The sequence below is a fragment of the Phoenix dactylifera genome, chromosome 3, assembly GCF_051530095.1.
Source record: "Phoenix dactylifera cultivar Ajwa chromosome 3, Ajwa_hap1_PhDact_Kaust_v1.1, whole genome shotgun sequence".
In the NCBI taxonomy this organism is placed as follows: domain Eukaryota; kingdom Viridiplantae; phylum Streptophyta; class Magnoliopsida; order Arecales; family Arecaceae; genus Phoenix; species Phoenix dactylifera.
The window spans coordinates 20,541,526-20,613,614 of NC_143192.1; the positions used below are offsets into that span (position 1 = coordinate 20,541,526).

Below are 72,089 nucleotides of genomic sequence, written 5' to 3' on the forward strand. Positions count from 1 at the left end.
TCATCAGAGTTAAAGGTAGAAGGGTACACAGATTCAGACTTCATAACTGATGTCGATGATAGGAAGTCAATATCTGGATATGTGTTCTTGTGCAATGGTGGTACGGTGAATTGGAAAAGTTCTAAACAACCGATCATTGCTGATTCTACTATGGAAGCTGAATACATCGCCGCCTCTGAAGCTGCTAAAGAAGGCTTCTGGTTCAAGAAATTCATTGCAGAGTTGGACGTAATGACATCAGATGCCATAACACTCTACTGCGATAATAATGGTGCCATAGCTCTTGCTAAGAAGCCAAGGTCTCATCAGAAGTCCAAGCACATAGAGCGGCGCTTCCACCTCATACGCGACTATGTTGAGAAGAAGTATGTCGAGGTGCAGAGAGTAGACTCCGCGGATAACGTGGCAGACCCATTCACCAAGCAGTTGAGTCAGCAAAAGACTGAAGCCCACCTTGAGAAGATGGGACTAAGATATATGACTGATTGGCTTTAGTGCAAGTGGGAGATTGTTAGATGTATGCCCTAGAAGCCAATCTGACTGATACATTGTTAATTCTAGGGACATAATTTTGTACTTGACTATTTATTATTGAATAAATAAAAGGCATCTTTTTCATTCATATTGTTTATATGTCTATGAATCGTCCAAGAATTAATAAGATGATGATGCATATTCTTAAGAGTTAAGAATTTGAGCCATGCATCATTGGTGATTAATTTTTGAATGCTTCTGATCAATGGATCATCACGAGGATGGTGATCGATCCGATTAGTGCACACATTGCTTTTCTTATGGATGGACGAGACTCGAGTCCACAGTGTGGCGACACTAAAGTAATAGTGCAGGTGCTTGTTAAGAACAAGGGTACTGAGCGTGACCAATACAAGAAGTCACTTGGATGTCTATCCACTCGTCAGTGACTTGCTTGATGTTGCAGTAGTGTGACTGGTCCTTTGACCTGCGGTGCTTCGGCTACTCACAGTGAGGTTATTGTAGTTTGACTGCACATACACATGGCCTCTAGACATATGGGACCATGCAGTGTAGATTGGCTACAGTAGGTTCACTGTAGGAGTAGGATATGCACCTATATGGAATCTATCGATCTTGGTAGATAAGGAGAGATCCTATGTGATTTATAAGACTGAGTTTGTAAGACCTCGGCTGGGGCAGTATGCACAATGGAGAAAGAGTTTTCCACTCTCGAACTTAAGTCTAATAAATCTTGACATAGAACAGACGATGAGGTTTGACAAGTTGTCCATGACCTCCGTCCTGTAGGGATCCACGATAGTAGGACTGTATCACATGACAACTGCACCTAGAGGTTCATCATTCCATTCTACTGGGTAGCCACTACATGCTGCTAGGTGTCACTGGTGGATGGTGAGACTCATAGAAAATATTCCGATGATCGATAAATCCTGATGAGTTGAGTTGGAACTATTCCAACCTATTGAAAGGAGTTTTCAATGATATTATGATAGAGATTGCAATGTATCTCACTACCAGTCAGAATAGAACCTATGGGGTCACACACACTAGAAGTATTGACCGATCCGATGGTTGAATTGTGATTATGAATCACGAGTAATCAATTCGATTAATAAACAGTTGAAGAAGAAACAAGGGGAGTTGATTAATTGGACTTAAATACGAATCCTACTTGGAGTAGGATTCCTGGTGTCCTAATTGGATTAGGACTGGGAATCCTACTTGGAGTAGGACTGGGATTCCTACTTGGAGTAGGATTCCTACAATCCTAATTAGATTAGGATTTTGAATTCAATTTGGATTCCTACTTAGAATAGGATTCCTAGAAGTCCTAATTGGATTAGGACTAAAATTAAATAAGTCCTAATTGGATTAGGACTTCTTAAGTCCAAATTAATTATTAATCCAATGAATTATGATGACTCCTAATTTGATTAGGATTGAACGGTTCAATAGAGTCATGGTTCAATCAATTCCTAATTGGATTAGGATTTGAAGTGCACCCAATCCTCTTTGGAAGAGGATTAAGCCACCTAGGGTTAGGCCCCACGCCCCACTTGATTAGATCAAGTAGGGGCATGCGCGATGAAGGGTTAGGAGGGAGGGCTTGGCCGAAATCAAAGAAAAAGGAAGAGGGGGCGTGCGCCCCTCCTCTTGGCTCCAAAAAGGAAAATTATGAAGCTCCTAATAAGTAGGAGCTCCATATGCCTTTATAAGGAGTCAAAGGCCAAACCTAGACCAACTTCTTCCTCTCCTCTTCCTTGTGCCGTGAGCCCTCTTCCTCCCATTCTTTTCAGCCGCAAGCAAGGTGAAAAAGAAAGGAAGCTTGGCGGCCTCCTCCCTCCTCCTTTGCATCATCCAACGCAAGGGAAAGCAAAAGGGTGCAAGGTGCTTTGAATCTTCTTCAAACTTCATCCTTCTTCTTCCTCCTCCCAAGCACAATCAAGTGTTGATCAAAAAGAAGGAGATCAGCCATCAAAACCAATCTCTGCAAGGGAGCTAGCACCCTGGGGAGATTGAAGCGTTTGGATTGGTCCTCTGCTTCGTGTGGATACCCGTAGAGGCCGAACGCTTGTGCGGCTTCAAGCGAGCCTTCTTCCAAAACCACGATCATCGGTTTGCGTTGATCATCTACCCGCACAAGGTGAAGATCTGATTTTCCTAACGTAGTTAAAAGTTTTTAATTCTAATCTATCTATGAACGGTTTTTGAACAATGTTTATAGGATGAACGTGTGATCCCGCGCATGCCTCTTCCGCTGCCATCTAAATTTTTTTAATTTTCTGCAGCATGGGCGGGTTTCCAACAGGTGCTTGTTAAAGAACAAGGGTACTGAGCGTGACCAAGACAAGAAGTCACTTGGATGTCTATCTACTCATCAGTGACTTGCTTGATGTTGCAGTAGTGTGACTGGTCTTTTGACCTACGGTGCTTGATGAGAGCACAAAAGTGCAATCTACACATCACTCAAATTAGTATTATTGCTAACAAATGATGATAGAAGTGCTGTATTAATATTATATTTTTGTGGGGTGCAGGTGATCGTAAATTAAAGTTAAAATATGCATTGGGTCCAAAAAGATGCATCACCATATGTGACCAGCCAACCGTATGGATCAACCCCAGTTGCATACTAGAAGGAGGTTAAGTTCAGCCTTTCAGGTTCACTGCAGCCAATTCAAAGTAGCCTGTGCACCCGTTTGTGATTCTCCCACTTCATCCCAAGCGTCCGCGTGCAGCCCATCATCCCGCGTTCGTGCAACCCCCCGGATCTCAGCTTCCGCATCCAAGCTTCCGAGTACACATGTTCAGCCGAGTTCCCAGCATCCCGTATCTCAGCATCTGTTTGCGTCCGCGGCTTCCATCTTCCTCGCAGTCCACGCATCCCAGCTTCCTTCAAGCATCCAACCATGATCCCAGGACCCGTGAAGCATTGCAGCCGTCTGCAAGTATCTCCAGATTTCATCCATCCGAGTCCCAGCCTCTTCAGATCCTACCCACGATGCTTGCGGAGCCCACGATGCATGCCAAGCGTCCACAATCTCCCGAGCATCTCCGCGTCCCAGCTCCATCTCAAGCTCCATCCGTTTGCTACCCAACCTCCCAACATCCTGCAGCCGTCCACCTCTTCCGCATTCACAGCTTCTCCCAGCGTGTGTGATCATCCCGCAGCCGTCCACGGTTCATCTCCCTTGCATTCCAACAAATCCCAGCTCCAATCCTCCTTCCGTTCGCGATCAGATCTCCATTCCAGCATCACAGCAGGATCCTGCGTCCGGGTATCTCGCGGCCAGTCAGCATCCGCATCCCGAATGACCGCCTCATCCCGCGATCAACGCCTCAAAAGTCCATCCGGTCCACTCATCTTCATCTCGTGCGAGAAGGGAAGGGAGGGAGCTGGATATATCTTGCTCGGCTGGGAAAGAGCTTTTATCCCTCATTTGAAAAACAGAGCATCAGCCATTGTGAAAGAAAAAAAAAAAAGAGAGGAAGAAACATGGCATGCCCTGTTCTTCCGAAAAGAAATAAAAAAAAAGAAGGAGAGGCTAATATTTTAATGGAGGGCTGATATCTTGTGAAGGGTGATGGAGGATGAAGGGTTCTAGCATGTTATAATGCGCAGCGGAAGCTAGGAATTTTAAAATTTTCTTAATAAAGTCCCTATGCATGAAACCCTTTTAAGCCTAGATCACCTTAATGATTACAATCAAATGATATAAAATAAATGCAAAATTAGTAGAATACCTCAAACGCTAATCCAAAGTGTACAATCTCTACGAGGCGTCCAAATGTCCGCCCTCCAATGGTGATCCACACGAAAACTTGATCAAGACTTTAGCTCCAAAGACTTTTGATCCTTAATGCAGAATTCTTCTAAATAATTCTAATGGCTTGCTTTCCTTCCTTTCTAATTTTTTTTCCCTTCTAAAAAAAACACTTCTAACCTTTTTGTCCTAAAGAAGACCTTCTTGTCTAGGATTAGGACAACTTAAGAGTGATGTTAGAAAGAAAGAAGGCTTGTAAGAAAGAAGGGATATGTGAGAGAGAGAGTTGGATTGATTTTCGATGATTAGAAAACACCGGGAGCATTCCTATTTATAGATGGCGTGGGGATGCATCACCAAAGGATGCATCCGATCCACACATCCTTCAGATGGGGCGTGATAAGAGGATGGAGGCGTGATCAAATGAAGAGCCATCTCTAGGATGAGGCGCCAACAATATAGGGAGGCGTATCATGTGAAGAGGTGGTTATGGCATCCTTATCCAAAACACCTCATGCGGCATTCTCTTTCTTCACGCCATCATAAGTCCATCTTCACGCCATCTGATGTTGACCAAGTCAACATCAAATGCTGATCCATCACGCCATGAATCTTGATCATCCATCATCTCATGATGAAGATCCAATGGCTAGAATGCAAGGCGCCATGAGTAAGGGGAGTTATGTCATCATCCAACGGTTCTAGGATGATCCAATGGTCCCAATGCAAGATGCCTCATCATGATCATATTATGTCTTCATCCAATGGCTGATGAAGATCAAATGGTCATGATTAAAGGCCTTTCTTAACCCAATCTAATTGGGTTCAAACCAACTCACCATTATGTCTTCATCCAACGGTAGATGAAGATCTAACGGTCAAAAATAAATGTTTTATCAAATCTAATCCAATTAGACTCAAATCAAGCCAATTAGGTGCCAACTCTTGGCTAACCCATATTAGAATATGATCTAATCAAATTAGATCAATTAAAAATCAGATTCGAATCCAGTTCGAATCAGATTCGAATCCAGTTCGAATCAGGAGCTAAGGTTTGCAACACCTGTTAGGATGTTTATCTTGCAAACATGATCTAATCCAATTAGACCCTTGATAAGTTTTCTTGTGTGTGACCCATTGGGTTCCATACTTAGCCAGCAATAGGTGTGAGTGCGAGTTGACCCAACTTGATTAGAACTCTTCTAATCGATTTAAGTCCAAACTGCGCGAACCCGAACTTAACAATTAGAATCCTTTCTAATTGGTGATCGAATTAAACTCTTTAATTCGATCAAACCTATAAGACAAGATTGACGTCTAGCAACGTGTCATGTCTATCCGAAAAATATGAAATTTGGTGGAAATACGAAAAATACCCTTCGGTGGCAAGTTACCATGCAATTCAATCCTTTAATCAAACTGCATCCCAAATATGTATATGAGTATGAATATATGTCAAACTCAATTTCATATTCATATTTTTCTCAATCTTTTAATGATAATTCAAATAATGAAACATTAGAAACTCTTTCTAATTTTCATTCTGCTTTGATCAAAGGCTTCCTGAATTATCATATGATTAGAATAAATAGGATGCTATCTTCTCTTACTAGAAGTAATTAATTCCTTGTTGACCTACTCATAATCTTCGTACACAATCCACCATATCTAGAAGACCTCGTACATAACTTATTGTCATGAATGAGTGTAAACCAAAACATAGGTTCATGTGCACAAGATACCATGGTGATCTCAGGTCAAAGGATCAGTTGCACAACTCCCACTAAGAGAATCATCTTTTGACATGTAAGTAAGACTTCATAAGATTTCTCTTTGTAGGTCAATTCAGTGAACTCATTCTTCTAATGAGCACCCATATCTTTGTATTAGTGTCTCCACACAAATGATTATGAGATCAATCATCCTCTGCATCGAGCATACATAAGACATGCCAGTCTTTCAGGTAATCATTGATCTCCAACTCAATGTACCAATGATTGGAAATATTTAAGATTAGGATTTTAGGATTTTAAGTCTCACTAGTATGATCTCATCATAGTCTTAAAACCATTGCCCTAATCTAAGGAGTTTATCATAAATATAATCAACAGCATATGATAAAACATAACACCTTTATTCATATTTAAATGTCATGTACATGATTTGGACAAATCAAAAGAAAAATCCTTCGCAATACATATTGCGATTGGCTTGTAGGGCATCTGCTCTTTCAATCTCCCACTTGCACTAAAGCCAATCGCTCTTATATTTTATCCCCATACATTCGAGGTGGCGATCGAACTGTTGTTGTGGTAGAGCTTTAGTGAACGGGTCTGCTAGGTTGTTCTTGGTGTCTACTCGTTCAATGACTATGTCTTGTCTCTCGACAATCTCTCGAATAAGATGGAAGCGTCTTAGAATGTGCTTGGATTTGTGATGAGACCTTGGTTCCTTTGCTTGAGCAACAGCTCCAGTGTTATCACAATAAACTGGGACTGGTCCAGCAATCTCGGGAACTACTCCTAACTCAGAGATGAACTTCTTCATCCAGACAGCTTTCTTAGCGGCATCACTTACAGCAATGTATTTTGCCTCAGTAGTTGAGTCAGCTACAGTTTGCTGTTTGGAACTCTTCCAGCTCACTGCACCACCATTTAGGGTAAAGACATACCCTGAAGTGGACTTGCTATCATCTGGGTCTGATTGAAAACTAGAATCAGAAAATCCTTCTAGTTTCAACTCAGATCCTCCATAAACTAGAAAAATATCTTTAGTCCTTCTCAAGTACTTAAGAATATTTTTCACAGCTTTCCAATGATCCTCTCCTGGATCAGCCTGGAATCTACTTGTTATGCCTAAGGCATAAGCAACATCAGGCCTAGTACATAGCATAGCATACATAATCGATCCTACTGCCGAAGCATAGGGAATAGAATTCATTCTATTCCTCTCTTCAGATGTCTTAGGAGACATCTTCTTAGAGAGACGTATGCCATGACTCATAGGCAAATAACCTCTTTTATTTTCTTCCATGCTGAATCTTTTCAGCACATTATCTATGTACCTAGACTGGGACAAGCCTAGCATCCTTTTAGATCTATCCCTATAGATCTTTATACCAAGTATATAGGATGCTTCTCCCAAGTCTTTCATGGAAAAGCTTTTTAACAGCCAAGTCTTGACCAATTGTAATATTGGAATATCATTTCCAATGATCAGTATGTCATCTACATACAATATTAAGAAGACAATGGCACTCCCACTAGTCTTCTTGTACACACATGGTTCATCCACATTTTTGATAAAACCAAACTCTTTGACTGTTGTATCAAAATGGATGTTCCAACTCCTCGATGCTTGCTTTAATCCATAAATGGATCTCTTAAGCTTGCATACTTGATTTGCTCTCTTACTTGAGACAAATCCTTCTGGCTGTGTCATGTAAACCTCTTCCTCAAGATAACCATTAAGGAAGGCGGTTTTGACATCCATCTGCCAGATTTCATAATCATAGTATGCAGCTATTGCAAGCAAAATCCGAATAGATTTGAGCATAGCTACTGGCGAAAAAGTTTCATCATAGTCAATTCCTTGCTTTTGCATGAAACCTTTTGCCACCAATCTAGCCTTGTAGGTTTCTACTTGGCCATCTGCTCCAATCTTTTTCTTATAGACCCATTTGCAACCTATAGGGTTTACACCCTCTGGTGCATCAACCAAAGTCCATACTTGGTTGGTATACATAGAATCTATTTCGGATTTCATGGCTTCTAGCCATTTATCAGAGTCATTACTCATGACAGCTTCCGAATAGGTCAGAGGATCATTATTCTGAACAATGTGGGCTTCATCATTCTCAATGATGAACCCATACCTCTCAGGTGCTCTTCGCACTCTATCTGACCTTCGGAGAGGAGATGTGTGTTGTGGTTGTACCTCATTTATGGGTACATCTGGTTGAAGAATTTCTTGTGTTTCTATTTGTAGGTTTTGAACTTCTTCAAGTTCAATTTTCCTATCCTTGCGCTTTTTTAAGATAAACTCTTTTTCTAAGAAAATGGCATGCCTACCTACAAAAACTTTTTGTTCGGTAGGATGATAGAAGATGTATCCTATACTATCTTTAGGATAACCTACAAAAATACATTTATCTGATCTAGCACTTAGCTTATGTCCAAAATTTCTTTTGACATAAGCTTGACAACCCCATATCTTAAGATACTTAAGATTAGGCTTCTTTCCTCTCCATATCTCATATGGAGTGCTAGGTACAGACTTAGAAGGTACCCTGTTTAATATTAGTGCAGCAGTCTCTAGGGCAAAACCCCAGAAGGAAATAGGAAGATCAGTAAAGCACATCATGGACCTTACCATATCTAATAGAGTACGATTCCTCCGTTCAGCTACACCATTTAATTGTGGCGTATACGGAGGTGTCCATTCAGAGAGAATGCCCTTTTCTTTAAGATGATTTAAAAACTCACTAGAAAGATATTCACCTCCTCAATCAGATCGAAGGATTTTAATACACTTTCCGGTTTGTTTTTCAACCATACTTTGATACTCTTTAAACTTATCAAAAGCTTCGGATTTATGTTTCATAAGATACACATATCCGAACCTTGATAAATCATCAGTGAATGTGATGAAGTAAGAGTATCCACCTCTAGCTGGAGTTGTCATAGGACCACATACATCTGTGTGTATAAGTCCTAATAACTCACTTGCCCTTTCTCCATGTCCATAGAATGGAGACTTAGTCATTTTTACCCATAAGACAAGATTCACAAGTTCCTAATGATTCATAATCATAAGGATCAAAGAACTCTTCTTTGTATAACTTGTTGATTCTTGATTCACTTATGTGACCAAGTCGGCAATGCCAAAGAAGGGTGTTATTTACTTCCTCTCTCTTTTTTTTATTGCTTTTATTAATATGAAAGACATTGTCATTAAGTAATAAAACAAGAAGATCATTTTCCATAATGCCGTTGCAAAGATGCTTATTAGAAAAATAAATAGAGCAACCATTGCCCTTTCCATTAATTTCAAATCCTTTCTTTAACAACAAAGGAATGGAAATTACATTTCTAATAATTTTGGGCATATAATAACAATCTTCTAATTGTAGGAGCTCTCCCAAAGGTAACTCCAAGTTGTAGGTTCCAACAGCTTCAGCCTGGATGGACTCTCCTCCAGCGCCATACAGCTCGAAGTCACCTTTCTTCAAAATTTTAATTTTCTGTAGTCCATGCAAAGATTTGCAAATGTGAAAACCACAGCCGGTATCCAATACCCATGAATTTGAATTTGAAGAACTTAATGACAAGTTGGCATGTAACATAAACATACCTTTTGATGCAACTCTTGCATCGGTCTTCATACTTGCAAGAAAACTCTTGCAATTCCTTTTCCAGTGGCCAGCTTTGCCGCAATGAAAACAGGTACTTGATCCGGAGTTTTTCTTTTCTTTTTTCTTTTTGATGCTACTCTTGGGGTTCAATCGTTTCTTAGAACCCTTATTTCCCGATTTCCTTTTAGAAGTGCTATTTATAAGAAGGAGTGGACCTTTATCCTTCTTAATATGGCCTTCAGCTGTTTTGAGCATATTTAACAGCTCGGGCAGGGAGGTGTTCAGCTTGTTCATGTGAAAGTTCACAACAAACTGAGAGAATGAATCAGGCAGTGATTGCAGGATCAAATCCTGACTGAGCTCACCATCCATAGCAAAACCTAATTGACTTAATCTAGTGATTAAGTCTATAACCATAAGAACATGGTTTTGCACTGGAGTTCCTTCATTCATTCTAGCACGGAACAACTGCTTAGATATCTCATACCTAGCAGTCCTGCTTTGTTCTCCATACAACTTTTTTAAATTGAGAAGTATGGATTGAGTGTCCATGCCTTCATGTTGCCTCTGTAATTCATTGCTCATAGAGGCAAGTATGATACATTTGACAGTCAAACTGTCATTTTTCCACATCTTATGTGTGGCAACCTCCTCTTCTGTAGCATCATCCCCTAGATCTCCAAGATCAGGGGTTTCAAGTATATAGGAAATTTTCTCCTGAGTGAGTACTATCTTTAAATTCCTCAACCAGTCCACATAGTTTGGTCCGGTCAACTTGTTGGCATCTAAGATGCCTCTTAGTGAAAGTGAAGAAGCCATTTAATAATTCTACATATGCAAGAACATAACTAATATAAGCAGACCAATCATGATGACATGTTTGCAACTAGATAAGGACTTTAATCTAATTTGTCTCCTACTATTTTTATCGAATATCATAGCCCTCTCCTATGATAAACGTGAAAATATAATTTTTCTTAGTAGGGTTGAGATCCTAATTCATCATAAAAAGCCTTGTGTTTATACAACAAACTCTTATGAGTTCAAAGGTAGGAAACTCTTTCCAATTGCATCTCATGCAATTCTCAACTTTATCTTGTCCTCTTAAAATACTTATTGCCTTGTGTTAGCACAACAAACAATAATATTTTAGTTAAGTCAAACCCTTCATTTCCATATAGTCATATTCGAATAATATTGCCCTTGTGGTTGCACAACAAGGCAATATATTAAAATATGCCATAAGCATCTTAATGCACCAAGACAGTATAACATCAGTTCCCATTGCAAGTTTTGTGTTAGCACAACAAACTAGCATGGATCTTGACATAATAATATCGAGGCATGAAGGAAGGCTATCAATAGTGTTATATCAATATTAAGCTTATCCATAATAGACAATCAAACAATTGGCCAGGTAAGCAGGTGGGAGGCTCCCCTTACTCAAAGAGTAAGGTCCTAATTAAGTAACCACCTTTAGTGCTTTCCTTAGACACCAATTAGATTAATTATTCTAGAATGGGTTAGCTCAAAGTTTTTCAACACTATGACTTAATATAATTTTTATTGAGGGCTTACTAGTCTCTAGCACATTCTTTAATTGTAACATATATTTAACATTTCTAAAATAAGCTATTATGCATCATAGCTATCTCATAGCATGTATAAATCATAAGCAACTAATTAACATGCTTCAACATATCTTCATATGGAAAATTTCATATCATGACATTTTATTACATATTATATCATATATGAATCATATATTTCAGCATTTCATTAAGCATATGACATTACTATCTCATAGTAAATTAATAATCATACATCATGCATTATTATTTGATTGAACCAATTAAGGATAGCTCTGATACCACTGAAGGGTTCTAGCATGTTATAATGCGCAACGGAAGCTAGGGATTTTAAAATTTTCTTAATAAAGTCCCTATGCATGAAACCCTTTTAAGCCTAGATCACCTTAATGATTACAATCAAATGATATAAAATAAATGCAAAATTAGTAGAATACCTCAAATGCTAATCCAAAGTGTACAATCTCCATGAGGCGTCCAAGTGTCCGCCCTCCAATGGTGATCCACACGAAAACTTGATCAAGACTTTAGCTCCAAAGACTTTTGATCTTTAATGCAGAATTCTTCTAAATAATTCTAATGGCTTGCTTTTCTTCCTTTCTAATTTTCTTTTCCCTTCTAAAAAAAACACTTCTAACCTTTTTGTCCTAAAGAAGACCTTCTTGTCTAGGATTAGGACAACTTAAGAGTGATGTTAGAAAGAAAGAAGGCTTGTAAGAAAGAAGGGATATGTGAGAGAGAGAGTTGGATTGATTTTCGATGATTAGAAAACACCGAGAGCATTCCTATTTATAGATGGCATGGGGATGCATCACCAAAGGATGCATCCTATCCACACATCCTTCAGATGGGGCGTGATAAGAGGATGGAGGCGTGATCAAATGAAGAGCCATCTCTAGGATGAGGCGCCAACAAAATAGGGAGGCGTATCATGTGAAGAGGTGGTTATGGCATCCTTATCCAAAACACCTCATGCGGCATTCTCTTTCTTCACGCCATCATAAGTCCATCTTCACGCCATCTGATGTTGACCAAGTCAACATCAAATGCTGATCCATCACGCCATGAATCTTGATCATCCATCATCTCATGATGAAGATCCAATGGCTAGAATGCAAGGCGCCATGAGTAAGGGGAGTTATGTCATCATCCAACGGTTCTAGGATGATCCAATGGTCCCAATGCAAGATGCCTCATCATGATCATATTATGTCTTCATCCAATGGCTGATGAAGATCAAATGGTCATGATTAAAGGCCTTTCTTAACCCAATCTAATTGGGTTCAAACCAACTCACCATTATGCCTTCATCCAACGGTAGATGAAGATCTAACGGTCAAAAATAAATGTTTTATCAAATCTAATTCAATTAGACTCAAATCAAGCCAATTAGGTGCCAACTCTTGGCTAACCCATATTAGAATATGATCTAATCAAATTAGATCAATTAAAAATCAGATTCGAATCCAGTTCGAATCAGGAGCTAAGGTTTGCAACACCTGCTAGGATGTTTATATTGCAAAGATGATCTAATCCAATTAGACCCTTGATAAGTTTTCTTGTGTGTGACCCATTGGGTTCCATACTTAGCCAGCAATAGGTGTGAGTGCGAGTTGACCCAACTTGATTAGAACTCTTCTAATCGATTTAAGTCCAAACTGCGCGAACCCGAACTTAACAATTAGAATCCTTTCTAATTGGTGATCGAATTAAACTCTTTAATTCGATCAAACCTATAAGACAAGATTGACGTCTAGCAACGTGTCATGTCTACCCGAAAAATATGGAATTTGGTAGAAATACCAAAAATACCCTTCAGTGGCAAGTTACCATGCAATTCAATCCTTTAATCAAACTGCATCCCAAATATGTATATGAGTATGAATATATGTCAAACTCAATTTCATATTCATATTTTTCTCAATCTTTTAATGATAATTCAAATAATGAAATATTAGAAACTCTTTCTAATTTTCATTCTGCTTTGATCAAAGGCTTCCTGAATTATCATATGATTAGAATAAATAGGATGCTATCTTCTCTTACGAGAAGTGATTAATTCCTTGTTGACCTACTCATAATCTTTGTACACAATCCACCATATCCAGAAGATCTCGTACATAACTTATTGTCATGAATGAGTGTAAACCAAAACATAGGTTCATGTGCACAAGATACCATGGTGATCTCAGGTCAAAGGATCAGTTGCACAACTCCCACTAAGAGAATCATCTTTTGACATGTAAGTAAGACTTCATAAGATTTCTCTTTGTAGGTCAATTCAGTGAACTCATTCTTCTAATGAGCACCCATATCTTTGTATTAGTGTCTCCACACAAATGATTGTGAGATCAATCATCCTCTGCATCGAGCATACATAAGACATGCCAGTCTTTCCGGTAATCATTGATCTCCGACTCAATGTACCAATGACTGGTAATATTTAAGATTAGGATTTTAGGATTTTAAGTCTCACTAGTATGATCTCATCATAGTCTTAAAACCATTGCCCTAATCTAAGGAGTTTATCATAAATATAATCAACAGCATATGATAAAACATAACGCCTTTATTCATATTTAAATGTCATGTACATGATTTGGACAAATCAAAAGAAAAATCCTTCGCAATACATATTGCGATTGGCTTGTAGGGCATCTACTCCTTCAGAGGAATCTTTGATGTCTTATTTTCTTTCAAGTAAATTCTGACCAATTGATCTCTTTGATTTACATCTATTCATATGTTTTTGATTCTTGCATGTTTATTTATGAGATAGATCTTTTATGGTTTATATTTCTTGATTCATGGATTGTTTCGATGTTTGATTTGTCGTAGACGTAATCGGCACGATAAATGCTTAAATCTTGAATTCATGTTTTCAAATTGTATACTCCATGATTAGAACTATTCTATCTAATTGATCCTTAATCAAGAATCGTAGAATTTAATTGTTGAAAATAATATCATCGAAGGGGATCCCAGATCCCTACACTATCTTAATCTATCCAAATTTCAATTCTCTGTTTACTGATTTATTTTCTATTTGCAAAACATCATCTTTATCCATAAATTTATTGAATTAATTAATCTAAAATTATATTAAATAATCTAATATATATTTCGTTTCCTGAGGATTCAACCTCGGACTTCCGAGATTTTACTACTTATGCGATTCTCCTGCACTTGGGAGAGCATTTCTATGATGCATCAAGTTTTTGGCGCCGTTGCCGGGGAACGGCTGATTTATTAGTATAATTTTAGATTTAATTAGTACTTTAGTAGTTAGTCTTTTTCTTTCGAAAACCAAAAAAAAAAAATTCTTTACTGCTATTTTTTTTATTCCCTACACAGTCTGCATCAAACTCTAATATCAAAGTAATTAACCGTCTGATTGAACTCAAATTTGGTCTTCAGGTGCAGGACCTATGTTTCTTTCATCTGAACGGTCTGATTGATACGAAATCTTGCTGCTTTCTATTTTGAATTTTCTGCATTTAATTGTTTTAGAATCAGAATTTTATTGTTATCATATCTCATTAACCCTTGTTGCTAATTGAAAATTTAAGAAAAAAACTTTAAGAAAAGATCAAGGGTGATTATTCAAAAATTTAAAAAAAAAGAGGAAAAACCTAAAATTTCAAATTTCAAATTTTAGAATTCAAATTTCAAACTTCAACTCATAAAATTTAAAAAAAAAATAAATAATTTGCTTGATCACCTATTCAATGAAATTTAATGTCATTGATGAGAGCACAAAAGTGCGATCTACACATCACATAAATTAGTATTATTGCTAACAAATAATGATAGAAGTGCTGTATTAATATTATATTTTTGTGGGGTGCAGGTGATCGGAAATCAAAGTTAAAATGCACATTGGGTTCAAAAAGATGCATCATAGTAGGTGACTAGTCAACCATATGAGGTCAGTCCCAGTTGCACACTAGAAGGAGCATTAGCCGGCTAGGTGCAGCCACATCCAGCAGCAGCATGTTCTCCCCATTTCGACTAAGTCCATTTGAAGGAATCCTGCACACATCCGTGCTTCAGCCGAGCCCATATCACAACGTCCATGAGCCTTCTTCCCGTCCAGGTTCATCACCCACGCGTCCCAAGCTTCACCGCGTCCGAAGATCCCGGCATCTCCCGATTCCAACGTCCGCGTCCACACTTCTTCCTCCCAGCCGTCCGCGTGCAAATCTTCCGCGAAGATCCCGCATCCACAGCACAAATCCAGCTTCCGTCTTCCTCGCAGGCCACGTCCGTCCCGTCCGCTTCATCCGCGCGATTCCATCCCGATTCCCAGCTTCTGTGATCGCATCCAAGCAGCCGAATCCCAGCATCCCGAGCTCGCGATCCGTCCGAACCAGCTTCCGTTCCAGCTTCTTCGGAGATCCAGCCACATCGGCTCCCAGCCTTCCGTCTTCCTCGCAACCTCCCAGATTCGTAATCATCCGAGTTCATCCATCCGTGTCCGCCCGCTTCTTCCGCCTCTCAGCCTCTCCGCGTCCGGGATACTCGGTAGCCAGCATGAGAGGAGCATCCCGTGTGATCAGGGGGTCCATCGAGAGATATAAAGGGCTCTCGGTTGGTAAACGAAGGGGGGGAGCTCTCATTTGAAAACAAAGAAAAAAAACAGAGGAGGAGAGAAACAGGGGAGGCCCTGTTTCGAAAATAAAAAAGAAAAAAAAAGGGGAAAGAGGAACAGGGGAGATTTTTCATGTTGATGGCCGGCTAATCCCTTTGGTCTAGGGTGATGGGAGAACCCTTGACTTGTTACTTTCTTGAAGTAAACTCTGAACTTTGGTTTTAATGGATTTACATCTTTTCATATGTTCTGATTCTCTCATATTTTTTATTAGATAGATTCATCATGTTTTATACTTATTGATGCATGGATTGCTCTGATATTTGATTTGTCGTAGACATAACTGGCACGATGAATGCTTAGACATTGAGTTCATGTATTCAAAAGATATATTTCATGATTGGAACTATTTTATTTATTTGATCCTCGATCGAGAATTACCAAGTTTATTTCTTGAACGCAATATTGTCAAGGGGGATTCCGGATCCCTAACCATTTCTATTTCATTGAATTTTGTTTATTATTCTTTGCATTTAATTTCTGAAAACCAAAACATCATTTTAATCCACAAATTTATTTAACTGAAAAATACATCTAAAAATTACGCTAATAATCTATATATCGTTCCCTGAGAATTCGACCTCGGACTTCCGAGATTTTACTACTTGTGCGATTCTCCTGCACTTGGGAGAACAATTTTATTTTTGCATCAAGTTTTTGGCGCCTGTTGCCCAGATAGACAACCCAAGAGGGGGGGGGGGTGAATTGGGTTTTTAAAATAATTTGGCTAATTAAAACTTTGTGGATGATTAATTAAAAACTATAGCAAGTTATTTAATTAAAGCCTAGTGCTGTGAGTAATGTGCGGGGAAGAAGATGAGAGACAATGCACTACAAACACAAAGTTTTATAGTGGTTCGGAGCTAACCCTTGCTCCTACGTCCACTCCCCAAGTCTCACTTGGGAATTTCACTATAACCCCCTTGGATTACAGCCGGTTGTTTTGCAAGCTCACAACCAAACTTGTTGTTTTACGAGCTCACAACGAACTCGGTCGGTTTTCCCAGGCTCACCGACTAGAACCAACCCCGATTGTTTTCCCGGGCTCACAATCAAACCCTTACACACGTTGGTTTTAACTTGGCTCACCAACCAACCTTAAACCCCTTGATTCAATCCCCCGATTGAATCAAGTAAATACAAGAGATAGAAGAAAACAGAAAATAGCTTCTCAAAAAGCAGATTTAAAACAATATAATCGTAAAGGAGTTAAAAGCCCTCAAACGCTTTTAAGCTGGTGAAGAGGTATGGCTTCTGGAACTCCGGTCTCCTCTTGAAAGAGTGGTCGACTTGAATGCAGGAGGAGGAAGCTTTGATTGTTGGGAAGAAGTTGTTGGAGCAGTAAATGCAGATCTTTCCTTTTTTGTTTAAGAGCACTTGGAGAGCTTGAAAACTTGAATGCTTGGAGTGGAATATCTGTTCTCTGCCTTGCTACAGTCCTCTGTGGCTATTTAAGCCAACCCCCACGGAAACTAGCCGTTACTCTGCTTTTTCTGGCCGTTCTGCACACTCTGCGCAGCCTGACAATATGACCGTTGGTGGGTTGGAGTCGACTCGCGCGATCAGGAGTCGACTCGGCTGTAGCAGGAGTCGACTCACGCTTTTCCGGAGTCGACTCGGCAACTGTTCCAAATTTGAATTAAAGTTGCCGTCTTGACTGGGAGTCGACTCGTCTTGACCTGGAGTCGACTCGCCAACTTCTGGAGCTGACCTGGCAATTTTGGAGTCGGCTCATCCACTGAAGTCCGTGGATCCAATTTTGAATTTTGTCCACTCGAGTCGACTCGACTGTCCTGGGAGTCGACTCGAATCTCAGAGCCCGAACTCCCATTTCTCTGTCTTTTGGCTCATCCAGTCTTGGAGTCGACTCGAACTTCCTTGGAGTCGACTCGGCTCTCAGTTTCCGAAAGTTGGTCTTCTGCCTTTTGACGTGAAGCTTGTCTCGGAGTCGACTCGAGCTGTCTGTGAGTCGACTCGAATCTCAGAGGCAGTAACATGGTCTTCTATCTGTTGATGGTCGCTCAGTCTCGGAGTCGACTCGCGTACTGCGGGAGTCGACTCGAATCTCAGAGTCCGAAAATCGTTCTCTGACTTTTTCCTTGTGTTCCTCTGAGAGTCGACTCTTACCTTCTTTGGAGTCGACCTGCCAACCATCGGAGTCGACTCGCGTTCCACTGGAGTCGACTCGAATCTCAGACCCGAAAACTGCTCTCTGACTTTTCTTTGTGTTTCTCTTGGAGTCGACTCTTACTATCCTGGAGTCGACTCGTTGAACATTGGAGTCGACTCGCGCACTTCGGGAGTCGACTCGTTGACAGTTTCTGAGTTGAAGCTTTCTGTCCTTCTGTCTGTTCTCAGTCGGAGTCGACTCGTACTGATCTGGAGTCGACTCGAGCTCGTGCCAGTGAACTTGATACGCTTGGAGTCGACTCGTGATACTCGGGAGTCGACTCGAGTTTCAGACTTTGGTTCAGCAGACTTCTTAACTTATCCAAAATACTATGAACCAAATCTAGATACACTTGGACAGGATTTTCACTGAAATACTCAATTGAATTCATTAGTAATCACAAGATATACTCAAATGCTTTGAGCTCATCAAAATCAAATGGGGTTTTAATCAATCACTCCACAATCTCCCCCTTTTTGATGATGACAAAACTTTGAGTATATGTAAAATGACTTGCTCAATAAATAATGAAATAAAATCCATAAATGAATTCAAATGTCTGATAATTTAATTTATCCAAGTTTGAGAGGAGTGAAAGAGCAAATTTCGGAGTTAAAGCTCTCCCTTTCATTTGGAATTATATAAGCCTTCATAGTATGCAATCAATTGTTTGGCTTATATGTCATTAATGATTTAGCTTGATTAAAATTCAGATTCTCCCCCTCAACATATGCATTCAACTATGTTTTGATTCTCTGAATTTTCTTTTAATGCTTTGAAGTTTTTGAACTGAATTTTTTGTTTTTAGAGGGAAAATCTGTCAATTTGTTCTTGAGTAGGATTCAGCTAATCTCCGAATATCCCTTGAATAGATTCTGGAGATTACTCCATTAGGAGCCCCAAAAGAGAGATAATGAGCCTCGAGGTACCGAATCTACTTAGAACAAATTTGAGTGTGTTTTTAAGAGTTTATCTTTTTATTTATTTCCATTGATTTCTTTTACATATTTTTTCATATTTCTCCCCTTTTACACATTTTATACATATTTCTCCCCCTTTTTGTCATCATACCAAAAAGGAGGTAATCACACACAATCAATAATAAAGCAAAGCACATAATTGAAGATAAAATGTCTACTCATTGTATTGATATGAATGTGAATACATGTGAGAATACAATAAGTAAAGCAAAGCAAGACAAAACACAACTCAAACACATCTATGTCCTCCTCGAGGATGAAGCTCCCCCTTTCGAGGATGCATCTCCTCCTCTGGAGGATGTGGCACCTCCTCTCGAGGATGGTGCTCCTCCTCTCAATCGGCTCTGCTCCATGAGGAGGGTGACTGCATCTGTCACATGTCCGAGCTGCGTGATAATAGACGTGGTGGCTCTGCTATGTGTAGTGGAGAGCTCTGTCACCGACGCCTGAAGCCCAGTCACCGATGTCTGAAGTGCGTCCAGCTTGTCGATGAGTACATTCGCCAAGCGCTCGGCCCCCTCGGTGGTGGTGTGCATGTCACGACCTATCTCCTCTCGCATCTGTCGAGTGGAGCTCGTGACCTCACTCATGCTGTGGAACTGGGCCTGGACCAAACTCCGGACATTGTAGATCTCTTCCCGTACATGAGCCGTCATGTCAGTCACGGCTGTCAAGGAAGGGACCAACTGAGAAGATACGGGTGCAGGAGTGGGGGCAGGCACCGCACCTCGGAGCTCCCGAAGCAGCTCATCCCTCAGATCTCGGACGATCTCCTGCCGCAGCTCCCGGAGCTGCTCTGTATCAATACGGACCTCCATAGATGGTGGAACTGAGGAGGAAGGTCCGGCAGAGGTGGTAGGAGCAGGAGGAGTGGATGGGAGGTCTGGATGGTCTGGAAGGTCTGGGTAGTCTGAATATGGCTCAGGACTGGGTGATGGTCTGGTGGTCTGAGCAGTGAGAGTGGACTTCCTAACCCAGATCCCTTCTCTCTTCCGAAACCCCATCCTGTGCATAGTCCCCGTACATAAGCGATCAGTCCATCGCAAGGCACGAGAGGGTTCCCTCTCAGGAATGGGAATCTCGTACTGCCTAAAAAGAAGAGTGAATAACATCCCGTATGGGAGTGAGAGCCTAGGTCTATCTAGGGGCTCACACATATACCTATAAATGAGCTTTGGGAAGTTGATCGGGGTGTCCTGAAGGATATAAGACATAATAGTTAAGTCCCTCTCATTCACAAAATCAAATCTCCCTGTCTTAGGGAAGATGGACCTGGACAGAATGCTCAAAAGGATTCTCACTTCAATAGGAAGTGAGCTAGCAGATACCTCATCTAGGGGGGACTGAGGTGGATGCCCTAAGACGACCGTAAGGGCCGCAACTCTATCCTTAGGGTGTGCGGGAGCCACCCCTACTAATGGAAGGTGAAGGATATGGGCAATGAGGTCCTCTGTGACACGCAACGGGACACCTACTACCGTGCCCTCGATACCTCCATCTCCCCGATGGACGGTACTGTAAAACTCTTGAACTAGGCCAGGATAGGTGGGAAGGTCCAAGGTGAGGAAGTACTCTAGGCCCTGGGCTCTAAGCCTATCGCCTATGGTGAACCCCTCCCGGGAGAGATAGTCGAAATCGACAAACCTCCCGGAGGTGACGGCCTTCCCGGCCAACGGCCTAACGAGAACCACCCTAGGCGGGAAACGATCCGGAGATGGTTGCCTCGCGGGATCGTGCCGCGCCTTGGAGCGCCGCTCGGGACCGGCCTCGGGACGGGACCTCTTCCTAACGACGGTCTTACGAGGCATCTTGACCTAAACGGGAAGAAAAATACCTAGAGGACGGTGAAGGACCGACAGAGGAAGCTCGGGACGGACCGGAAATGACCTAGGAACGGACGGAAACTCAATGTCCGGCGAAAAATCGACGGAAAAAGGGCTTGGAGACGATCGGGGATGACCTAGGAGTCGGCTCTAGGGCTTTGTGAACAGTGGCGGCTTGAGGAAAAGTGTTTGCGAAACGACAAACCTAGGGTTAAAAAGTCGGATCCCGACTGCGAGTCGACTCCCCTGAGTCGCGAGTCGACTCGACCTCGAGTCGACTCCAGAATATGCGCGAGTCGACTCCCGACAGTGTGCGAGTCGACTCCCCCTCAGCTGCCAACTTTGCGAGTCGACTCCCGCAAATGCGCGAGTCGACTCCCCCTTAGGAGCCGGCTCTGAAACTTACTCGAGTCGTCTCTAACCTTGGCACGCACCTAAAAACCATGCCATAATCGTGCCAAATGAGAGAAAATCACCTAATTAAGGACTGATTTGATGATCACTGCATAGAAACTCTATTTTAACCTCATTCTAATCATCAAAATCAATTAATCTAGTGAAAAACCCCACTAGGATGGATCAATCACTCCTAATCCCCTTCTAAGCACACTAAACCTCTCTTCACTTAGGGGTTTTGTAAAAATGTCTGCTAATTGATTATCAGTACACACAAATTGGAGTGACACATCACCATTCAATACATGATCTCTTATGAAGTGATGTCTTATCTCAATGTGTTTAGTTCTTGAGTGTTGAATTGGATTTTTAGTGAGATTTATGGCACTTGTGTTATCACAATTAATGGGGATTTTATCTTGTTTAATGCCATAATCTTCTAATTGTTGTTTAATCCATAAGATTTGAGCACAACAACTCCCGGCTGCAACATATTCAGCTTCTGCAGTGGATAATGCAACCGAGTTTTGTTTCTTGCTAAACCATGAGATTAGGTTTTCTCCTAGAAATTGACAGGACCCGCTGGTACTTTTTCTATCAAGCTTACATCCAGCAAAGTCTGAATCTGTGTACCCTATTAAGTTTAGGCTAGATTCTTTAGAGTACCACAGCCCTATGTTCTTAGTTCCAATTAAGTATTTAAAGATTCTCTTAACTACAGCTAGGTGTGATTCTTTAGGATTAGCCTGATATCTAGCACACATGCACACACTAAACATAATATCAGGCCTACTTGCAGTAAGATACAGTAAAGAACCTATCATACCTCTATAAAGTTTTTGATTTACAAATTTACCTGATTCATCTTGGTCTAACTTACATGATGAGCTCATGGGGGTGGTGATTGACTTGTTTCCCTCCATATCAAATTTCTTGAGCATCTCCTTGATATATTTTGCTTGATTGATGAAGATGCCTCCTTCAGATTGTTTGATTTGAAGCCCGAGGAAGTAGTTCAGCTCTCCCATCATGCTCATCTCAAACTCACTCTGCATCAAATCAGCAAATTCCTCGCAGAGGCGATTGTTAGTAGCACCGAAAATGATATCATCAACATAAATCTGTACTAATAACATATCCTTATTTTTTTTTTTCAGAAATAATGTTGTATCTACATTTCCCCTAGAGAATTCATGTTCTAATAGGAATTTACTAAGTCTCTCATACCATGCTCTAGGTGCTTGTTTTAGTCCATAAAGTGCTTTGTTCAGTTTATACACATGATTAGGGTATTGATGATTTTCAAAACCAGGAGGTTGTTCTACATACACCTCCTCATTAATAAACCCATTTAGAAAAGCACTCTTTACATCCATTTGATATAGTTTGAAGTCCTTAGAGCATGCGTATGCTAATAGAAGTCTAATTGCCTCAAGTCTAGCTACGGGAGCAAAGGTTTCATCAAAATCTATGCCTTCTTCTTGATTATAACCCTTTGCTACTAGTCTAGCCTTATTCCTTATAACAATTCCATTTTCATCTAGCTTATTTTTATATATCCATTTAGTACCTATAATTGGATATTCAGAAGGTCTCTCCACTAGATCCCAAACCTTGTTTCTAGTAAATTGATTTAGTTCTTTTTGCATTGCATTTATCCAATTTACATCATTTTCGGCTTCTTCTATATGTTTGGGCTCAAAGTGTGAAACAAAAGCTAGATGATTATTCAAATTCCTAAGGGATGCTCTAGTCCTAACCGGTTGTGATGGATCATCTAGAATTAGTTCCTTAGGATGCCCGTGAGCATACCTCCAAGCTTTAGCTAGCCCATGATCCACTATAGGCTCTTGGTTTGACAATTCTCCTTCAATCAACTTTTGATTATCATCTTGTAATCCCATCTCATCTATCTTTTCTTCAAGTATTTCAATATCATCATCAAAATTAACCTTCTTACTAGATGAGATGTCACTAGAGTCATCAAAAACAACATGTATAGATTCTTCTATAACTAGGGTTCTTTTATTAAAGATTCTATAGGCTTTACTAGTTGTAGAATAACCTAGGAATATTCCTTCATCAGATTTAGGATCAAATTTCCCTAGATTATCTTTCCCATTATTATGTACAAAACACCTACATCCAAAAACATGAAAATAGTTAACTTTTGGTTTTCTGTTTTTCCACAGTTCATAAGGTGTTTTCTTTATAATGGGTCTTAATAAAACTCTATTTAATATATGGCAAGAAGTATTAATGGCTTCTCCCCAAAAGTACTTAGGGAGGTTACTTTCACATAACATCGTTCTAGCCATTTCCTCTAGAGTTCTATTCTTCCTTTCCACAACTCCATTTTGTTGTGGTGTCCTAGGTGCAGAAAAATTATGGGTTATCCCCTTTTTACTACAAAATTCATCAAATAATTGATTTTCGAATTCGGTACCATGGTCACTTCTAATGGCTATGACTGAAGACTCTCTAGCATTTGTTACTTCCTTATGGAACCTTTTAAACATTGAAAATGCTTGGTCCTTATGTGCTAGAAACATGACCCATATGTACCTAGAGTAATCATCTACTATGACTAGACCATATTTATTTCCACCTAGGCTTGTTGTTCTAGTTGGACCAAATAGGTCCATGTGTAATAATTCTAGAGGCCTAGAGGTAGAGACACATTTTATGGATTTAAAAGAGTTCCTAGATTGTTTGTCAAATTGACATGCTTCACATATTTTGTTCTTTTCAAATTTTAATTTTGGCAAACCTATCACGGAGTCTCTTTTAACTAATTTAGTTATTGTGTCCATGCTTGCATGACCTAACTTACGGTGCCATAACCAACTAGCATCATTATCTTTAGTTTCATTTACAACTAGACATTGGTTATGTTTTGCAAGATCTTCTAGGTCTACAACATATACATTTCCACGTCTAATCCCTTTAAAAACTAGGCTATTATCATTAGGATTTGTTATAATACATAGTGATGGTTTAAACATAACATCATATCCTTTATCACATAATTGACTGATGCTTAACAAGTTATGCTTAAGACCATCAACATATCTAACATTATCTGTAAAAGTAGAAGGGGTGATTTGAACTTTACCAATACCAATGATGTGACCTTGGTTGTTGTCTCCAAACGTCACAGCACCTCCCTTCTTAGCTTCAAGGGTGAAAAATTGGTCTTTATCACCCGTCATGTGCCTTGAGCAGCCACTATCCAAATACCAGCAATTTTTGTTGACCTTGGCTGCAAGACACTCCTACACAAGCAAATCATGTCATCTTAGGTACCCAAGTTTTCTTGGGTCCTTCATGGTTAGTCAAGTTGGTTCCTTTTGGAACCCATACTCTTTTAATTTTTCTTTTAGTTTTACTTTTTCTAAAATTACATACATTTGCTTTATGGCCTACTGTACCACAACAAAAGCAGGTTATTTTCTTAGTTTTTGTTTTTCCAGCTTTAACAAAGAAGTTACTAAGAAGTTTTTGCTTATTCCTTGGTTTATATCCTAAACCGGCTTTATTAAACACTGCACGTTGACTATTTAGTATCATGTTTAATTTTTCAGAACTATAGGTAAATCTTTCAACTAAGGGTTTGTATTTGTTAAGTTCTTTAGTTAGTGTCTGATTTTCGGCTTTTAGATCATTAAGTTCTTTAGTAAGATCCTTATCTAAGGTTTGTTTATATTTTTTTAAGTTCTGAAAATTCCTTAGTTAGTTTTTCATTTTCTTTAGTTAAGGTGTTGGTCTTTTGAGTTAAAAGTTGGTTGCTTGTTTTAAGTTCTATATTTTCTTTGGTGATTAAATCCTTATCCTTAACTAATTTATCGTATTTATGTAGGTATGATTGATTAGTTATTTTCAGTTCTTTATTCTTAAGATTTATAGCCTTATATTCTACCATTAATTCATTAAATGCATCATAAAGTTCATCAAAAGAAAAATCAGGATGCGTGTCGGAAGTTACCTCGTTTTCGTTGGCCATGAAACAGAAATTGGCCTTCTCTTCTTGTTCATCATCTGATGAGGAGGATGATGAGTCGGAGTCCGATAGGGTAGTGACAAGTGCCTTTTTCTTCTTGTACTTACTCCCCTTCTTCAGTAAGGGGCACTCCGCTCTTATGTGACCCGGCTTCTTGCACTCGTAACAACCAATCCCCTCATTTTCCCTTTCCTTACCTTTGTCTTTGCGGTAGGAATTTGAGGGGCCTCTCCTTTGATGATAGGACTTCTTGTGGTTGATGAATTTCTTGAACTTGCGCACAAGAAGAGCCTCACCACCATCTTCCTCATCTTCTTCTTCTTCACTGCTGCTGCTGCAAGACAAGTCCTTGTTAGAAGAAGTAGATTTAAGGGCTATTACCTTTTTCTTATGGGAGGACTCTTCCTCGTTGTGTTGTTTCATGGTGAGCTCGTGCGTCATGAGGGATCCAAGAAGCTCCTCAAGTGGTAGCTTGTTCAAGTCCTTGGCTTCTTGGATTGCTGTCACTTTAGCTTCCCACGACCTCGGTAGACACCGAAGGATTTTCCTGACAAGCTCACTGTTAGTATAGTTCTTGCCAAGGCTTTTTAGACCATTGACAATATCAGTAAACCTAGTGAACATGGATGTGATTGTTTCATTTGAATCCATTTTAAATAGTTCATATTTATGAACCAAGATGTTTATTTTGGATTCCTTGACTTGATTCGTGCCCTCATGGGTCACTTCAAGTCTGTCCCAAATTTCTTTTGCTGAATTACAAGTTGAAATCCTATTGAATTCATTACGGTCTAAGGCACAATAGAAGACATTCATTGCTTTAGAGTTTAATTGTGCCTTCCTCAAGTCATGTTCATCCCAGTCCATTTCTAGTTTAGGTACCTTAACACCATCTACGTAAATGGATGGGATGTATGGCCCATTTACTACAATGGACCACATCTCATAGTCTTGGGCTTGGATGAATATTCTCATCCTAGCCTTCCAGTATGAGTAGTCAGATCCATTGAAGAAAGGGGGTCTTTGGGTGGACTGATCCTCAATGTGAGAAGATCCAAATGGGGTTGTCATTTTGATCTTTTAACTCTTGAGTGGAAGAATTTTTGGCTCGATACCACTTGTTGCCCAGATAGACAACCCAAGAGGGAGGGTGAATTGGGTTTTTAAAATAATTTGGCTAATTAAAACTTTGTGGATGATTAATTAAAAACTATAGCAAGTTATTTAATTAAAGCCTAGTGCTGTGAGTAATGTGCGGGGAAGAAGATGAGAGACAATGCACTACAAACACAAAGTTTTATAGTGGTTCGGAGCTAACCCTTGCTCCTACGTCCACTCCCCAAGTCTCACTTGGGAATTTCACTATAACCCCCTTGGATTACAGCCGGTTGTTTTGCAAGCTCACAACCAAACTTGTTGTTTTACGAGCTCACAACGAACTCGGTCGGTTTTCCCAGGCTCACCGACTAGAACCAACCCCGATTGTTTTTCCGGGCTCACAATCAAACCCTTACACACGTTGGTTTTAACTTGGCTCACCAACCAACCTTAAACCCCTTGATTCAATCCCCCGATTGAATCAAGTAAATACAAGAGATAGAAGAAAACAGAAAATAGCTTCTCAAAAAGCAGATTTAAAACAATATAATCGTAAAGGAGTTAGAAGCCCTCAAACGCTTTTAAGCTGGTGAAGAGGTATGGCTTCTGGAACTCCGGTCTCCTCTTGAAAGAGTGGTCGACTTGAATGCAGGAGGAGGAAGCTTTGATTGTTGGGAAGAAGTTGTTGGAGCAGTAAATGCAGATCTTCCCTTTTTCGTTTAAGAGCACTTGGAGAGCTTCAAAACTTGAATGCTTGGAGTGGAATATCTGTTCTCTGCCTTGCTACAGTCCTCTGTGGCTATTTAAGCCAACCCCCACGGAAACTAGCCGTTACTCTGCTTTTTCTGGCCGTTCTGCACACTCTGCAGCCTGACAATATGACCGTTGGTGGGTTGGAGTCGACTCGCGCGATCAGGAGTCGACTCGGCTGTAGCAGGAGTCGACTCACGCTTTTCCGGAGTCGACTCGGCAACTGTTCCAAATTTGAATTAAAGTTGCCGTCTTGACTGGGAGTCGACTCGTCTTGACCTGGAGTCGACTCGCCAACTTCTGGAGCTGACCTGGCAATTTTGGAGTCGGCTCATCCACTGAAGTCCGTGGATCCAATTTTGAATTTTGTCCACTCGAGTCGACTCGACTGTCCTGGGAGTCGACTCGAATCTCAGAGCCCGAACTCCCGTTTCTCTGTCTTTTGGCTCATCCAGTCTTGGAGTCGACTCGAACTTCCTTGGAGTCGACTCGGCTCTCAGTTTCCGAAAGTTGGTCTTCTGCCTTTTGACGTGAAGCTTGTCTCGGAGTCGACTCGAGCTGTCTGTGAGTCGACTCGAATCTCAGAGGCAGTAACATGGTCTTCTGTCTGTTGATGGTCGCTCAGTCTCGGAGTCGACTCGAATCTCAGAGTCCGAACATCGTTCTCTGACTTTTTCCTTGTGTTCCTCTGAGAGTCGACTCTTACCTTCTTTGGAGTCGACCTGCCAACCATCGGAGTCGACTCGCGTTCCACTGGAGTCGACTCGAATCTCAGACCCGAAAACTGCTCTCTGACTTTTCTTTGTGTTTCTCTTGGAGTCGACTCTTACTACCCTGGAGTCGACTCGTTGAACATTGGAGTCGACTCGCGCACTTCGGGAGTCGACTCGTTGACAGTTTCTGAGTTGAAGCTTTCTGTCCTTCTGTCTGTTCTCAGTCGGAGTCGACTCGTACTGATCTGGAGTCGACTCGAGCTCGTGCCAGTGAACTTGATACGCTTGGAGTCGACTCGTGATACTCGGGAGTCGACTCGAGTTTCAGACTTTGGTTCAGCAGACTTCTTAACTTATCCAAAATACTATGAACCAAATCTAGATACACTTGGACAGGATTTTCACTGAAACACTCAATTGAATTCATTAGTAATCACAAGATATACTCAAATGCTTTGAGCTCATCAAAATCAAATGGGGTTTTAATCAATCACTCCACAGCGCCGTTGCCGGGGAACGGCTTAGTTATTAGTATAATTTTAGATTTAATTAGTACCCTATCAGTTAGATTGAACATTATAGTAAAACTAAAACTGAAAAAAAAAAAAATTTCTGCTGTTTTTATTTCCTGCACAGTCTGCATCAAACTCTGATATCTGATATCTGATTGAACATCATTTTTGCATCCACCGTCTGATTACACTCCAATTTCGTCGGCTGCTGTAGGACACATGTTTCTTTCATCTGAACGGTCTGATTGATATTCTGATACTTTTACGACCATTAAATTAATATACAACCTTGCTGCTGTCTGCTTTGAATTTTCTGTGTTTAATTTTTTTAGAATCAGAATTTTATTATCATCATATCTCATTAACCCTTGTTGCTAATTGAAAATTGATAAGAACTTTAAGAAAAGATCAAGGGTAATCAATAAAAAAAAACAAACAAATAAATAAACTCTAAAATTTTGTATGCTAGGTTGGAATAGGGACAACACTGGACGTCTGAGTCGACAACTTTTTGACAATTCCTTAGATCACATTATTGAAACTTTTTTGCAAAATCTCAGATCTGGTGAGATGGCTGATGATGATGTAGGAAGTCACCATGGTAATGAAGGTAGACCTCCAGTTATGACACTTCGACAATACTTACATCCCACTAGGACTAGTCAACCTTCATGCATGATTATTCCTGAAAATGTAGGACACTTTGAAATCAAACCAGGAGTAATTCAACTGCTGCCCAAGTATCATGGAATAGAATCTGAGAACCCTTATCTTCACCTTAAGGATTTTGAGGAAATTAGCATCACATTTAGAGTGCCAAATGTATCGGAAGATGTCCTTAAATTGACCTTGTTTCCTTTTTCCTTAAAGGATAAAGCCAAAACATGGCTTAACTCCTTGAGACCTAGATCGCTAGGAACATGGCAGGATATGCAAAGAGAATTCTTGAAAAAATTCTTTCCCGCACAAAGGACTAATTTTTTGAAAAGGCACATTAGTAATTTTCAGCAAAAAGACCATGAAACATTTTATGAATGTTGGGAGAGATTTAAAGATTTGCTTGTCTCTTGTCCTCATCATGGGTTTGAAACATGGAGAACCATTAGTTTCTTTTATGAAGGGTTGTCTCCACAGTTGAAACAATTTATAGAGACTATGTGCAATGGTCTATTTCTGGAAAAGCAACCCGATGAGGCATGGGACTATTTAGACTCTCTCGCAGAGACTGCACAATTATGGGATACAGGGGATAGAGTGAATAAACCTTTGCCTAAGCCTACTAACATTGGACATGGGGGCCTTTATAACCTTAGTACTCAAGATGATATTCAGGCTAAAATGGCAGCCCTTACTAGGAAGGTAGAGGAAATTGAACTTAGAAGGATTGAACCCATTAAGACTGTAGAGCATAACAACGAGTGTTGTAGGATTTGTGAGATGCCTGGCCATCTCACCACTGATTGCCCCACAATAGCCGCATTCAAGGAAGTCTTGCATGATCAGGCCAATGTTATGAATACCTATCAAAAATCTTTCAATAATCCTTTTTCGGGTACTTACAACCCTGGATGGAAGAACCATCCAAATTTCAGGTGGAGGAATGACCAACCTCAACAAGTATATAACCCAACTCCTCCACCTCCGCACCCTCATTATGCACATGCACCCCCTCAAAAATCCAGTCTCGAAGAAATTTTGCAATCTTTCATGCAAGGTCAAGCTAAAATCAATGATGAATTAAGAAATCAACTGACAACGCTGACCACTGCTTTAAGTGCTCAAGAGAAAGGCAAGCTACCAGCTCAACCACAACCTAATCCTCAAGTCTATGGCGGTAGCAATGCATCATCTTCAACTTTGCATAAAGAACAAGCAAAGAGTATAATAACTTTGCGAAGTGGAAAGGTTATTGACCGACCAGTCCCAGAACAAACACAAGTCATACCTGATTCTGACCCTCCCAAGACAAAAAAAAAGGATAATGAAGAAACTGAAACACCAATATCTACTGAAAAAATTGAATGTCCTTTTCCTGCACCATTTCCACAAAGATTAAAGCCCTTGCAAAAGCTTGAACCAAACTCTGAAATTCTTGAGCTTTTTAAGCAAGTAAAAATCAATGTACCTCTTCTTGATGCAATCAAACAAGTGCCTTCCTATGCAAAATTTTTAAAAGATTTGTGCACTGTCAAGCGTCGTTTAAATGTCAAGAAGAAAGCATTTTTGGCTGAAAATGTAAGTGCAATTTTACAGCATAACATTCTCCCTAAATATAAGGATCTAGGTTGCCCAACTATCTCGTGCATCATTGGCAATTTTAGGATTGAGCGAGCATTGCTAGATTTAGGAGCGAGTGTGAATTTGTTGCCATATACGGTATATGAGCAACTCGGTTTGGGTGAGTTGAAGCCAACAACTGTGACCTTACAATTAGCTGACCGGTCAGTGAAGGTCCCTCGAGGGATTATCGAAGATGTGTTGGTCCAAGTAGACAAGTTCTATTTTTCTGTCGACTTTATCGTACTGGACACACATCTGGCTTCCAATTCACCATCTCAGATTCCAGTCATCTTAGGACGTCCATTCCTTGCAACTTCTAATGCATTGATCAATTGTAGGAATGGTGTCATGAAGCTTTCTTTTGGAAATATGACCTTGGAACTGAACGTCTTTAGTATAGGTAAACAACCCAGTGATCATGAAGAAAGTAAAGAAGTTGAATGGGTTGAAACCATTACGGAAGAATATTTGTTAAAAGAAACATTTACTGAATCGGCCGACAATGGTTTGATAGATTGGTGTTCTGAAGGTACTGCTGATGATACGGTCCCACTATTTTAGATAACTCGGATGTCATGATGGTCAATGGGTGGAGACCGAGAATAGAGGAATTTGAACATTTGCCATCTCGAGGAGCAAAGATAGTACCATCCCATGAACAAGCACCTAAGCTCGAGTTGAAACCTTTACCGAAGGAACTCAAGTGTGCCTTTCTTGGATCCGATGACACTTTTCCTATAATCATCTCATCTGATCTTGATCATGCCCAAGAAAGAAAATTACTTGGTGTTCTAAAGAATCATAGAGGAGCTTTAGGGTGGTCTATTGCAGACTTGAAGGGGATTAGCCCTTTAATTTGCACGCACCGGATATATTTGGAGGACAATGCCAAAATCACAAGGCAAATGCAACGCAGGTTGAATCATACGATGAGAGATGTGGTTAAAGCAGAAGTCCTCAAGTTGCTTGACGTGGGTATTATTTACCCAATTTTCGATAGCAAGTGGGTGAGTCCAACTCAAGTCGTGCCCAAAAAAGCAGGTCTGACGGTAGTCAAAAATGAGCAGGGTGAGTTAGTCCCGACTCGTGTCCCGACGAGTTGGCGCATGTGTGTTGACTACCGCAAATTGAATTTGGTCACTAGGAAAGATCACTTTCCCCTACCCTTCCTAGACCAAGTTTTGGAAAGAGTTGCAGGACATAATTTTTATTGTTTTCTCGATGGCTATTCCGGATACTACCAAATCGAGATTTCACCAGAAGATCAAGAGAAGACTACTTTCACTTGTCCTTTTGGTACATTCGCTTTCCGTCGGATGCCGTTCGGGTTATGTAATGCACCTGCAACATTTCAAAGATGCATGCTCAGTATTTTTGAAGACTTGAACGAGAAGTTTTTGGAAGTGTTCATGGATGATTTTTCTGTTTTTGGCGATTCTTTTGATGATTGTTTACTACATTTACAAGCTGTCTTAGCTCGGTGTATAGAAAAGAACCTGATACTGAATTGGGAGAAATGCCACTTCATGGTGCCAAAGGAAATTGTCCTAGGACATATTGTTTCATCGAAGGGCATGGAAGTTGATAGAGCTAAGATTGACTTAATCGCCAAGCTACCTGCACCCAAGACGGTTAGAGATGTTAGATCATTTTTGGGTCATGCTGGATTTTATAGGAGGTTCATCAAGGACTTTAGTGTCATAGCTCGACCATTATGTAACCTCCTATCTCTTGATACACCGTTCAATTGGACTGAAACCTGTCAAGAGGCATTCGAAAAATTGAAGTCTATGCTTAGCACTGCACCCATCGTGCGACCACCCGATTGGTCATTACCTTTTGAGATCATGTGTGATGCTAGTGACTATGCGATAGGAGCTGTCCTAGGACAATGCAAGGATAATAAGCCATATGTCATTTACTATGCAAGCAAAACTTTAAATGATGCTCAAATGAATTACACCACCACCGAAAAGGAATTGCTTGCAGTAGTATTTGCATTAGACAAATTTCGCTCTTATATCCTTGGTGCTCCTATTGTTATCTTTACGGATCATGCAGCGCTAAAATATTTACTGGATAAGAAAGAGGCTAAACCACGCTTAATACGATGGATTCTTTTACTCCAAGAATTTGACATCACTATCAAAGATAAAAAGGGAGTAGAGAATGTGGTTGCTGACCATTTATCACGGCTAATTTTTAATGATTCGGTGCCACAGTTGCCCATCAAGGACTCGTTCCCTGAAGAGCAATTGTTTGCACTTTCTACTATGCCATGGTATGCTGATATTGTAAACTTTCTTGTCACTAACCGGATGCCGGAGCATTGGAGATCGAATGATAAGAATAATTTCTTGCGTGAAGTAAGAAATTATTATTATGATGCTCCTTATTTGTTCAAGTATTGCAATGATCAAATCTTTAGAAGATGCATTCCGGAACATGAGATACAAAGTGTACTCTCTTTTTGTCATGCCAGTGCTTGTGGAGGACACTTTGCATCTAAGAAAACGGCAGCTAAGGTGTTGCAATGTGGTTTTTATTGGCCTACACTATTTAAAGATGCCCACGAGTTCTGTAGGACATGTGACCCATGTCAACGTGTTGGAAGTCTAACTCGTAGGCAAATGATGCCTCTTCAGCCCATTACTGCTATTGAAATTTTTGACATGTGGGGCATTGATTTCATGGGCCCATTCCCACCGTCTTTTGGATATGAGTACATTTTGGTTGGTGTTGAGTATGTGTGTCATTTCGGGACCCACGAACACTCACTGGATAGGATTTCCAAATAAAAGATGTCGCTCAGGAAGCCACTCTGTGACAAGATTTCAGCCTAGCTCAAAGATCTCAGTTTGCACTAGAAACCGATTTCTCTTAATTTAGGAAAACCCGATGGAACGCGGTCTCATAGAAAGAAAAAAAATTTTCAATAAAGAAAAAGAGGCTATAGCCCCGGAACGACTTGTTACTAGACCAAGCAAATTCCCTAGAAGAGAGCTTAAAGAGGGCTCAAATGGGTGGAAGCTGTATCTTGTCGAACAAATGACCACAAACCAGTTTTAAAATTTCTTAAAGAAAACATATTTTCTAGGTTTGGGATGCCCAAGGTTATAATTAGTGATGGGGGAAAACATTTCTGTAATAAGCCTTTTGAGATCCTATTGCAAAAGTACGGTATCACTCATAGAATTGCAACTCCTTATCACCCGCAGACTAGTGGCCAAGTAGAGTTAGCCAATCGGGAAATTAAACGAATTTTAGAGAAAATGGTGAATCCATCACGCAAAGATTGGTCTTTAAAACTTTCTGACGCATTGTGGGCTTACCGTACTGCTTATAAAACTATTCTTGGTATGTCCCCGTATCGGCTAGTCTATGGAAAAGCATGTCATCTACCTGTTGAATTAGAGCATAAATCATATTGGGCCATTAGAAAATTGAACTTTGAATTGTCAGATGCTGGTTTAATTCGAAAATTACAATTAAGTGAGTTGAATGAAATTCGTCGGGATGCGTATGACAATGCTAGACTTTGTAAAGAACGAATAAAAATTAGGCATGATAAATCAATTCTAAGAAAATCTTTTGAACCTGCACAAAAAGTTCTTTTGTATGACTCTCGCTTACATCTGTTTTCTGGAAAGTTACGATCAAGATGGACAGGTCCTTTCATTGTAAAAACTGTTTTTCCACACGGGGCAGTTGAAATTGAGAATCCACAGGATGGTCAAATTTTTAAGGTAAATGGACACAGATTAAAACCTTTTCTTGAGAATTTTGCAGATGAAGAGGACTCCTTTTCCTTGGAGGAGCCTTCTTATGACTGAGCATGATGGCCAAGGTATGTGTATATTAGTTAGAATTCAATTTTTTTCTTTTATTTCTAGTTTTCTTCTTATTTTGTAGGTCTTCTTTTCTGGAAATCAACAGCTCAAGGTATTCTTCTTCTCTCTATTATTTTCTCTATTGTCTCTCATATATAGTTTTCTTGCATTTTTTTTACATTGAGGACAATGCAATGTTTAAGTTGGGGGGAGGGAAATATTTTGAAAAAAAAAAAAAAAACTTGTTTTTGCATTTGATTTATTCTATTACTTTCTTTTCTGAGCAAATGCACATGTATTTTTATATTGAGTGTGTGCAACTATTAAGGTAAGGAACACATGCATACTATGACTGATCAGAGACCTATTATTAGATCCCCACACGTGTACTTAATGACAATAGGAAGGCCTCAGGAGTTCATATTTGTTAACTGCATTTTTGTTAGCCTTATCCATAAAAGAAGTATGAGTATCCTTGTTCGTACCATAAGGTTCAGAATTTGGTTTTCACATAAAGATAGAGGTTGAATATCCCGACTAGATTACTTAGGTGCCTTATGATCCGACCTTGGTTGACCTATAGTCACGATGCAGTCACATATATATAATAAAAATATTTATATGGTTCAGTCTACCATTTCTTTTCTTGCATAATTATTATTCAAAAAAAAAAAAACTTATGATGACAAGTCTGGCCTCGTGGCGTAGTCTGGTTCGAGTAATTAAGTTCGAGGGGTGTTTCACCTAATGTCTTGAGCCAACTAGATCGGGGGTCATTGACTGAAAGCTCGCTACATGAACCTTACTAGAGCCTAATGGGGTTGGATAGCTGTAGTTGTCATGTGTATTGAGAAATATATATATATATATATGAAATCAAATAAAAATAAGCATGAATGAGTTGACTAGGCTGAACCTAGTGACATGTGGTAATGGCTGGTTTGACTCTATTGTATTGGACTTCTGTGTACCCGGGTTGTTTAGTTGGGATTGATAGCTCTTTCTTTACTTGCAAACCATTCTTGACAAATTTAGACAACATGTGATATTCTGAAAATTTGATGGATCAGGTTCTAATAAAGTGTAGAAAACATTTGTGGACTTGAGTAGTGCACCTAAAACTCAGGCGGTGCTCTGTTGTGGTGGAGGTATTAGTACTCTGAGAAAGTCATATGATTTGATGCACACTACACTTTTATATTCCTTGCTTTGACGGTTGCCATACTTGAAAATATATGTCAATTAATTACATGTGTATTAGCTTAGGGTTTATTTTTATTAGAATCTCATGTCATATAATTCATGATGTTTGTGGGTAACATCCCTGAAAACCCTCACGAGACAACACTCGTCCACTAGGGTAACCTAGGGGTTTAACGGCTTGTTGCACGTGCTAAGTGCAATCGTGATTCCTACGAAAGTGAGTACTTATCTTAATTTTATGCAATTAGTTCTAATAAAACATCAAAGGATGAACCAACACTTTTTGTACTCTCATGTTATTATTTACTCTGAATTGCTAGAGACTAGCAATAAGCTAGTTGGGGGGTGTGATGAGAGCACAAAAGTGCGATCTACACATCACTTAAATTAGTATTATTGCTAACAAATATGATAGAAGTGCTGTATTAATATTATATTTTTGTGGGGTGCAGGTGATCGGAAATCAAAGTTAAAATGCACATTGGGTTCAAAAAGATGCATCATAGTAGGTGACTAGTCAACCACATGAGGTCAGTCCCAGTTGCACACTAGAAGGAGCATTAGCCGGCTAGGTGCAGCCACATCCAGTAGCAGCATGTCCTCCCCATTTCGACTAAGTCCATTTGAAGGAATCCTGCACACATCCGTGCTTCAGCCGAGCCCATATCACAACGTCCATGAGCCTTCTTCCCGTCCAGGTTCATCACCCATGCGTCCCAAGCTTCACCGCGTCCGAAGATCCCGGCATCTCCCGATTCCAACGTCCGCGTCCACACTTCTTCCTCCCAGCCGTCTGCGTGCAAATCTTCCGCGAAGATCCCGCATCCACAGCACAAATCCAGCTTCCGTCTTCCTCGCAGGCCACGTCCGTCCCGTCCGCTTCATCCGCGCGATTCCATCCCGATTCCCAGCTTCTGTGATCGCATCCAAGCAGCCGAATCCCAGCATCCCGAGCTCGCGATCCGTCCGAACCAGCTTCCGTTCCAGCTTCTTCGGAGATCCAGCCACATCAGCTCCCAGCCTTCCGTCTTCCTCGCAACCTCCCGGATTCGCAATCATCCGAGTTCATCCATCCGTGTCCGCCCGCTTCTTCCGCCTCTCAGCCTCTCCGCGTCCGGGATACTCGGTAGCCAGCATGAGAGGAGCATCCCGTGTGATCAGGGGGTCCATCGAGAGATATAAAGGGCTCTCGGTTGGCAAACGAAGGGGGAGAGCTCTCATTTGAAAACAAAGAAAAAAAACAGAGGAGGAGAGAAACAGGGGAGGCCCTGTTTCGAAAATAAAAAAGAAAAAAAAAGGGGAAAGAGGAACAGGGGAGATTTTTCATGTTGATGGCCGGCTAATCCCTTTGGTCTAGGGTGATGGGAGAACCCTTGACTTGTTACTTTCTTGAAGTAAACTCTGAACTTTGGTTTTAATGGATTTACATCTTTTCATATGTTCTGATTCTCTCATATTTTTTATTAGATAGATTCATCATGTTTTATATTTATTGATGCATGGATTGCTCTGATATTTGATTTGTCGTAGACATAACTGGCACGATGAATGCTTAGACATTGAGTTCATGTATTCAAAGGATATATTTCATGATTGGAACTATTTTATTTATTTGATCCTTGATCGAGAATTACCAAGTTTATTTCTTGAACGCAATATTGTCAAGGGGGATTCCGGATCCCTAACCATTTCTATTTCATTGAATTTTATTTATTATTCTTTGCATTTAATTTCTGAAAACCAAAACATCATTTTAATCCACAAATTTATTTAACTGAAAATTACATCTAAAAATTACGCTAATAATCTATATATCGTTCCCTGAGGATTCGACCTCGGACTCCCGAGATTTTACTACTTGTGCGATTCTCCTGCACTTGGGAGAACAATTTTATTTTTGCATCAGTCATGTCATAAAACATTAAAAAAATTTTTTTTTTTGATTGTTGCATATAGTATAAGGCATTAGCATAAAATATTCTAAGGGCTGAACCCATTTAAAAAGATAAGGTCGGGATTTCATCACTCGTCCTTAGCCCAAAAATCACCCCATTGCATAAATATCCTAAGCTTAACTAAAATCAACTAGACGTTGGCCCCTAAGGACATTCGAGCTCAATAGGACGAAGACCACGAAAAGTTGCACCAATTTCGCTCTGTGGCTTAGTTGATGTCTAGGCAAGCTTTATCCCTATAAGGAAGACAGTTCATCTGTTCGAGGCAAGTGGGTTTTAAGTGGGACCTTTGCGAATGCATCGTGACCCCTCCACTTACCTGGGAGCTTACCTGGTCAACTCGGTTCATTATGTTAGATGTATGCCCTATAAGCCAATTTTGGCTGACACATTATTAATTCTGGGACATAATTTGTACTTGACTTTATTATTATTGAATAAATGAAAGGCATCATTTTCATTCATATTGTTTATGTGTCTATGAATCGTCCAAGAATTAATAAGATGATGATGCATATTCTTAAGAGTTAAAAATTTGAGCCATGCATCATTGATGATTAATTTCTGAATGCTCCTGATCAATGGATCATCACGAGGACGGTGATCGATCCGATCAGTGCACACATTGCTTTCCTTATGGATGGACGAGACTCGAGTCCACAGTGTGGTGACACTGAAGTAATAGTGCAGGTGCCTGTTAAGAACAAGGGTACTGAGCGTGACCAATACAAGAAGTCACTTGGATGTCTATCCACTCGTCAGTGACTTGCTTGATGTTGCAGTAGTGTGACTGATCCTTTGACCTGTGGTGCTTCGGCTACTCACAGTGAGGTTATTGTAGTTTGACTACACACATACATGGTCTCTAGCCATATGGGACCATGCAGTGTAGATTGGCTGCAGTAGGTTCACTGTAGGAGTAGGGTATGCACCTATAAGGAATCTATCGACCTTGATAGATAAGGAGAGATCCTATGTGATTTATAAGACTGAGTTCGTAAGACCTCGGCTGGGGCAGATTGCACAGTAGAGAAAGAGTTCTCCGCTCTCGAACTTAAGTCGAATAAATCTTCACATATGACAGACGATGGGGTTTGACGAGTTGTCCATGACCTCCGTCCTGTAGGGATCCACGATAGTAGGACTGTATCACATATTGACTGCACCTAGAGGTTCACCATTCTATTTCTGCTGGATAGCCACTACATGCTGCTAGGTGTCACTGGTGGATGGTGGGACTCATAGGGATTGTCTTGATGATCGATAAACCCTAATGAGTTGAGTTGGAATCGTTCCAACCCATTTAAAGGAGCTTTCAATGATATTGTGATAGAGATCACAATATATCTCACTACCAGTCAGAATAGAACCTATGGGGTCACACACACTAGAAGTATTGACCGATCCGATGGTTGAAAAGTGATTATGAATCACGAGTAATTAATTCGATTGATAATAAGTTGAAGAAGGAATGGGAATTGTTTAATTGGACTTAAAACACGAATCCTACTTAGAGTAGAATTCCTAGAGTCCTAATTGGATTAGGACTGGGAGTCCTACTTGGAGTAGGATTCCTACAATCCTAATTAGATTAGTATTTTGAATTCAAATTAGATTCCTACTTAGAATAGGATTCCTAGAAGTCCTAATTGGATTAGGACTTCGGATTCAAATCAGAGTCCTAATTGGATTAGGACTAAAATTAAATGAGTCCTAATTGGATTAGGGTTTCTTAAGTCCTAATTAATCATTAATCTAATGGATCAACATGACTCCTAATTGGATTAGGATTGAAGGGTTCAATTGAGTCATGATTCATTCAAGTCCTAATTGGATTAAGACTAGCATTGATTGAACCCAATTGATTCAAGCCTAATTAGATTAGGACTAAACCATGAGAGGGACACCTAATCCTTCTTAGAGGAGGATTAGGTTAACCAAATAAGAGGGGCATGAGCCCCTCTCCTTTTACTTGGTGCGGCATGAAGAGAGGGGGCCGGCGCCCCCTCTTTAGAAACTAGTCTAGGGCTCCTAAATTGTAGGAGCCCTAGATGGCTATAAAAAGGGAGCAAAGGGGCCGGCGCCCTAATGAAGGTGAAGCTCTCTTCCTCCAAGCCGTGGCCACCCCTCTCCCCTCCTTGGTTCAGCCGCAAGCAAAGGGAAGAAAAGAAGAAGCCATAGGCGGCCTTCTCCTCCTCTCTTCCTCCTTCCAACGCAGGAAAAGAAAGAAGGCTGCAGGAGCTTTGATCCTTCTCTGATCTTCATCCTTCTTCTTCCTCCTCCCAAGCACAATCAAGAGTTGATCAAAAGGGAGGAGATCAGCCACTAAAAGAAGTCTCTGCAAGGGAGCTAGCACCCCGGGGAGACAAGGAAACCTTGATCGGTCCTCTACTTCGTGTGGATACCCGTAGAGGCCGAACGCTTGTGCGGCTTCAAATGAATCTTATTCCAAAATCACGAACTTCAGTTTGTGGTGATCATCTACCCGCACAAGGTGAAGATCTGATCTTCCTAAAGGTTTTAAAAGTTTTAATCCTTATCTAACTACGAACGGTTCATGAAACAACGTTCATGAGATGAACGTCGATCCCGCACATGTCGATTCCGCTGCCATCTGATTTTGTTTTGAATTATCAGCGGCATGGGTGGGGTTTCCAACAGTGGTATCAGAGCCTAGGCATCGTAGATTAAGGTAAGGATTAATTATCTAAAGGCATCTTAGATCTGAAAATTGAAAAATTATGCATGCTGAAAATTTCTGCATGCAGATTTTTCAGGATTGCTGAATTTTTGGATGCTGATTTTTATATGATAAGATGATGATTCTAATTGCATTGTTAATGAGATTACAAAGTTTAGAATCATGATTAGCATAATCAGCAACCTATGTCATAACATAATCAATTAATTCTCAGATCTGAAAATTATAATTGTTGCATATGGTGATGATCATAGGATTCAAACACTTTTGGTATTAAATGTAAAGACCTGCGATGTGATCTGCAATGTCATGTAATTTTTCAAATGCTTGCATGCATCTTATTTAATGTTTTGAGAGGCCTGCGTGCCTCCTAAAAGGGAGATGTAATTTATTATTATTTTTATTTTATATCTGGTTGTATTTCTGTGATGTGATGTACGTCAACGATCAAGTCGAAGATGATGCATGAGATGAACAGGGATCTAAGCGGTTGATGGCGATTGGATCAAGAGTTGATCAAGGATCGAGTCAAGGAGGCTTGGAACCAATTTGAGAGTTGAAGACAAGCTGATCGATTGACGTGCATGTGCTTGTAATATGACCTAATTAGAATCCATGATCATCATCTATTTAAAGTTTAGCTTTACTTAATGCTGCGATTATAACTGCCTGCAATGTGCCGTTTGCATGTGATGTGAATGAGAATCGGGTAGATAGGTTTACATGTGATGTAGCAAACCCAATTGAGACCTAAATTAAAACCTCCTCAATCAAGTCGAGAGTGAACCAACATGAGCGAGTCATATTAGATTAATTGATCTAATTGGTGTCTAAGAAAGCATGAAAGGTGGTTACTTAATTAGGACCTTACTCTCTGAGTAAGGGGAGCCTCCCACCTACTTAGCTGGCCAATTATTCGATTATCTCTTATGAAGAGCTCAAGTTGCAAACACTAAGACCTGATTAACCAATATTAAGTCTATAGGTCTTCCACCGTAGTAGAGCTGCTAAGGTCTTTCTGATGTTGATTTGTCTCGGCTGGACACAGTGGGCAAGTTGCATCGGGGGGCTGGACCTCTCTATAGACATGAGATGCTGTAGGGTAAAGGTGGCGTTGGGCACCAATAACTGTTAGGTGAGGATCCAATGACGACTTTATTCCTACGGTTCTACGGTGGGTCTGACTTAACTAAGAAATGGGACCAATAACTGTTAGGTGAGATTTTCATAGCTTAGAGACCAAGTTGCACTGCAACATGCTTGAGAAGCATTGTACAAGAGTTGTACATTCATCAATCTATGTGTCACCAATAACTGTTAGGTGAGGTGGCATGTAAATCGGTGGGACCGCAGTACCCACTAGAAACCCTAGTCGTGTGGAATTTCCGTTTTCCTACCAGAAGAGTGTGAGGAATTCGAGAAAATAGTGGGAGTTACATTGGTTCTAAAAGACCCTAGAACAGATTAGGATCAAGTACAAAAGTCTAACTAGAATCTTTACTCTCTGCAGATCATAATGTCAGCCTCAAACCCTTTGACCCGTATTCTTGAGACCAACCGATTGACCGGTACCAATTACAGAGACTGGCTTAGGAATCTCAAAATTGTTCTGAGTTGCGAGAAAATAGGCTATGTGCTCGACAATGACATCCCCGCATTACCAGCACGTCCGACCGCTGATCAGCGTACGACGCATGAGAAGTGGATAGACGATGACACTAGGGTCAAGTGCTATATCATGTTATCGTTGTCCAATGAACTACAATGCCAGCATGAAAATATGAAGACTGCTAGGGACATACTGGCACACCTGCAAGAGTTGTATGGTGAGCAAAGTCGCACAGCTCGTTTTGAAGTGTCCAAAAGGCTCTTCAAAGCAAAGATGCGCGAGGGGCAGTCCGTCCATGATCACGGTCTGACTATGATCAAAGACCTAGAGGAGCTTGAGAAGCTCGGTATGAACATGCACAAGGAATTGCAAGTTGATCTGATCCTTCAATCCCTTCCTGATTCATTTGGTCAGTTTATAGTAAACTACACATGAATAAGATTGAATGCACTAAGACTGAACTGATAAATATGTTGGTAACTGCTGAGGGAGCCTTAAAAGGTTCAAGGGGCAATGTCCTTGCTGCTGAGTTGACTTCTGGTTCCAAGAGAAAGTCTACTTGGAAGAAAAAGAAGCCAGCTAAGAAGTAGAAGAAAGACAAGAAGCCAAAGAAGGAAGTTCAAAAGAAAAAGATTAATGACAAAGGAAAATGTTTCCACTGCAATGTCGACGGCCACTGGAAGAGGAACTGTCCTTCATACCTCGAGAGCCTGAAGAACAAGAAAGGTGACACACCTTCAGAAGGTATAGACTTGCTCATAATTGAAACTAATCTAACGGTTTCTTCTACTTCTAGTTGGGTTATAGATTCTGGTTCTAGTGCTCATCTGTGCACTACCATGCAGGGTCTAAAGAAAAGTAGAAGGCTGACGGAAGGTGCGGTAACCCTTCGGGTTGGCAACGGGGCAAAAGTTGCTGCTGTGGCTGTGAGCACCTACCATCTGCGACTACCGTCTGGTTTTAGTTTATTACTTAGAGACTGCTATTATGTACCTGCTGCTAGCAGAAATTTGATTTCTATTTCATGTCTAGCACAGGAAGGTCATGTTTTACATTTGACAAAGACTGCTGTTCTATTTATTTCAGAAATAAAATAGTCGCACGTGGTTTTATGATTGACAGTCTCTATCATTTGCATATGGATGTATCTATAAATGTGTCTGAGCAAGAAGTGAGTGACAAAGGATCCAAAAGATCCAGAGATGAGATAAACCAAAAATATTTGTGGCACCTCAGGCTTGGCCATATTGGAGAGGATAGAATGAACAAAATGGATAAAAATGGGCTTCTCGGCTCATTGACTTCCGAGTCATATCCAGTTTGCGAGTCCTGTCTTTAAGGAAAAATAGCCAGATTGCCCTTTGTAGGACATGGGGAGAGGACCACTGAAATACTTACCCTGATACACACAGATGTATGTGGCCCATTCGATGTGGTAGCCGGGGACGTTATTCGTACTTCATTACCTTTACCGATGATTATTCATGGTATGGGTATGTGTATCTTATGAGACACAAATCTGAATCTTTCGAAAAGTTCAAAGAGTTCAGAAATGAAGTAAAAAAACAAACTGAAAAACCTCTTAAGGCTCTTCGATCAGATCGAGGAGGAGAATACCTTAGTGGAGAATTCCGGGACTATCTCAAAGATAATGGCATAGTCTCACAATGGACTCCTCTGGGTACACCTCAACTCAACGGGGTGTCAGAGAGGAGAAATCGGACTCTATTGGATATGGTCTGGTCCATGATGAGCTTCACTGATCTACCGATGTTTCTTTGGGGAGATGCCTTACTTACCGCAGTATATCTACTTAATAGAGTTCCCTCTAAATCCGTTCCTACCACACCGTATGAGATATGGCATGGTAAGAAACCAAGTCTTGGTCATCTCAAGATTTGGGGATGTCCGGCCCACGTCAAAAGACTATAGGCGGACAAACTAGAGGCTAGGACCATAAGTGCTCGTTTTATAGGATATCCTAAAGAGTCATTAGGATACAATTTTTACGTCTCAGAGGAGCACAATGTGTTTGCGAGCCGTCATGCCATCTTCTTGGAAAACCAGTTTATCCTTGATAGAGACAGTGGGAGGAAAATTGAGTTTGAAGAGAAAGTCTCTGAAAAGCAACGAGTCATGGATCCTATCGAACCCATTAATACAGAGCCAGTACACGATGTCCCTCAACCACCTCGCAGATCTAGTAGGGTCTTCCATCCTCCCAATAGATACTTAGGTGTACTAGAAGAGGATACCGAGGAAATGTTCCTAGTGGGAGATAGGGATCACATACAGGATCCCAAAACCTTCAACGAGGCGATATCTGATATCGATTCCGAAAAATGGTTGGAAGCTATGAAATCAGAGTTAGACTCCATGCATTCCAACCAAGTCTGGACCCTAGTAGAACCACCAAAAGGTATTGTACCTATTGAATGTAAATGGATCTACAAAAGAAAGATAGGTTCGGATGGAAAGGTAGAGACCTATAAAGCAAGACTAGTGGCGAAAGGGTATAGTCAACGCGAAGGCATTGACTATCAGGAGACCTTTTCACCTGTAGCCATGCTGAAATCCATCCGAACATTGCTTGCCATTGCAACATTTTATGATTATGAAATCTGGCAGATGGATGTGAAAACTGCTTTCTTGAATGGATATCTTGATGAAGATATCTATATGGAATAGCCTTTGGGTTTTACTTTCAGTGATGGAGATCACAAGGTCTGCAAGCTGCAAAGGTCCATCTATGGACTAAAGCAAGCATCTCGGAGTTGGAACACTCGTTTCGATGACGCAACCAAAACGTTTGATTTCATCAAAAACGAAGAGGAACCGTGTGTTTACAAAAAGGTTAGTGGGAGCGCTGTCATATTTCTCATACTGTACGTGGACGACATCCTCCTGATAGGGAATGATATTCCAATGCTAACCTCGGTCAAGGTCTGGTTGTCAAAAGAATTCTCTATGAAAGACCTTGGGGAAGCATCCTATATTTTAGAAATTAAGGTCTATAGAGATAGATCTAAAAGGATGCTTGGCCTATCACAGAAAATGTACATAGAGGAAGTGCTGAAAAGGTTCAGCATGGAAAACTCCAAAAGGGGTCTCATACCCCTTAGGCATGGAATTCATCTCTCCAAGAAGATGTGCCCCAACACATCTGAAGAGATTCAACGCATGAGCAAGATTCCCTATGCATCAGCAATAGGGAGCCTCATGTATGCCATGCTATGTACACGACCTGATATAGCTCTTGCTGTGAGTGTCACAAGCAGATATCAGTCAAATCCAGGTGAAGAACACTGGACAGCTGTGAAGAATATTCTTAAGTACTTGAGAAGAACTAAAGATTTATTCTTGATCTTTGGAGGATCATCAGAGTTAAAGGTAGAAGGGTACATAGATTCAGACTTCATGACTGACGTCGATGATAGAAAGTCAACATCTGGATATGTGTTCTTATGCAATGGTGGTACGGTGAATTGGAAGAGTTCTAAACAACCGATCATTGCTGACTCTATTATGGAATCTGAGTACATTGCCGCCTCTTAAGCTGCTAAGGAAGGCTTCTGGTACAAGAAATTCATTGCAGAACTGGATGTAATGTCATCAGATGCCCTAACACTCAACTGCGATAATAATGGCGCCATAGCTCTTGCTAAGAAGCCAAGGTCTCATCAGAAGTCCAAGCATATAGAGCGGCGCTTCCACCTCATACGCGACTATGTTGAGAAGAAGTATGTCGAGGTGCAGAGAGTAGACTCCACGGACAACGTGGCAGACCCGTTCACTAAGCAACTAAGTCAACAAAAGACTGAAGCTCACCTTGAGAAGATGGGACTAAGATATATGACTGATTGGCTTCAGTGCAAGTGGGAGATTGTTAGATGTATGCCCTAGAAGCCAATTTTGGCTGACACATTATTAATTCTGGGACATAATTTGTACTTGACTTTATTATTATTGAATAAATGAAAGGCATCTTTTTCATTCATATTATTTATGTGTCTATGAATCGTCCAAGAATTAATAAGATGATGATGCATATTCTTAAGAGTTAAAAATTTAAGCCATGCATCATTGATGATTAATTTCTGAATGCTCCTGATCAATTGATCATCACGAGGACGGTGATCGATCCGATCAGTGCACACATTGCTTTCCTTATGGATGGACGAGACTCGAGTCCACAATGTGGCGACACTGAAGTAATAGTGCAGGTGCTTGTTAAGAACAAGGGTACTGAGTGTGACCAATACAAGAAGTCACTTGGATGTCTATCCACTCGTCAGTGACTCGCTTGATGTTGCAGTAGTGTGACTGATCCTTTGACCTGCGGTGCTTCGGCTACTCACAGTGAGGTTATTGTAGTTTGACTGCACACATAAATGGTCTCTAGCCATATGGGACCATGCAGTGTAGATTGGCTGCAGTAGGTTCACTGTAGGAGTAGGGTATGCACCTATAAGGAATCTATCGACCTTGATAGATAAGGAGAGATCCTATGTAATTTATAAGACTGAGTTCGTAAGACCTCAGCTGGGGCAGCTTGCACAGTAGAGAAAGAGTTCTCTGCTCTCGAACTTAAGTCGAATAAATCTTCACATATGACAGACGATGGGGTTTGACGAGTTATCCATGACCTCCGTCCTGTAGGGATCCACGATAGTAGGACTGTATCACATATTGACTGCACTTAGAGGTTCACCATTCTATTTCTGCTGGATAGCCACTACATGCTGCTAGGTGTCACTGGTGGATGGTGGGACTCATAGGGATTGTCTTGATGATCGATAAACCCTAATTAGTTGAGTTGGAATCATTCCAACCCATTGAAAGAAGTTTTCAATGATATTATGATAGAGATCACAATATATCTCACTACCAGTCAGAATAGAACCTATGGGGTCACACACATTAGAAGTATTGACCGATCCGATGGTTGAAAAGTGATTATGAATCACGAGTAATCAATTCGATTGATAATAAGTTGAAGAAGGAATGGGAATTGATTAATTGGACTTAAAACACGAATCCTACTTGGAGTAGAATTCCTAGAGTCCTAATTGGATTAGGACTGGGAGTCCTACTTGGAGTAGGACTGGGATTCCTACTTAGAGTAGGATTCCTACAATCCTAATTAGATTAGGATTTTGAATTCAAATTAGATTCCTACTTAGAATAGGATTCCTAGAAGTCCTAATTGGATTAGGACTTCGGATTCAAATCAGAGTCCTAATTGCATTAGGACTAAAATTAAATGAGTCGTAATTGGATTAGGGTTTCTTAAGTCCTAATTAATCATTAATCTAATGGATCAACATGACTCCTAATTGGATTAGGATTGAAGGGTTCAATTGAGTCATGATTCATTCAAGTCCTAATTGGATTAAGACTAGCATTGATTGAACCCAATTGATTCAAGCCTAATTAGATTAGGACTAAACCATGAGAGGGACACCTAATCCTCCTTAGAGGAGGATTAGGTTAACCAAATAAGAGGGGCATGAGCCCCTCTCCTTTTACTTGGTGCGGCATGAAGAGAGGGGGTCGGCGCCCCCTCTTTGGAAACTAGTCTAGGGCTCCTAAATTGTAGGAGCCCTAGATGGCTATAAAAAGGGAGCAAAGGGGCCGGCGCCCTAATGAAGGTGAAGATCTCTTCCTCCAAGCCGTGGCCACCCCTCTCCCCTCCTTGGTTCAGCCGCAAGCAAAGGGAAGAAAAGAAGAAGCCATAGGCGGCCTTCTCCTCCTCTCTTCCTCCTTCCAACGCAGGAAAAGAAAGAAGGCTGCAGGGGCTTTGATCCTTCTCTGATCTTCATCCTTCTTCTTCCTCCTCCCAAGCACAATCAAGAGTTGATCAAAAGGGAGGAGATCAGCCACCAAAAGAAGTCTCTGCAAGGGAGCTAGCACCCCGGGAAGACAAGGAAACCTTGATCGGTCCTCTACTTCATGTGGATACCCGTAGAGGCCGGACGCTTGTGCGGCTTCAAGTGAATCTTATTCCAAAACCACGAACTTCAGTTTGCGGTGATCATCTACCCGTACAAGGTGAAGATCTGATCTTCCTAAAGGTTTTAAAAGTTTTAATCCTTATCTAACTACGAACGGTTCATGAAACAACGTTCATGAGATGAACGTTGATCCCGCACATGCCGATTCCGCTGCCATCTGATTTTGTTTTGAATTATCAGCGGCATGGGCGGGGTTTCCAACATATTAGACCGGATTGGAGGCTTAGGTGCCCTCTTCAAACCAGTTAGGAGCTGTCTAGAAATTTAAGAAAAATATTAGAAATTGAGGTGTAATGTTTTGTTGCATGTTTGATTGTGAATAGATTTTTGTTTTAGGGTGTCGTTTTAGGGTATCTTTAGTTGGTACTTATATTTATATTTATTTTTTTAAAAAAAAACATAAAAAAATTTAATTAAATTTTGTATGCTAGGTTGGAATAGGGACAACACGGGGCGTCTGAATCGACAAATTTTTGACAGTTTCTTAAATCAAAATATTGAAACTCTTTCGCAAAATCTCAGATCTGGTGAGATGGCTGATGATGATGTAGGAAGTCACCATGGTGATGAAGGTAGACCCCCAGTTATGACACTTCGACAATACTTACACCCTACTAGGACTAGTCAACCTTCATGCATGATTATTCCTGAAAACGTAGGACACTTTGAAATCAAACCAGGAGTAATTCAATTGCTGCCCAAGTATCATGGAATGGAATCCGAGAACCCTTATCTTCACCTTAAGAATTTTGAGGAAATTAGCATCACATTTAGAGTGCCAAATGTATCGGAAGATATCCTTAAATTGACCTTGTTCCCTTTTTCCTTAAAGGATAAAGCCAAAACATGGCTGAACTCCTTGAGACCTAGATCGCTAGGAACATGGCATGATATGCAAAGAGAATTCTTGAAAAAATTCTTTCCCGCACAAAGGACTAACTTTTTGAAAAGGCACATTAGTAATTTCCAACAAAAAGACCATGAAACATTTTATGAATGCTGGGAGAGATTTAAAGATTTGCTTCTCTCTTGTCCTCATCATGGGTTTGAAACATGGAGAACCATTAGTTTCTTTTACGAAGGGTTGTCTCCACAGTTAAAACAATTTATAGAGACTATGTGCAATGGTCTATTTTTGGAAAAGCAACCCGATGAGGCATGGGACTATTTAGACTCTCTCGTAGAGACTGCACAATTATGGGATACAGGAGATAGAGTGAATAAACCTTTACCTAAGCCTACTAGCGTTGGACAGGGGGGCCTTTACAACCTTAGTACTCAGGATGATATTCAGGCTAAAATGGCAGCCCTTACTAGGAAGGTAGAGGAAATTGAACTTAGAAGGATTGAACCCGTCAAGACCGTAGAACATAACAGCGAGTGTTGTAGGATTTGTGAGATGCGTGGCCATCTCACCACTGATTGCCCCACAATACCCGCATTCAAGGAAGTCTTGCACGATCAGGCCAATGTTATGAATACATATCAAAAATCTTTTAATAATCCTTTTTCGGGTACTTACAATCCTGGATGGAAGAATCATCCAAATTTCAGGTGGAGAAATGACTAACCTCAACAAGCATATAACCCAACTCCTCCACCTCCGCAACCTCATTATGCACACGCACCCCCTCAAAAACCCAGTCTCGAAGAAACTTTGCAATCTTTCATGCAAGGTCAAGCTAAAATCAATGATGAATTAAGAAATCAACTGACAATGCTGACCACTGCTTTAAGTGCTCAAGAGAAGGGTAAGCTACCAGCTCAACCACAACCTAACCCTCAAGTCTACGGTGGTAGCAATGTGATGCGATCCGATAGAATTTGATCCGTATCCCAAGATTCTTGACTCTTCTTGATTTCTGGAAGGGTAGTTCCGACCTGATTGCAGACATGATTTCTAAAGATCCGTCCGTCAGATCGATATCAATTTTGGATATGTTGTAGACCTCCGCGTTAGCTTTCCAGCGGTAGGTCGCGGGTCTAGAGAGGACATCGGGATCTTAAGATATCAGCCTCCGACTGATGACTGCGCAGGGAAGGACGGGCTGATAATCCAACGGGATGGAGTTGTTTGTAGAAGCTGGAAGGGATCAAGGAGGAGAGGAAGAAGAGGGAGGAGGTGGCTGGCCTCTCGGGATAGAGGTGGTGCAGCCGGATGAAGGAGGGGGCGGCGGCCTTGGACGGCGGCCTAGGGAGAGGGGAAAGGCGTCGCAAGAAGAGAAGAGAGAAGGGAAGAGATAGGGCAAAAGCCTTTCAATTAATTTTTGCATACTGAAATAGGTGCTCACCACATCTATTTATAGATGGCTACCTGACCCCTTAACTTGACTTGATCTAATTGAATTCAAGAAACAACTAAACCCAAAGTGACTCTAATAAAGGCCAAGTCGGCTAACCCGAGCAAGGCTATGCTGAAATAAAATTAACATCAAGGACTCAAAAGCAAAAATAACCAAATGATTAAGTCCGAGGCGGTCTAGTGGATCCAACCGCATCACTCCACCACGCTTCCCTTAACCTTGACCTCAAGGTCGGAAGTCAGGGAAACGATCAAGTATCTCAGTCTCAAACTCCCATGTGGCCTGGTCTGCTGCTCTCCCCAGCCACTCCACTAGTATCTGGGTTTCCAGTCATCCTTCTACTCGTATTCTGCGCTTCGCCAGCACTCGAACCGGCTCCACTACCTCGTCCTCCGGTGGCTCATGTATGATTGGGCCGACAGATGTCTTGGGTCCAAGCCGGGCCCTCAGAAGCGACACGTGGAATACCGGGTGAACTCTCGATGTAGTCGGCAAGTCCAAGCGATACGCCACGGGTCCAATGCGCTCCATTATCTGAAAGGGCCCATAGAAGCGATGAGAGAGCTTCTGGTTCGCCATGGGCCGCAGTGTCAACTGTCGATAAGGCTGCACCTTGACGTATACCCAGTCGCCCACCTCGTATACTGGATCTCTGTGCTTCCGATCATGCAGCTGCTTCATCCTGTTCTGCGCAGTCGTTATGTGGAACTTTAACCGCCGTAAGGTAGCATCGCGGTCTAAGAGCTCAAAATCTGCCTCTGTCCGGTCCGCATGTGACAGTGGATCATAAACTCGCAGCGTCGGTGGTACTCGTCCATACACCGCCTCAAAGGGTGTCATCCCTATGGCTGAGTGGAAAGCGGTGTTGTACGAATACTCAGCCCAAGGTAAATAAGAAAGCCACTCTCGGGGCCGATCACCAATCATACAGCGCAAGTATTGCTCGATGCAGCGGTTTACCACCTCCGTCTGCCCATCGGTCTGAGGGTGGTAAGCCGAGCTCATGGCAAGCTTCGTCCCTTGCTATTTGAAGTAAGCCTGCCAGAATGCGCTAACAAAAATGCGGTCACGATCAGAAACAATAGTCCGAGGCATACCATGTAATCGAGCAATGTCTCGTATGTAGACCTCTGCCACCCGTCGAGCAGAAAATGGATGTGCGAGCGCCGAAAAGTGGGCATACTTGCTGAGGCGGTCCACAACGACCTTGATCACTGAGTACCCTCGAACTAATGGCAGCCCCTCAATGAAGTCCATCGACACATCCTCCCAAACCTGATCAGGAATCGGTAAAGGCTGAAGTAGACCCGCAGGTCGCAGTGAATCCGCCTTCGCCCTTTGGCACACATCGCATTGCTGTACATAAGCTCTGACCGCTGCCTTCATGCCTACCCACGTACAGCTCTGGCTTAGCCTCTTGTCAGTCCTGAAAAATCCCTCGTGTCCAGCAAAAGGAGTATCATGGAAGTGCTGGATCAATACCTGCTGCATGGCTAAATCGGTGGGCATGCAGATCAACCCATGGTCCAGATTTTGGGAACCCGCCCATGCCGCTGATATGTCAAAAAAATTCAGATGGCAGCGGAATCAACATAAGCGGGATCGACGTTCATCGCATGAACGTTGTTTCATGAACCGTTCGTAGTTAGGCAAGAATTAAAAACTTTTAAACACATTAGAAGATCAGATCTTCACCTTGTGCGGGTAGATGATCACCGCAAATCTGAGTTCGTGGTTTTAGGAAGAGGGTTCGCTTGAAGCCGTTCAAGTGTCCGGCCTCTATGGATATCCACACGAAGCAGCGATTCGATCCAAGCTTTCTATCTCACCGGGGTACTAGCTTCCTTGCAGAGATAACTTTTGATGGCTGATCTCCTCTCTTTCTTTCAACCCTTGATTATGCTTGAGGGGAGGAAGAAGAAGGATGAACTCAAGAAAGAAGAACACAGCCTTTCTTTTCCCTGCGTTGGAAGAAGGATTGGAGGAAGAAGAGTGCCGCCAAGCCTTCTTTCTTCTCTTCTTTGCTTGCGGATGAAACAAGGAGAGGGGAGAGGGTGATGACGGCTGAAGGAGAGGAGTTCCAAGCTTAGGGCGTCAGCCCCCTTGTATCCTCTTTAAAAACTATCTAGGGCTCCTACAATTTAGGAGCCCTAGACTATCTTCCTTAAGAGGAGGCGCCGGCCCCTTTCTCCCTTCGTGTCGCACCAACCAAGTGAAGAGGGGCTGATGCCCCTCTTACTTGGTTAACCTAATCCTCTTCCAAAGAGGATTAGGTGCCCTTTTCATGGTTTAGTCCTAATCTAATTAGGATTAACCAAATCATGAATCAATCGGGTTCTATGCTATGCTAGTCCTAATCTAATTAGAACTTGAATGAACCATGACTCAATTGAACTCTTCAATCCTAATCCAATTAGGAGTCATGTTGATTAATTAGATTAATAATTAATTAGGACTTAAGAAATCCTAATCCAAATTAGGACATATTTAATTTTAGTCCTAATCCAATTAGGACTCTATTTGAATTCGAAGCCCTAATCCAATTAGGATTTCTAGGAATCCTATTCTAAGTAGGAATCCAAAGATGAATTCAAAATCCTAATCTAATTAGGATTGTAGGAATCCTACTCCAAGTAGGAATCCCAGTCCTACTCCAAATAGGATTCCCAGTCCTAATCCAATTAGAACTCTAGGAATCCTACTTCAAGTAGGATTTGTGATTTAAGTCCAATTAATCAATTCCCATTGTTCCTTCTTCAAATTATTTATCAATCGAATTGATTACTCGTGATTCATAATCACTTTTCAACCATCGGATCGGTCAATACTTCTAGTGTGTGTGACCCCATAGGTTCTATTCTGACTGGTAGTGAGATATATATATTGTGATCTCTATCACAATATCATTAAAAACTCCTTTCAATGGGTTGGAACGATTCCAACTCTACTCATTAGGGTTTATCGATCATCGAGATAATTCCTGTGAGTCCCACCATCCACCAGTGACACCTAGCAGCATGTAGTGGCTACCCAGTAGAATAGAATGATGAACCTCTAGGTGCAGTTATCATGTGATACAGTCCTACTATCGTGGATCCCTACAGGACGGAGGTCATGGACAACTCGTCAAACCCCATCGTCTGTCATATGTGAAGATTTATTCGACTTAAGTTCGAGAGTGGAAAACTCTTTCTCCACTGTGCATACTGCCCCGGCCGAGGTCTTACGAACTCAGTCTTATAAATCACATAGGATCTCTCCTTATCTATCAAGGTCGATAGATTCCTTATAGGTGCATACCCTACTCCTACAGTGAACTTGCTGCAGCCAATCTACACTGCATGGACCCATATGGCTAGAGACCATGTATGTGTGCAGTCAAACTACAATAACCTCACTGTGAGTAGCCGAAGCACCGCAGGTCAAAGGACCAGTCACACTACTGCAACATCAAGCAAGTCACTGACGAGTGGATAGACATCCAAGTGACTTCTTGTATTGGTCACGCTCAGTATCCTTGTTCTCCAACAAGCACCTGCACTATCACTTCAGTGTCCCTACACTGTGGACTCAAGTCTCGTCCGTCCAGAAGGAAAGTGATGTGTGCACTGATCGGATCGATCACCGTCCTCGTGATGATCCATTGATCAGGAGCATTTAGAAATTAATCACCAATGATACATGGCTCAAATTCTCAACTCTTGAGAATATGCATCATCATCTTATTAATTTTTTGGACGATTCATAGACACATAAATAATATGAATGAAAAGATGCCTTTTATTCATTCAATAATAAATAGTCAAGTACAAAATTATGTCCCTATAATTAACAATGTGTCAGCCAGATTGGCTTCTAGGGCATACATCTAACAATCTCCCACTTGCACTAAAGCCAATCAGTCATATATCTAAGCCCCATCTTCTCAAGGTGGGCTTCAGTCTTCTGCTGACTTAGCTGCTTAATGAACGGGTTTGCCACGTTATCCGCGGAGTCTACTCTCTGCACCTCTACATATTTCTTCTCAACATAGTCGCGTATGAGATGAAAGCGCCGCTCTATATGCTTGGACTTCTGATGAGACCTTGGCTCCTTAGCAAGGGCTATGGCGCCATTATTATCGCAGTAGAGTGTTATGGCATCTGATGACATTACATCCAATTCCGCAATGAATTTCTTGAACCAGAAGCCTTCCTTAGCAGCTTCGGAGGCGGCGATGCATTCAGCTTCCATAGTAGAATCAGCAATGATCGGTTGTTTGGAACTTTTCCAATTTACCGTACCACCATTGCACAAGAACACATATCCAGATGTTGACTTCCTATCATCGACATCAGTCATGAAGTCTGAATCTGTGTATCCTTCTACCTTCAACTCTGATGATCCTCCAAAAACCAAGAATAAATCTTTAGTTCTTCTCAAGTACTTAAGAATATTCTTCACAGCTGTGCAGTGTTCTTCACCTGGATTCGACTGATATCTGCTTGTGACACTCACAGCAAGAGCTATATCAGGTCGTGTACATAGCATGACATACATGAGGCTCCCTATTGCCGATGCATAGGGAATCTTGCTCATGCGTTGAATCTCTTCAGATGTGTTGGGGCACATCTTCTTGGAGAGATGAATTTCATGCCTAAGGGGTAAAAGACCCCTTTTGGAGTTTTCCATGCTAAACCTTTTCTGCACTTCCTCTATATACATTTTCTGTGATAGGCCAAGCATCCTTTTAGATCTATCTCTATATACCTTTATTCCCAAAATATAGGATGCTTCCCTAAGGTCTTTCATGGAGAATTCTTTTGACAACCAGACCTTGACCGAGGTTAGCATGGGAATATCATTCCCTATCAGTAGGATGTTGTCCACGTACAGTACGAGAAATACGACAGCGCTCCCACTAACCTTTTTGTAAACATACGGTTCCTCTTCGTTTTTTATGAAATCAAACGTTTTGATTGCGTCATCGAAACGAGTGTTCCAACTCCGAGATGCTTGTTTTAGTCTATAAATGGACCTTTGCAGCTTGCAGACCTTGTGATCTCCATCACTGGAAGTGAAATCCAGAGGCTGTTCCATATAGATATCTTCATTAAGATATCCATTCAGGAAAGCAGTTTTCACATCCATCTGCCAGATTTCATAATCATGAAATGCTGTAATGGCAAGCAATGTTCGGATGGATTTTAGCATGGCTACAGGTGAAAAGGTCTCCTGATAGTCAATGCCTTCGCGTTGACTATACCCTTTCGCCACCAGCCTTGCCTTAAAGGTCTCTACCTTTCCATCCGAACCTATTTTCCTTTTGTAGATCCATTTACATCCAATAGGTACAATACCTTCTGGTGGATCTACTAAGGTCCAGACTTGGTTGGAATGCATGGAGTCTAACTCTGACTTCATGGCTACCAGCCATTTCTCGGAATCGATATCAGATATCGCCTCATCGTAGGTTTTGGGATCTTGTGTATGATCCCTATCTCCCACTAAGAACATTTCCTCGGTATCCTCTTCTAGTATACCTAAGTATCTATCGGGAGGATGGGAGACCCTACTAGATCTACGAGGTGGTCGAGGGACATCGTGTACTGGCTCTGTATGAATGGGTTCAATAGGATCCATGACTCGTTGCTTTTCAGAGACTTGCTCTTCAAGCTCAATTTTCCTCCCACTGCCTCTATCAAGGATAAACTGGTTTTCCAAGAAGATGGCATGACGGCTCACAAACACATTGTGATCCTCTGAGACGTAAAAATTGTATCCTAATGACTCTTTAGGATATCCTATAAAACGAGCACTTATGGTCCTAGCCTCTAGTTTGTCCGCCTGTAGTCTCTTGACGTGGGCCGGACATCCCCAAATCTTGAGATGACCAAGACTTGGTTTCTTACCATGCCATATCTCATACGGTGTGGTAGGAACAGATTTAGAGGGAACTCTATTCAATAAATAAATTGCTGTGAGTAAGGCATCTCCCCAAAGGAACATAGGTAAATCAGTGAAGCTCATCATGGATCTGACCATATCCAATAGAGTCCGATTCCTCCTCTCTGACACCCCGTTGAGTTGAGGTGTACCCGGAGGAGTCCATTGTGAGACTATGCCATTGTCTTTGAGATACTCTCGGAATTCTCCACTAAGGTATTCTCCTCCTCGATCTGATCGAAGAGCCTTAAGGATTTTTCTAGTTTGTTTTTCTACTTCATTCTTGAACTCTTTGAACTTTTCAAAAGATTCAGACTTGTGTCTCATAAGATACACATATCCATACCGTGAGTAATCATCAGTAAAGGTAATGAAGTACGAATAACGTCCCCTGGCTAGCACATCAAATGGGCCACATACATCTGTATGTACTAGGGTAAGTATTTCAGTGGTCCTCTCCCCATGTCCTACAAAGGGCAATCTGGCCATTTTTCTTTGAAGACAGGACTCGCAAACTGGATATGACTCGGAAGTCAATGAGCCGAGAAGCCCATCTTGTTAGAAGTATGCCCTAGAAGCCAATCTGGCTGACACATTATTAATTCTAGGACATAATTTGGTACTTGATTTTATTATTATTGATTAATAAATGGGCATTCTTTTCATTCATATTGTTTATGTATCTATGAATCGTCCAAAAAATTAATAAGATGATGATGCATATTCTCAAGAGTTGAAAATTTGAGCCATGTATCATTGATGGTTAATTTCCAAATGCTCCTGATCAATGGATCATCACGAGGACGGTGATTGATCCGATCAGTGCACAGATCACTTTCCTTCTGGATGGACGAGACTTGAGTCCACAGTGTAGGGACACTGAAGTGATAGTGCAGGTGCTTGTTAGAGAACAAGGGTACTGAGCGTGACCAAGACAAGAAGTCACTTGGATGTCTATCCATTCGTCAGTGACTTGCTTGATGTTGCAGTAGTATGACTGGTCCTTTGACCTGCGGTGCTTCAGCTACTCACAGTGAGGTTATTGTAGTTTGACTACACGTATACATGGTCTCTAGTCATATGGGTCCTTGTAGTGTAGATTGGCTGCAGTAAGTTCACTGTAGGAGTAGGGTATGCACTCACATGGAATCTATCGACCTTGATAGAAGAGGAGTGATCCTATGTGATTTGTTAGACTGAGTTCTAAGACCTTGGCCGGGCAGTAAATATAAAGTAGAGAAAGAGTTTTCCAATAAAGAACTCGAGTCGAATAAATCTTGACATATGACAGACGAAGGGGTTTGACGAGTTATCCATGACCTCCGTCCTGTAGGGATCCACGATAGTAGGACTGTATCATATGATAACTGCACCTAGAGGTTCATCATGCTATTCTACTGGGTAGCCACTACATGCTGCTAGGTGTCACTGGTGGATGGTGGGACTCACAGGGATTATCTCGATGATCGATAAATCCTAATGAGTAGAGTTGGAATCGTTCCAATCCATTGAAAGGAGTTTTCAATGATATTGTGATAGAGATCATAATATATCTCACTACCAGTCAGAGTAGTGTTGGGAACCCGCCCATGCCGCTGATATTTCAAAAAAAATTCAGATGGCAGCGGAATCGGCATAAGCGGGATCGACGTTCATCGCATGAACGTTGTTTCATGAACCGTTCGTAGTTAGATAAGAATTAAAACTTTTAAATGCATTTAGAAGATCAGATCTTCACCTTGTGCGGGTAGATGATCGCCGCAAACTGAAGTTCGTGGTCTAGGATGAAGGTTCGCTTGAAGCCGTTCAAGTGTCCGGCCTCTACAGGTATCCACACGAAGCAGTGATCCGATCAAAGCTCTCTTGTCTTCCCGGGGTGCTAGCTCCCTTGCAAAGACTTCTTTTGATGGCTGATTTCCTCTCTTTCAATCAACCCTTGATTGTGCTTGAGAGGAGGAAGAAGAAGGATGAAGAAGAGGAAGAAGAAGAATCCCCACACAGCCTTCTTTCTTTTCCCTGCGTTGGAAGGAAGAAGGGAGGAAGAGGATGCCGCCAACACTTGGAGTTCTTCTTCCCTTGCTTGCGGCTGAAACCAAAGGAGAGGGACAGGGTGGCCACGGCTCAAGAGGGAGAGGCTTCAATGCTTCTAGGGCGCCGGCCTCATATGCCCCTTTATAGCCATCAAGGGCTCCTCCAAAGTAGGAGCCCTAGATGACTTTCCAAAGAGGGGCTCTCTTCTCCTTTCTCCACATGGAAAAGGGAGGGGCATATCCCCCTCCTCATGGTAAAAACCCTAATCCACATTAAGTAGGGTTTGAAATGCCCTAATGTGGTCAAGCCTTAATCCAATTAGGCTTAGTCCAAGGGTGAACCAATTAGGATCCAATCTAGGTAAGTCCTAATCCAATTAGAACTTAAATCAATTTTGACTCAATTGAACTCTTCAATCCTAATCCAATTAGGAGTCTTATTGATTCATTAGATTAATAATTAATTGTGACTTAAGAAATCCTAATCCAAATTAGGACATATTTAATTTTAGTCCTAATCCAATTAGGACTCTATTTGAATCCGAAGTCCTAATCCGATTAGGACTCTAGGAATCCTACTCCAAGTAGGAATCCAATTTTGATTCAAAACTTCTAATCTCATTAGGATTGCAGGAATCCTATTCTAAGTAGGAATCCCAGTCCTACTCCAACTAGGATTCCCAGTCCTAATCCAATTAGGACTCTAGGAATCCTACTCGAAGTAGGACTCTTGTTTCAAGTCCAATTAATTAATTCCCTTTCCTTCTTCAACTTCTTATCAATCGAATTGATTACTCGTGATTCATAATCACTTTTCAACCATCGGATCGGTCAATACTTCTAGTGTGTGTGACCCCATAGGTTCTATTCTGACTGGTAGTGAGATATATTGCGATCTCTATCACAATATCATTGAAAACTCCTTTCAATGGGTTGGAACGATTCCAACTCAACTCATTAGGGTTTATCGATCATCGAGATAATCCTTGTGAGTCCCACCATCCACCAGTGACACCTAGCAGCATGTAGTGGCTACCCAGTAGAATAGAATGATGAACCTCTAGGTGCAGTTATCATGTGATACAGTCCTACTATCGTGGATCCCTACAGGACGGAGGTCATGGACAACTCGTCAAACCCCATCGTCTGTCATATGTCAAGATTTATTTGACTCGAGTTCGATAGTGGAAAAACTCTTTCTCCACTTTATATTACTGCCCTGGCCAAGGTCTTAGAACTCAGTCTAACAAATCACATAGGATCACTCCTCTTCTATCAAGGTCGATAGATTCCTTGTAGGTGCATACCCTACTCCTACAGTGAACCTACTGCAGCCAATCTACACTGCATGGACCCATATGGCTAGAGACCATGTATGTGTGCAGTCAAACTACAATAACCTCACTGTGAGTAGCCGAAGCACCGCAGGTCAAAGGACCAGTCACACTACTGCAACATCAAGCAAGTCACTGACGAGTGGATAGACATCCAAGTGACTTTTTGTCTTGGTCACGCTCAGTACCCTTGTTCTCTAACAAGCACCTGCACTATCACTTCAGTGTCCTACACTGTGGACTCAAGTCTCGTCCATCCAGAAGGAAAGTGATCTGTGCACGGATCGGATCGATCACCGTCCTCGTGATGATCTATTGATCAGGAGCATTTAGAAATTAATCACCAATGATACATGGCTCAAATTCTCAACTCTTGAAAATATGTATCATCATCTTATTAATTCCTTGGACGATTCATAGACACATAAATAATATGAATGAAAAGATGCCTTTTATTTATTCAATAATAAACAGTCAAGTACAAAATTATGTCCCTAGAATCAACAATGTGTCAGCCAAATTGGCTTCTAGGGCATACATCTAACAATCTCCCACTTGCACTAAAGCCAATTGGTCATATATCTTAGGCCCATCTTCTCAAGGTGGGCTTCAGTCTTTTGCTGACTCAGCTGCTTAGTGAACGGGTCCGCCACGTTATCCGCGGAGTCTACTCTCTGCACCTCTACATATTTTTTCTCAACATAGTCGTGTATGAGATGGAAGCGCCGCTCTATATGCTTAGACTTCTGATGAGACCTTGGCTCCTTAGCAAGGGCTATGGCGCCATTATTATCGCAGTAGAGTGTTATGGCATCTGATGTCATCACGTCTAACTCTGCAATGAATTTCTTGAACCAGAAGCCTTCCTTAGCAGCTTCAGAGGCGGCGATGTATTCAGCTTCCATAGTAGAATCAGCAATGATCGGTTGTTTAGAACTCTTCCAATTCACCGTACCACCGTTGCACAAGAACACATATCCAGATGTTGACTTCCTGTCATCGACATCAGTCATGAAGTCTGAATCTGTGTACCCTTCTACCTTTAACTCTGATGATCCTCCAAAAACTAAGAATAAATCTTTAGTTCTTCTCAAGTACTTAAGAATATTCTTCACAGCTGTCCAGTGTTCTTCACCTGGATTCGACTGATATCTGCTTGTGACACTCACAGCAAGAGCTATATCAGGTCGTGTACACAGCATGGCATACATGTGGCTTCCTATTGCCGAAGCATAGGGAATCTTGCTCATGCGTTGAATCTCTTCAGATGTGTTGGGGCACATCTTCTTGGAGAGATGAATTCCATGCCTAAGGGGTAAGAGACCCCTCTTGGAGTTTTTCATGCTGAACCTCTTCAGCACCTCCTCTATGTACATCTTCTGTGAAAGGCCAAGCATCCTTTTAGATCTATCTCTATAGACCTTTATTCCCAAAATATAGGATGCTTCCCCAAGGTCTTTCATGGAGAATTCTTTTGACAACCAGACTTTGACCGAGGTTAGCATGGGAATATCATTCCCTATTAGTAGAATGTCGTCTACGTACAATACGAGAAATACGACAGCGCTCCCACTAACCTTTTTGTAAACACACGGTTCCTCTTCGTTTTTGATGAAATCAAACGTTTTGATTGCGTCATCGAAACGAGTGTTCCAACTCCGAGAGGCTTGCTTTAGTCCATAGATGGACCTTTGCAGTTTGTAGACCTTGTGATCTCCATCACTGGAAGTGAAACCCAAAGGCTGCTCCATATAGATATCTTCATCAAGATATCCATTCAGGAAAGCAGTTTTCACATCCATCTGTCAGATTTCATAATCATGAAATGCTGCAATGGCAAGCAATGTTCGGATGGATTTGAGTATGGCTACAGGTGAAAAGGTCTCCTGATAGTCAATGCCTTCGCGCTGACTATACCCTTTCGCCACAAGCCTTGCCTTATAGGTCTCTACCTCTCCATCCGAACCTATCTTCCTTTTGTAGATCCATTTGCATCCAATAGGTACAATACCTTCTGGTGGGTCTACTAAGGTCCAGACTTGGTTGGAATACATGGAGTCTAACTCTGACTTCATGGCTTCCAGCCATTTCTCGGAATCGATATCAGATATCGCCTCGTTGTAGATTTTGGGATCCTGTATGTGATCCCTATCTCCCACTAGGAACATTTCCTCGGTATCCTCTTCTATTATACCTAAGTATCTATCGGGAGGATGGGAGACCCTACTAGATCTACGAGGTGGTCGAGGGACATCGTGTACTGGCTCTGTATGAATGGGTTTGATAGGATCCATGACTCGTTGCTTTTCAGAGACTTTCTCTTCAAGCTCAATTTTCCTCCCACTGCCTCTATCAAGGATAAACTGGTTTTCCAAGAAGATGGCATGACGGCTCACAAACACATTGTGATCCTCTGAGACGGAAAAATTGTATCCTAATGACTCTTTAGGATATCATATAAAACGAGCACTTATGGTCCTAGCCTCTAGTTTGTCCGCCTGTAGTCTCTTGACGTGGGCCGGACATTCCCAAATCTTGAGATGACCAAGACTTGGTTTCTTACCATGCTATATCTCATACGGTGTGGTAGGAAGGGATTTAGAGGAAACTCTATTCAACAAGTAAATAGCTGAAAATAGGGCATCTATTTAAAGAAACAAGGGTAAATCAGTGAAGCTCATCATGGACTGGACCATATCAATAGAGTCTGATTCCTCCTCTCTGATACTCCATTGAGCTGAGGTGTACCAGGAGGAGTCCATTATGAAACTATACCATTCTCCTTGAGATAATCACGGAACTCTCCATTAAGGTATTCACTACCTCGATCTGATCGAAGAACCTTAATGAGTTTTTGTGCTTATTTTTCTACTTCATATCTAAGCTTTTTGAACCTTTCAAAAGTTTCATATTTGTGTCTCATACACATATCCATACCGTGAGTAATCATCGGTAAATGAAGTAAAAAATTATAACCCCTAGCCTGCACATCGAATGGGCCACACACATCAGTGTGTACTAGGGTAAGTATTTCAGTGGACCTTCCTGTGTTCTACAAAGGATAACTTAGCCATCTTTCCTTGAAGGCAGAATTTACAAATCAAATATGACTCGAAAGTCAATGAGCCCAAAAGCTCATGTTTCTCCAATTTGTTTATTCTGTCTTCTCCTATATGGCCAAGTCTGAGGTGCCATAAATACTTTAGATTTATCTCATTTTTGGATCTATTAAGTCCTATGGTATTCACTGTTTGCTCAGATATATTCACAGATACATCCATATGTATGTGATAGAGACTGTCAATTATAAAACCATGTTGAATCAATTTATTTTTAAATAAAAATCTTTCTGTGCTAAATAAAATACAGAAATTAAATTTCTGCTAGCAATAGGTAACAGTCCCTAAGTATCCTGAGCATATCTGACATACCTTCTGAAGGTCTGTCACCCTTCATGTTCTTTATGCTTCCCATGTATGTAGGACAGTTCCTCTTCCAATGGCCATCCATGATGCAATGGAAACACTTTTCCTTGCAATTGGCCTTTTTCTTGGAACTTCCTTACTTGGTGTTTTCTTAGTCTTCTGCTTCTTCGCAGGCTTCTTCTTCTTCCAAATAGACTCTCTCTTGGAAGTAGAAACCAACTTGACAGCGAAAACGATGCCCCTTGAACTTCTTCAAGGTCCCTAAGGTAGTTACCAATTTTTTAACAATTCTATTTTAGTGCATACAACCTTGTTCATATGGTAGTTTACTATAAACTATTCATATGAAGCTCGAAGGGATTGCGGGATCAAATCCGTTTGCAATTCCTTGTGCATGGTCATGCCAAGCTTCTCAAGCTTCTCTAAGTCCTTTATCATGGTCAAACCATGATCATGGACATACTGCCCATCATGCATCTTAGCTTTGAAGAGCCTCTTGGACACTTCAAACCGAGCTGCGTGACTCTGATCACCATACAACTCTTGCAGGTGATTTAATATGTCCCTGGCAGTCTTCATGTTCTCATGCTGGCATTGTAATGCATTGGACATGGATGCCATTGTGCAGCACCTAACTTTATTGTCATTGTTCGTCCACTTAACAAGCGTCTTACGCTGATCAGTGATCGGACGGATTGGTAACATGGGGATTCCATGGTCTAGCATATACCCGAATTTCTTACAATTCAAAACTATTTTTGAAATTTGCGGAGCCAATCTTTATAATTGGGTTTGGTCAAACGGTTGTTCTATAGGATATGAGTTAAGAGTCTAGAAGCTGACTTTATAATCCTCAAAGAGTAAAGATTCTAGTTAGACTTTTGTACTTGATCCTAATCTGTTCTAAGGTCTTTTAGAACAAATGTAACTCCCACTATTTTCTCGAATTTCTCACACTCTCCTGGTAGGAAAACGGAAATCCCACACGACTAGGATTTCTAGTGGGTACTGCGGTCCCATCGATTTACATGCCACCTCACCTAACAGTTATTGGTGACACATAGATTGATGAATGTACAACTCTTGTACAATGCTTCTCAAGCATGTTGCAGTGCAACTTGGTCTCTAAGCCATGAAAACCTCACCTAACAGTTATTGGTCCCATTTCTTAGTTAAGTCAGACCCACCGTATAACCGTAGGAATAAAGTCGTCATTGGGTCCTCACCTAACAGTTATTGGTGCCCAACCCCACCTTTACCCTACAACATCTCATGTCTATAGAGAGGTCCAGCCTCCCGATGCAACTTGACCACTGTGTCCAGCCGAGACAAATCAACATCAGAAAGGCCTTAGCAGCTCTACTACAGTGGAAGACCTATTGACTTAATATTGGTTAATCAGGTCTTAGTGTTTGCAACTTGAGCTCTTCATAAGAGGTAATCGAACAATTGGCCAGGTAAGCAGGTGGGAGGCTCCCCTTACTCAGAGAGTAAGGTCCTAATTAAGTAACCACCTTTCATGCTTTCCTAGACACCAATTAGATCAATTAATCTAATATGACTTGCTCATGTCGGTTCACTCTCGACTTGATTGAGGAGGTTTTGATTTAGGTCTCAATTGGGTTTGCTACATCACATGTAAACCTATCTACCCGACTCACATTCACATCACATGCAAACGGCACATTGCAGGCAGTTATAATCGCAGCAATAATTAAAGCTAAACTTTAAATAGGTGATGATCATGGATTCTAGTTAGATCGTATTACAAGCACATGCACGTCAATCGATCAACTGGTCTTCAACCCTTGAATTGGTTCCAAGCCTCCTTGATTCGATCCTTGACCAACTCTTGATCCAATCGCCATCAACCGCTTAGACCCCTGTTCATCTCATGCATCGTCTTCGACTTGATCGTTGACGTACATCACATCACAGAAATACAACCAGATGTAAAATAAAAATAAAAATAAATTACATCTCCTTTTAGGAGGCACGCAGGCCTCTCAAAATGCAAGCATCTGAAAAATTACATGACATCACAGATCACATCGCAGGTCATTACATTTGATACCAAAAGGGTTTGAATCCTATGATCATCACCATATGCAACAATTATAATTTTCAGATCTGAAAACTAACTGATTATATCATGACATAGGTTGCTGATCATGCTAATCATGATTCTAAACTTTGTAATCTCATTAACGATGCAATTAGAATCATCATTTTATCACATAAAAATCAGCATGCAAAAATCAGCACCCCTGAAAAATCTGCATGCAGAAATTTTCAGCATGCATGATCATTCAATTTTCAGATCTAATAAGCCTTTAGATAATTAATTCTTACCTTAATCTACGAAGCCTAGGCTCTGATACCACTGTTGGAAATCCGCCCATGCCGCTGATATTTCAAAAAAAAATTCAGATGGCAGCGGAATCGGCATAAGCAGGATCGACGTTCATCGCATGAACGTTGTTTCATGAACCGTTCGTAGTTAGATAAGAATTAAAACTTTTAAATGCATTTAGAAGATCAGATCTTCACCTTGTGCGGGTAGATGATCACCGCAAACTGAAGTTCGTGGTCTAGGATGAAGGTTCGCTTGAAGCCGTTCAAGTGCCCGGCCTCTACGGGTATCCACACGAAGCAGTGATCCGATCAAAGCTCTCTTGTCTTCCCGGGGTGCTAGCTCCCTTGCAAAGACTTCTTTTGATGGCTGATTTCCTCTCTTTCAATCAACCCTTGATTGTGCTTGAGAGGAGGAAGAAGAAGGATGAAGAAGAGGAAGAAGAAGAATCCCCACGCAGCCTTCTTTCTTTTCCCTGCGTTGGAAGGAAGAAGGGAGGAAGAGGATGCCGCCAACACTTGGAGTTCTTCTTCCCTTGCTTGCGGCTGAAACCAAAGGAGAGGGACAGGGTGGCCACGGCTCAAGAGGGAGAGGCTTCAATGCTTCTAGGGCGCCGGCCTCATATGCCCCTTTATAGCCATCAAGGGCTCCTCCAAAGTAGGAGCCCTAGATGACTTTCCAAAGAGGGGCTCTCTTCTCCTTTCTCCACATGGAAAAGGGAGGGGCATATCCCCCTCCTCATGGTAAACCCTAATCCACATTAAGTAGGGTTTGAAATGCCCTAATGTGGTCAAGCCTTAATCCAATTAGGCTTAGTCCAAGGGTGAACCAATTAGGATCCAATCTAGGTAAGTCCTAATCCAATTAGAACTTAAATCAATTTTGACTCAATTGAACTCTTCAATCCTAATCCAATTAGGAGTCTTATTGATTCATTAGATTAATAATTAATTGTGACTTAAGAAATCCTAATCCAAATTAGGACATATTTAATTTTAGTCCTAATCCAATTAGGACTCTATTTGAATCCGAAGTCCTAATCCGATTAGGACTCTAGGAATCCTACTCCAAGTAGGAATCCAATTTTGATTCAAAACTTCTAATCTCATTAGGATTGCAGGAATCCTATTCTAAGTAGGAATCCCAGTCCTACTCCAACTAGGATTCCCAGTCCTAATCCAATTAGGACTCTAGGAATCCTACTCGAAGTAGGACTCTTGTTTCAAGTCCAATTAATTAATTCCCTTTCCTTCTTCAACTTCTTATCAATCGAATTGATTACTCGTGATTCATAATCACTTTTCAACCATCGGATCGGTCAATACTTCTAGTGTGTGTGACCCCATAGGTTCTATTCTGACTGGTAGTGAGATATATTGCGATCTCTATCACAATATCATTGAAAACTCCTTTCAATGGGTTGGAACGATTCCAACTCAACTCATTAGGGTTTATCGATCATCGAGATAATCCCTGTGAGTCCCACCATCCACCAGTGACACCTAGCAGCATGTAGTGGCTACCCAGTAGAATGGAATGATGAACCTCTAGGTGCAGTTAACGTGTGATACAGTCCTACTATCGTGGATCCCTACAGAACGGAGGTCATGGACAACTCGTCAAACCCCATCGTCTGTCATATGTCAAGATTTATTCGACTTGAGTTCGATAGTGGAAAAACTCTTTCTCCACTTTATATTACTGCCCTGGCCAAGGTCTTAGAACTCAGTCTAACAAATCACATAGGATCACTCCTCTTCTATCAAGGTCGATAGATTCCTTGTAGGTGCATACCCTACTCCTACAGTGAACCTACTGCAGCCAATCTACACTGCATGGACCCATATGGCTAGAGACCATGTATGTGTGCAGTCAAACTACAATAACCTCACTGTGAGTAGCCGAAGCACCGCAGGTCAAAGGACCAGTCACACTACTGCAACATCAAGCAAGTCACTGACGAGTGGATAGACATCCAAGTGACTTTTTGTCTTGGTCACGCTCAGTACCCTTGTTCTCTAACAAGCACCTGCACTATCACTTCAGTGTCCTACACTGTGGACTCAAGTCTCGTCCATCCAGAAGGAAAGTGATCTGTGCACTGATCGGATCGATCACCGTTCTCGTGATGATCCATTGATCAGGAGCATTTAGAAATTAATCACCAATGATACATGGCTCAAATTCTCAACTCTTGAAAATATGTATCATCATCTTATTAATTCCTTCGACGATTCATAGACACATAAATAATATGAATGAAAAGATGCCTTTTATTTATTCAATAATAAACAGTCAAGTACAAAATTATGTCCCTAGAATCAACAATGTGTCAGCCAAATTGGCTTCTAGGGCATACATCTAACAAGTAGAACCTATGGGGTCACACACACTAGAAGTATTGACCGATCCGATGGTTGAATCGTGATTAGGAATCATAAGTAATCAATTAGATTGATATTCAGTTGAAGAAGGAACAAAGGGAATTAATTAATTGGACTTGAAACAAGATTCCTACTTCGAGTAGGATTCCTAGAGTCCTAATTGGATTAGGACTGGAAATCCTAGTTGGAGTAGGACTGGGATTCCTACTTGGAGTAGGATGCCTACAATCCTAATTAGATTAGGAGTTTTGAATTAAAATTGGATTCCTACTTGGAGTAGGATTCCTAGAGTCCTAATCAGATTAGGACTTCAGATTCAAATAGAGTCCTAATTGGATTAGGACTAAAATTAAATATGTCCTAATTTGGATTAGGGTTTCTTAAGTCACAATTAATTATTAATCTAATAAATCAATAAGACTCCTAATTGGATTAGGATTGAAGAGTTCAATTGAGTCAAAATTGATTGAAGTTCTAATTGGATTAGGACTTACCTAGATTGGATCGAAATTGGTTCACCCATGGGCTAAGCCTAATTGGATTAGGGCTTGACCACATTAGGGCATTCCAAACCCTACTTAATGTGGATTAGGGTTTACCATGAGGAAGGGGATATGCCCCTCCCTTTCCCATGAGGAGAAGGGTGAAGAGAGGGGGCCGGCGCCCCCTCTTTGGAAGCTAGTCTAGGGCTCCTAATTTGTAGGAGCCCTAGATGGCTATAAAAGGGGAAGCAAAGGGGGCCGGCGCCCTAGCATTGAATCCCTCTTCCTCCAAGCCGTGGCCACCCCTCTCCCTTCCTTGGTTCAGCCGCCATCAGCAAAGGGAAAAGAAGAAGAGGCGTGCACCTCTCCTTGGCCTCCTTCCTTGGTTCCAATGCAGGGAAGAAAAGAAAGGCTGCAGGGGATTCATTCTTCTTCCACTATCCCTTCTTCTTCTTCCTCCTCTCAAGCACAATCAAAGGTTGATTGATAGAGAGGAAATCAGCCATCAAAAGAAGTCTTTGCAAGGGAGCTAGCACCCCGGAAAGACAAGAGAGCTTTGATCGGATCACTGCTTCGTGTGGATACCTGTAGAGGCCGGACACTTGAACGGCTTCAAGCGAACCCTCTTCCTAAAACCACGAACTCAGATTTGCGGTGATCATCTACCCGCACAAGGTGAAGATTTGATCTCCCTAAAGGTTTTAAAAGTATTAATCCTTATCTAACTATGAACGGTCTAGAAACAGCGTTCATGCGATGAACGTCGATCCCGCTTATGCCGATTCCGCTGCAATCTGATTTTTGTTTTGAAATATCAGCGGCATAGGCGGGTTCCCAACACATCTTTATCCATTTTGTTCATCCTATCCTCTCCAATATGGCCAAGCCTGAGGTGCCACAAATATTTTTGGTTTATCTCATCCCTGGATCTTTTGGATCCTTTGGCATTCACTACTTGCTCAGACACATTTATAGATACATCCATATGCAAATGATAGAGACTGTCAATCATAAAACCACGTGCGACTATTTTATTTCTCAAATAAATATAACAGCAGTCTTTGTCAAATTTAAAAACATGACCTTCCTGTGCTAGACATGAAACAGAAATCAAATTTCTGCTAGCAACGGGTACATAATAGCAGTCTCTAAGTAATAAACTAAAACCAGACGGTAGTCGCAGATGGTAGGTGCCGACAGCCACAGCAGCAACTTTTGCCCCGTTGCCAACCCGAAGGGTTACCGCACCTTCCGCCATCCTTCTACTTTCCTTTAGACCCTGCATGGTAGTGCACAAATGAGCACTAGAACCAGAATCTATAACCCAACTAGAAGTAGAAGAAACCGTTAGATTAGTTTCAATTATGAGCAAGTCTATACCTTCTGAAGGTGTCTCACCTTTTTTGTTCTTCAGGCTCTCGAGGTATGAAGGACAGTTTCTCTTCCAGTGGCCGTCGACATTGTAGTGGAAACATTTTCCTTTGTCATTAGCCCTTTTCTTTTGAATTTCCTTCTTTGGCTTCTTGTCTTTCTTCTGCTTCTTTGCAGGCTTCTTTTTCTTCCAAGCAGACTTTCTCTTGGAACCAGAAGTCAACTCAGCAGCAAGGACATTGCCCCTTGAACTTTTCAAGGCTCCCTCAGCAGTTACCAACATGTTGATCAGTTCAGTCTTAGTGCATTTAATCTTATTCATGTGGTAGTTTACTATAAACTGACCAAATGAATCAGAAAGTGACTGTAGGATCAAATCCACTTGCAATTCCTTGTGCATGTTCATTCCGAGCTTCTCAAGCTCCTCTAGGTCCTTGATCATAGTCAGACCGTGATCATGGACAGACTGCCCTTCGCGCATCTTTGTCTTGAAGAGCCTCTTGGACACTTCAAAACGAGTTGTGCGACTCTGCTCACCATACAACTCTTGCAGGTGTGCTAGTATGTCCCTAGCAGTCTTGAGATTCTCATGCTGGCATTGGAGTTCATTGGACATGGATGCCATCATATAGCATTTAACTCTAATGTCATCATCCATCCACTTTTGATGCATCTGACGCTGAACATCAGTAGGACGTGTTGGTAGTGTGGGGCTATCTGAATCGAGTATGTAGCCTATTTTCTCACAGTCCAAAACAATTTTGAGGTTTCTAAGCCAGTCCTTGTAATTGGTTTCGGTCAATCGGTTGGTCTCAAGAATACGGGTCAAAGGGTTTGAAGCTGACATTGTATCTGCAGAGAGTAAAGATTCTAGTTAGACTTTTGTACTTGATCCTAATCTGTTCTAAGTTCTTTTAGAACAAATGTACCTCCCACTATTTTCTCGAATTCCTCACACTTCCCTGGTAGAAAAACGGAAATCCTACACGACTAGGGTTTCTAGTGGGTACTGCGGTTCCACCGATTTACATGCCACCTCACCTAACAGTTATTGGTGACACATAGATTGATGAATGTACAACTCTTGTACAATGCTTCTCAAGCATGTTGCAGTGTAACTTGGTCTCTAAGCCATGAAAACCTCACTTAACAGTTATTGGTCCCATTTCTTAGTTAAGTCAGAACCACCGTATAACCGTCGGAATAAAGTCGTCATTGGGTCCTCACCTAACAGTTATTGGTGCCCAACCCCACCTTTACCCTACAACATCTCATGTCTATAGAGAGGTCCAGCCCCCCGATGCAACTTGCCCACTGTGTCCAGCCGAGACAAATCAACATCAGAAAGACCTTAGCAGCTCTACTATAGTGGAAGACCTATTGACTTAATATTGGTTAATCAGGTCTTAGTGTTTGCAACTTGAGCTCTTCATAAGAGGTAATCGAACAATTGGCCAGGTAAGCAGGTGGGAGGCTCCCCTTACTCAGAGAGTAAGGTCCTAATTAAGTAACCACCTTTCATGCTTTCTTAGACACCAATTTGATCAATTAATCTAATATGACTCGCTCATGTCGGTTCACTTCCGACTTGATTGAGGAGGTTTTAATTTAGGTCTCAATTAGGTTTGCTACATCACATGTAAACCTATCTACCCGACTCGCATTCACATCACATGCAAACGGCACATCGCAGGCAGTTATAATCGTAGCAATAATTAAAGCTTAACTTTAAATAGGTGATGATCATGGATTCTAGCTAGGTCGTATTACAAGCACATGCACGTCAATCGATCAACTGGTCTTCAACTCTTGAATTGGTTCCAAGCCTTCTTGATTCGATCCTTGACCAACTCTTGATCCAATCGCCATCAACCGCTTAGACCCCTGTTCATCTCATGCCTTGTCTTCAACTTGATCGTTGACGTACATCACATCACAGAAATACAACCAGATGTAAAATAAAAATAATAATAAATTACATCTCCTTTTAGGAGGCACGCAGGCCTTTCAAGACATCAAATAAGATGCATGCAAGCATCTAAAAAATTACATGACATCACAGATCACATCGCAGGTCATTACATTTGATACCAAAAGGGTTTGAATCCTATGATCATCACCACATGCAGCAATTATAATTTTCAGATCTGAAAACTAACTGATTATCTCATGACATAGGCTGCTGATCATGCTAATCATGATTCTAAACTTTGTAATCCCATTAACAAGGCAATTAGAATCATCTTTTTATCACATAAAAATCAGCATGTAAAAATCAGCACCCTAGAAAAAATCTGCATGCAGAAATTTTCAGCATACATGATCATTCAATTTTCAGATCTAATAAGCCTATTTATAATTAATTCTTACCTTAATCTACGATGCCTAGGCTCTGATACCACTTTTGGGAACCCGCCCATGCCGCTGATATTTCAAAAAAATTCAGATAGCAGCGGAATCGACATAAGCGGGATCGACGTTCATCGCATGAACGTTGTTTCATGAACCGTTCGTAGTTAGGCAAGAATTAAAAACTTTTAAACACATTAGAAGATCAGACCTTCACCTTGTGCGGGTAGATGATCACCGCAAA

General features: G+C 41.2%; 2 pseudogenes; both read right to left on the reverse strand.

The window, feature by feature from the left end:
- Positions 1-29,284: 29,284 nt before the first annotated feature.
- On the reverse strand, positions 29,285-29,382 carry LOC149767971 (small nucleolar RNA R71; annotated as a pseudogene).
- A 19,456-nt stretch (positions 29,383-48,838) lies between these two features.
- On the reverse strand, positions 48,839-48,936 carry LOC149767972 (small nucleolar RNA R71; annotated as a pseudogene).
- Positions 48,937-72,089: the final 23,153 nt, after the last annotated feature.